This window comes from Gopherus flavomarginatus, chromosome 1 (assembly GCF_025201925.1).
Source record: "Gopherus flavomarginatus isolate rGopFla2 chromosome 1, rGopFla2.mat.asm, whole genome shotgun sequence".
NCBI classification, from domain to species: Eukaryota; Metazoa; Chordata; order Testudines; family Testudinidae; genus Gopherus; species Gopherus flavomarginatus.
Window position 1 is genome coordinate 374,248,519 of NC_066617.1, and position 59,895 is coordinate 374,308,413.

The 59,895-nt window shown below is 47.6% G+C and overlaps 2 protein-coding genes and 1 pseudogene across 2 annotated transcripts; 2 read left to right on the forward strand and 1 right to left on the reverse strand.

Moving 5' to 3' along the window:
* Positions 1 to 16,812: 16,812 nt before the first annotated feature.
* Positions 16,813 to 17,778, forward strand: LOC127047279 (olfactory receptor 52B2-like). The gene has a single exon (XM_050945435.1). The coding sequence runs from the start codon at positions 16,813 to 16,815 to the stop codon at positions 17,776 to 17,778; it is 966 nt and encodes a 321-aa protein (XP_050801392.1).
* Positions 17,779 to 32,805: 15,027 nt separating this feature from the next.
* On the reverse strand, positions 32,806 to 33,771 carry LOC127044474 (olfactory receptor 52B2-like; annotated as a pseudogene).
* Positions 33,772 to 57,879: 24,108 nt separating this feature from the next.
* LOC127044482 (olfactory receptor 52B2-like) lies at positions 57,880 to 58,842 on the forward strand. Its single transcript, XM_050939424.1, has one exon. It carries the CDS (start codon positions 57,880 to 57,882, stop codon positions 58,840 to 58,842), a length of 963 nt encoding a protein of 320 aa, XP_050795381.1.
* Positions 58,843 to 59,895: the final 1,053 nt, after the last annotated feature.

The window sequence follows — 59,895 nt, forward strand, 5'->3', positions numbered from 1 at the left end:
CATATGGGCGTAGCTTTTCCAGGGCGTACACAATGGCATAGCATTCCTTTTCACTGACTGACCAGTGACTTTCCCTCTCAGACAGTTTCTTGCTGAGAAACACGACAGGATGGAAGTTGTGATCTGTTGCTTCCTGCATGAGCACTGCTCCTATACCACGCTCAGATGCATCCGTGGTTACTAGGAATGGCTTGTCAAAGTCCGGGGCCCTGAGCACAGGGTCAGACATGAGCGTTGCCTTAAGTTGGGTAAAGGCCTTTTGACACTCATCAGTCCACTTAACTGCATTTGGCTGGGTCTTTTTGGTCAGGTCGGTCAATGGGGCAGCGATTTGGCTGTAGTGTGGTGCAAATCGCCTGTAGTATCCGGCCAAGCCTAAGAAGGATTGGACCTGCTTCTTGGACCGTGGGACAGGCCACTTTTGGATAGCATCCACCTTGGCCTGTAGGGAGTTTATGGTTCCTCGACCCACCTGGTGCCCCAGGTAAGTCACTCTGTTTTGGCCTATTTGACACTTTTTGGCCTTAACAGGTAGTCCTGCCTGCCTGATGCGCTCAAAGACCTTTTCCAGGTGTAGTAGGTGTTCGGGCCAGGAGTCTGAAAAAATGGCCACATCATCGAGGTAGGCAACTGCAAATTCTCCCAGTCCAGCTAGTAGACCATCTAGCAGCCTCTGGAAGGTGGCGGGTGCATTTCGAAGGCTGAAAGGAAGGACATTGAATTATACACCCCCGCATGGGTGACGAATGCTGACCTCTCCTTGGTAGGTTCATCTAGCGGTACTTGCCAGTACCCCTTGGTTAAGTCTATTGTAGAGATGAACTGGGCACGTCCCAACTTTTCCAATAGCTCATCGGTACGTGGCATTGGATAGTTGTCCGGACGAGTTACAGCATTTAGCTTACGGTAGTCCATGCAAAAGCGTATTTCCCCATCTGGTTTGGGTAGCAGAACCACTGGAGATGCCCATGCACTGGTAGATGAGCGGATTACACCCATCTGTAGCATGTTCTGGATCTCCCGTTCTATAGCAGCTTGGGCATGAGGAGACACTCGGTAGGGTGGGGTTCTGATTGGGTGAGCATTACCTGTATCAATGGAGTGGTATGCCCGTTCAGTCCGTCCTGGGGTGGCTGAGAACAATGGGGCGAAGCTAGTGCACAGCTCCTTGATTTGTTGCCGCTGCAGACGTTCCATGGTGGTTGAGAGGTTCACCTCTTCCACGCCACCGTCTTTTTTCCCGTCGTAGTAGACACCGTCAGGCCACTCAGCATCATCTCCCTGGACTGTAAACTGACAAACCTGTAAGTCTCTGGAATAAAAAGGCTTGAGAGAATTAACATGGTACACTTTAGGCTTTAGTGAGGAATTGGGAAATGCTATGAGGTAGTTTACAGCTCCCAGGCGCTCTTGGACCGTGAATGGCCCTTCCCATGATGCTTCCATCTTATGGGCCTGTTGCGCCTTCAAGACCATAACCTGGTCTCCTACTTTGAAGGAACGTTCTCTGGCATGTCTGTCATACCAGGCCTTTTGCTCTTCCTGAGCATCCTTTAGATTCTCTCTAGCAAGGGCTAAAGAGTGTCGGAGGGTGCTTTGTAGGTTGCTTACAAAGTCCAGAATGTTAGTTCCTGGAGAAGGCGTAAACCCCTCCCATTGCTGCTTCACCAACTGTAATGGCCCCTTAACCTCGTGACCATACACAAGTTCAAATGGTGAAAACCCTAAACTGGGATGTGGTACAGCCCTGTAGGCAAACAGCAACTGCTGCAACACTAGGTCCCAATTATTGGAGAATTCGTTAATGAATTTTCATATCATGGCCCCCAAAGTTCCATTGAACCTTTCCACCAGGCCATTGGTTTGATGGTGGTATGGGGTGGCAACCAAGTGATTCACCCCATGAGTTTCCCACAGTTTTTCCATGGTCCCTGCCAGGAAATTAGACCCTGAATCTGTAAGGATGTCGGAGGGCCAACCTACCCTGGCAAAGATGTCTGTTAGGGCCAGGCACAGAGTGTTAGCCCTGGTGTTGCCTAGAGCGACTGCTTCTGGCCATCGGGTAGCAAAGTCCACTAAAGTCAGTACGTACTGCTTTCCTCTGGGTGTCTTTTTTGGGAAAGGGCCCAGAATATCCACAGCTACTCGCTGAAATGGGACCTCAATTATGGGGAGTGGCTGGAGAGGGGCCTTGACCTGGTCTTGAGGCTTTCCCACTCTTTGGCATACCTCACAAGATCGGACATAGTTGGCAACGTCCTTGCCCATCCCCTCCCAGTGGAAGGACTTCCCCAACCGGTCTTTGGTTCTGTTCACCCCAGCATGGCCACTGGGATGATCATGGGCTAAGCTTAAGAGCTTCCCTCGGTACTTAGTTGGAACCACCAACTGTTTTTGCGGCTGCCATTCTTCCCGGTGTCCACCAGAAAGAATTTCCTTGTATAAAAGTCCTTGGTCTATAACAAACCGGGATCGATTAGAAGAGCTGAGAGGCGGTGGGGTGCTCCGTGCCGCCGCCCAAGCTTTCTGAAGGCTGTCATCCGCTTCCTGCTCAGTCTGGAACTGTTCCCTTGAGGCTGGGGTCACCAGTTCTTTCTCAGACTGTGGACTTGGGCTTGGTCCCTCTGGAAGCGATGTAGGTGATGGGGTTGTTTCCATTGCTGGTGAACCGCTCTCCGCTGGTGCACCTGAGGGTATTTCAGGCTCTGGCTGAGCCTTTTGGGTATGGCTGTCTTTTGCTTCTGCCAGTTCTGGCTCGCTGGCGCCCTCTGGCGTTGAGTTTGAAGATGGGGTTGCACTTGCTGGTGCTGGTTGCTGTTCCAGTTCCGGGCCTGGGACTGGAGATGCTGTGGCTGTTTCAGTGGTTGGCGTGGAATCTGGGTCCACTACCTCTGTCTGGGTCTCTGGTAACCCAGACGGGGTGTCTGTGGACGGTTCAGGAACAGGAATGGGTCTGGAAGCTTGCCTGGTTTGGCTACGTGTAACCATTCCCACTCTCTTGGCCCGCCTCACCTGGTTGGCCAAGTCTTCCCCCAGTAGCATGGGGATAGGATAATTGTCATAGACTGCAAAAGTCCACATTCCTGACCAGCCTTTGTACTGGACAGGCAGTTGAGCTGTAGGCAAGTCTACAGCTTGTGACATGAAGGGGTAAATTGTAACTTTGGCCTTTGGGTTGATGAATTTGGGGTCAACGAAGGATTGGTGGATAGCTGACACTTGTGCCCCCGTGTCTCTCCACGCAGTATCCTTCTTTCCGCCCACTCTCAAATTTTCCCTTCGCTCCAAGGGTATTTGAGAGGCATCCGGGCCTGGGGATCTTTGGTGTGATGGTGGTGTAATGAATTGCACTCGCATGGTGTTTTTTGGACAGTTGGCCTTGATATGTCCCAGTTCATTACACTTAAAGCATCTTCCATCTGATGGGTCACTGGGCTGAGGTGAGTTACTGGAGACTGGTGAGGTGGAAGGGTAGGGTGTCTGTGGCTTTACTTGGGTGGTATGTGGGGTCTTTGGCTGTCCTCGGTTGTAGGGTTTATGGTCTGTGTGCCCCCTGGGGTAATCGTTCCCCTTGACAGTAGCTTTCTTGCTTTCTGCCAGTTCCATCCATTTGGCTCCAATCTCCCCCGCCTCAGCGATATCTTTGGGATTTCCATCTTGTATGTACCGTGTGATGTCTTCAGGAACACCATCCAAGAACTGCTCCATTTGTATGAGGAGGTGCAGTTCTTCCAAGGTTTGAACGTTGTTTCCTGTTATCCAGGCCTCATTGTTTTTTGCAATGTAGTAGGCGTGTTTGGGAAATGACACCTCTGGTTTCCACTTTTGGGTTCTGAAACGCCGACGGGCATGATCTGGGGTTATCCCCATTCTGTATCTGGCCTTGGTTTGAAAAAGTTTATAGTCATTCATTTGCTGCTTAGGCATTTCAGCTGCCACCTCTGCTAAAGGTCCACTGAGCTGTGACCTCAATTCTACCATGTACTGGTCTTCGGGGATGGTGTACCCAAGACAGGCTCTTTCAAAATTTTCCAAGAAGGCCTCGGTGTCATCACCTGCCTTGTAGGTGGGAAATTTCCTGTGCTGTGGAGCAATATTTGGCGCCGGGTTGTTAGGGTTGGCTGGCACAGGCAGCCCAGCTTTTGCCAACTCCAGTTCATGTTTTCTCTGTTTTTCCTTCTCTTCATTCTCTTTTTGTTGTTTTTTCCATTTCTCGGCAGTGGGCCACCTCTTCTTCTGCTTGTTTCCTTCGGTAGGCCACCTCTTCTTCTTCTAGTTTTCTTTTGTGTGCTGCCTCTTTGATTTGTTCTTCTCTTTCTTTCACCTCCATTTGTCGCCTGTGTTCAGCTTCTTGGAATTGCTCTTTGGCCTCAATTTTTGCCTTAGAAGTCATGATTCCTGTTTTCTTGTGTTGGGGTGCCCTCCGGTGTTTATCTTCTGAACTGCAGGTTCTCTGTTGCCTCCTGAAGTCTGCCTAGCAATAGTGCGTTTAGCTAATCTTCAATGTTAAGTAAACCTGAAAAACCACTTTATTTGCATGCATATAGTGCTGGTACTTGCCTCCTAATGGGAGGGCTATTGTGTGACAAAAGACCCTTAACAGTCTCTTAATGGCTTCTCGCTTAACATGCAAGCCACAAACTGCCAGAGAGAGCAGAAAAAAAAATTCTCTCTGGTTCCCTTTTAAAACCAAACTGTTTCTCTCTCTGCTAAAAAGCCCTTAGCAGAGAAGAGAAAAATATAATATTCCTACTGGCTTCTAGATTCTGTCTATATCCCACCACTGCTACACCATGTCATAACCTTAGTCCCAGATTTGGACCTTAGCGTCCAAAATATGGGGGTTAGCATAAAAACCTCCAAGCTTAGTTACCAGCTTGGACCTGGTACCTGCTGCCACCACCCAAAAAATTAGAGTGTTTTGGGGCACTCTGGTCCCCCTGAAAAACCTTCCCTGGGACCCCAAGACCCAAATCCCTTGAGTCTCACAACAAAGTGAAATAATCCTTTTTCCCTTCCCCCCTCCAGGTGCTCCTGGAGAGATACACAGACACAAGCTCTGTGAAACTACACAGAGTGACTCCCCCTCTCTGTTCCCAATCCTGGAAACAAATAGTACTTTCCTATTCCCCCAGAGGGAATGCAAAATCAGGCTAGCAAATCCAACACACAGATCTCCCCGATTTCTTCCTCCCACCAATTCCCTGGTGAGTACAGACTCAATTTTCCTGAAGTAAAGAAAAACTCCAACAGGTCTTAAAAGAAAGCTTTATATAAAAAGAAAGAAAAATACATACAAATGGTCTCTCTGTATTAAGATGATACAATACAGGGTCAATTGCTTAAAAGAATATTGAATAAACAGCCTTATTCAAAAAGAATACAAATCAAAGCACTCCAGCACTTATATTCATGCAAATACCAAAGAAAAGAAACCATATAACTTACTATCTGATCTCTTTGTCCTTACACTTAGAAACAGAAGACTAGAAAGTAGAAACTGCTTCTCCAAAGCTCAGAGAAAGCAGGCAGACAGAAAACAAAGACTTCAGACACAAAATTCCCTCCACCCAAAGTTGAAAAAATCCGGTTTCCTGATTGGTCCTCTGGTCACGTGCTTCAGGTGAAAGAGACATTAACCCTTAGCTATCTGTTTATGATAGTGCCCTCTGGGGTATTCACTCCCCTTGATAGTAGCTTTTTTCTTTTCTGCCACTTCCACCCACCTGGCTCCAATCTCCCCCGCCTCAGTTACCGTTTGGGGTTTCCCATCTAGGATGTACCTTTCTATTTCCTCAGGAACACCCTCTAAGAACTGCGCCAATTGTATTAGGAGGTGTATGTCGTCCACCAGAGACGCCTGCAGCTCCCCCCGGCAAAATGCTGCCCCCTTGAAAATCCTGGCGCCCTAGGCGATTGCCTAGTTCACTTCAATGGAAGCGCCAGCCCTGCCCCCCTGCTGCAGGCATTTATTTTAACCTGAGCTACCCAGAAAAAATCATTACCAAGGAGCAGGTTGACTAGGAGGTGTTCCATAACCCCCACAGTCAAAACATTTTCCAAACTTTCCCACACCACATGGATTTTAGCTAGTTGTATGAGAAATCTGCTTTTACCCATCCCAACAATCTCTGGCTTCTGGTCAGGTAACATACTGGCCTTTGGGACCACACTCTGCTTAACCAGAGAGATCTGGGCCCATGTATCCCTCTCCCCAAGGCATTCCCTATCATTAATTTTGACAACCTTAAAATGCTGACAAACTCACTACACCACACACAAGCTTTATGGAATATTTACCCATAAAGAGTAGCATGTAAGGTGTGTGCAGAAAGCTTGTAACTTGTCAAGCTTCATAACCATTGCAAAATGCATGTCTGGGTAATAGTTAAGGAATAACATATTGGTATTGACAGTGAGCTATATGGACTTGGAGTAGAAGTTAGTCACCATGGCATAGTGTCTTGGTGATAGCCCTTCCAGGAAGGTCTCGACACTCCATCCTGGTTAGCCAGGAATGTTATGTCAGGCTCAGTTCTCCAGTCTTGCTGCACTCCAAGATTATCAATGGAAAACCATCAGAGACAACTGCAGACAATCAACACCACTTTGAGGCAAATGAAGGAACATTACAACAGACAGAATTGCTCTGTCTACAGGGGTGAAAATAAATAATAAATTCTTACCGGTACGTGACAGACTCCGGGCCCCAGAAGAGGCCTCTCCCAGTCAGCCCATGTGCTCTCCCTGGCCTCCACTGCCCAGACTCTGGCAGTGATTTAAAAGGAACCAGGCACCGGGAGAGAAGAGTTACCAGACTTAATGACCACGCACATTTTGTAAGGGAGAGTGACTCCCATGGCTCGGGGTTTAAGCCAATCTCTGTTAGAGATAAGGATGGGATGCAGGGTGTGAGGGGAAGTTTATCCCATATCCCCTCATGAGAGATTCTCACAGCTTCTTCTGAAGCATCTGGTGCTGGCCACTGCTGTAAACAGGCTATTGGGCTAGATGGACCCGGCTCTCATCCAGTCTGGTGGTTCCCATGTTCCTCTAGCAAGTGCAAGGATCACCTACTGCACAGCGCCTATGTTCTGTGAGAACTGATGTTTAATGACAAATGGAGCTGGAACTTTCCAAAAGTGAGCTGCTGATTTGGTGACACTTTGCCCAGGAAGAGAGATAAACAACTGGAAGAGGAGCAACAGGCATGTCAGGCCTCTGGAAGCTGGGCAGTCTGCTGTGGGGTTCTTGGAGAGAGATGAGTCCAGGGTGTCCAGCCCAGGGTCCCTCCAAGCTGGACTTTTCTGAAAGTCACTGATTTCTCTGCTAACAAGCTCTGTTCTACATTCTGTTCCTTCGACAAATAAACCTTCTCTTTTAAACACTGGCTGAGAGTCACGGCTGACTGCAGAGTGGGAGTGCAGGGCCCTCTGGCTTCCCAACAAACTCCTCCTTCACCATGGGGGTTTTCACCATGACTCGGATGATGCACGGGTTGGCGGTGATGACTGGGCAGGTGTAACAATGCTGGTTCTGGTGAGACCCAACTGAGAGTGCCAATTTAGGACAAATTGCTTAAAGCAGGACAGTTACAGCCCAAGGCTGGGGATTTTCCACCTCTAAGGCAAACCAAACCAGCCAGACAGAGAGGACTTTGGTTTCACCCCACTGGCTCACCACAAGTCACACAAGCAATTCCCTTCTACACTCCAGTTTCCCAGTCTCACCACCAGTGCCACTCGTTATGGGGACAAATGGTTATGAAAACCAACACCCCAGTAAAAGAATAAAGGTTCTCCCTATCCCAAAGGACCAAGCCCCAGACCCAGGTCAATATACAAATCAGATCCCAACCACAAATCATGCTGCTGCCAATCCTTTAGAATCTAAAATCTAAAGGTTGATTCATAAAAGAAAAAAGATAGAGATGAGAGCTAGAACTGGTTAAATGAAATCAATTACATACAGTGATGGCAAAGTTCTTAGTTCAGGTTTGTAGCAGTGATAGAGTAAATTGCAGGTTCAAATCAAGTCTCTGATGGGTCATCAGTCATTTGTGTAGAGCTCCCATTTGTAGCAAAGTCCGCCCAGAGGTAAGAAGCAGGACTGAAGACAAGATGGAGATGAGGCATCAGTCTTTTATAGGCTTTTCCAGGTGTAAGAACCTCTTAGTTCTTACTGTGGAAAATTACAGCAAAATGGAGTCTGGAGACACATGGGCAAGTCCCTGCACACCCTGCTGAGTTACAAGGTGTATCTGCCTTCTCTCAATGGGTCAGTTGTATAGCTGATGGTCCTTCATGGGTCATCAAGCAGGCTAGGCAGAGCTGAGATCAACTTTTCTGCGGTGTCACCCTGAAGCACAGCATAAGTTTGAACTACAGACAGTATAGAGCCAGTATTCATAACTTCAGCTATAGAAATGATACACACATTTAGACAGCATAATCATAACCAGCAAACCCTAACCTCTGCATAGACCCCTGTCATAAACAGATAGCTAAGGGTTAATGTCTCTTTCACCTGGAGCACCTGACCAGAGGACCAATCAGGAAACCGGATTTTTTCAACTTTGGGTGGGGGGAATTGTGTGTCTGAGGTCTTTGTTTTTCTGTCTGCCTGCTTTCTCTGAGCTTTGGAGAAGTAGTTCTACTTTCTAGTCTTCTGTTTCTAAGTGTAAGGACAAAGAGATCAGCTAGTAAGTTATATGGTTTCTTTTCTTTGGTATTTGCATGAATATAAGTGCTGAAGTGCTTTGATTTGTATTCTTTTTGAATAAGGCTGTTTATTCAATATTCTTTTAAGCAATTGACCCTGTGTTGTATCATCTAATACAGAGAGAACATTTGTATGTATTTTTCTTTCTTTTTATATAAAGCTTTCTTTTAAGACCTGTTGGAGTTTTTCTTTACTTCAGGGAAATTGAGTCTGTACTCACCAGGGAATTGGTGGGAGGAAGAAGTCAAGGGGAGATCTGTGTGTTGGATTGCTAGCCTGACTTTGCATTCCCTCTGGGGGAATAGGAAAGTACTTTTTGCTTCCAGGACTGGAAACAGAGAGGGGGAGTCACTCTGTGTAGTTTCACAGAGCTTATGTCTGTGTATCTCTCCAGGAGCATCTGGAGGGGGGAAGGGAAAAAGGATTATTTCCCTTTGTGGTGAGACTCAAGGGATTTGGGTCTTGGGGTCCCCAGGGAAGGTTTTTCAGAGGGACCAGAGTGCCCCAAAACACTCTAATTTTTTGGGTGGTGGCAGCAGGTACCAGGTCCAAGCTGGTAACTAAGCTTGGAGGTTTTCATGCTAACCCCCATATTTTGGACGCTAAGGTCCAAATCTGGGACTAAGGTTATGACATGAGTGGCAGCCGGTGGGATATAGACAGAATCCAGAAGCCAGTAGGAATATTATATTTTTCTTTTCTCTGCTAAGGGCTTTTTAGCAGAGAGAGAAACAGTTGGTTTTAAAAGGGAACCAGAGAGAATTTTTTTTTTCTGCTCTCTCTGGCAGTTTGTGGCTTGCATGTTAAGCGAGAAGCCATTAAGAAACTGTTGAGGGTCTTTTGTCATGCAATAGCCCTCCCATTAGGAGGCAAGTACCAGCACTTATATGCATGCAAATAAAGTGGTTTTTCTGGTTTCCTTTCATTGAACATTAGCTAGAGAGAGAAAAGGAAAAAAACACTGTTGCTAGGCAGACTCCAGGAGGGAACAGAGCCTGCAGTTCAGAAGATAAACACCGGAGGGCACCCCAACACAAGAAAACAGGAACCATGACTTCTAAGGCAAAAATTGAGCCGAAGAACAAATCAAAGAAGCTGAACACAGGCGACAACTGGAAATAAAACAAAAAGAGATGGAGATGAAAGAAAGAGAAGAACAGATCAAAGAGGCAGCCTACCAAAGAGAACAGGCAGCCAAAGAGGCAGCCAAGGAGGCAGCACACAAAAGAAAACTAGAAGAAGAAGAGGTGGCCTACCGAAGGAAACAAGCAGAAGAAGAGTTGGCCCACCGCCGAGAAATGGAAAAGCAACAAAAAGAGAATGAAGAGAAGGAAAAACAGAGAAAACATGAACTGGAGTTGGCAAAAGCTGGGCTGCATGTGCCAGCCAACCCTACCAACCCGGCGCCAAATATTGCTCCACAGCACAGGAAATTTCCCACCTACAAGGCAGGTGATGACACCGAGGCCTTCTTGGAAAATTTTGAAAGAGCCTGTCTTGGGTACAGCATTCCCGAAGACCAGTACATGGTAGAATTGAGGTCACAGCTCAGTGGACCTTTAGCAGAGGTGGCAGCTGAAATGCCTAAGCAGCAAATGAATGACTATAAACTTTTTCAAACCAAGGCCAGATACAGGATGGGGATAACCCCAGATCATGCCCGTCGGCGCTTCAGAACCCAAAAGTGGAAACCCGAGGAGTCATTTCCCAAACACGCCTACTACATTGCAAAAAACTATGAGGCCTGGATAACAGGAAACAACATTCAAACCTTGGAAGAACTAAACCTCCTCATACAAATGGAGCAGTTCTTGGATGGTGTTCCTGAAGACATCACACGGTACATACAAGATGGAAATCCCAAAGATATCGCTGAGGCGGGGGAGATTGGAGCCAAATGGATGGAACTGGCAGAAAGCAAGAAAGCTACTGTCAAGGGGAACGATTACCCCAGGGGGCCCACAGACCATAAACCCTACAACCGAGGACAGCCAAAGACCCCACATACCACCCAAGTAAAGCCACAGATACCCTACCCTTCAACCTCACCAGTCTCCAGTAACTCACCTCGGCCCAGTGACCCATCAGATGGAAGATGCTTTAAGTGTAATGAACTGGGACATATCAAGGCCAAGTGTCCCAAGAACACCATGCGAGTGCAATTCATTACACCACCATCACACCAAAGATCCCCAGGCCCGGATGCCTCTCAAATACCCTTGGAGCGAAGGGAAAATTTGAGAGTGGGCGGAAAGAAGGTTACTGCGTGGAGAGACACGGGGGCACAAGTGTCAGCTATCCACCAATCCTTCGTTGACCCCAAATTCATCAACCCAAAGGCCAAAGTTACAATTTACCCCTTCATGTCACAAGCTGTAGACTTGCCTACAGCTCAACTGCCTGTCCAGTACAAAGGCTGGTCAGGAATGTGGACTTTTGCAGTCTATGACAATTATCCTATCCCCATGCTACTGGGGGAAGACTTGGCCAACCAGGTGAGGCGGGCCAAGAGAGTGGGAATGGTTACACGTAGCCAAACCAGGCAAGCTTCCAGACCCATTCCTGTTCCTGAGCCGTCCACAGAGGCCCCGTCTGTGTTACCAGAGACCCAGACAGAGGTAGTGGACCCGGATTCCATGCCTACCACTGAAACAGCCACAGCATCTCCAGTCCCAGGCCCGGAACTGGAACAGCAACCAGCACCAGCCATTGCAACCCCATCTTCAAACTCAACGCCAGAGGGCGCCAGCGAGCCAAAACTGGCAGAAGCAACAGACAGCCATACCCAAAAGGCTCAGCCGGAGCCTGAAATACCCTCAGGTGCACCAGCGGAGAGCGGTTCACCAGCAACGGTAACAACCCCATCACCTACATCGCTTCCAGAGGGACCAAGCCCAAGTCCACAGTCTGAGGAAGAACTGGTGACCTCAGCCTCAAGGGAACAGTTCCAGACTGAGCAGGAAGCAGATGACAGCCTTCAGAAAGCTTGGGCGGCGGCACGGAGCACCCCACCGCCTCTCAGCTCTTCTAATCGATCCCGGTTTGTTATAGACCAAGGACTTTTATACAAGGAAATTCTTTCTGGTGGACACCGGGAAGAATGGCAGCCGCAAAAACAGTTGGTGGTTCCAACTAAGTACCGGGAGAAGCTCTTAAGCTTAGCCCATGATCATCCCAGTGGCCATGCTGGGGTGAACAGAACCAAGGACCGGTTGGGGAAGTCTTTCCACTGGGAGGGGATGGGCAAGGACGTTGCCAAGTATGTCCGGTCTTGTGAGGTATGCCAAAGAGTGGGAAAGCCTCAAGACCAGGTCAAGGCCCCTCTCCAGCCACTCCCCATAATTGAGGTCCCATTTCAGCGAGTAGCTGTGGATATTCTGGGCCCTTTCCCAAAAAAGACGCCCAGAGGAAAGCAGTACGTACTGACTTTAGTGGACTTTGCTACCCGATGGCCAGAAGCAGTAGCTTTAGGCAACACCAGGGCTAACACTGTGTGCCTGGCCCTAACAGACATCTTTGCCAGGGTAGGTTGGCCCTCTGACATCCTTACAGATTCAGGGTCTAATTTCCTGGCAGGGACCATGGAAAAACTGTGGGAAACTCATGGGGTGAATCACTTGGTTGCCACCCCGTACCACCATCAAACCAATGGCCTGGTGGAAAGGTTCAATGGAACTTTGGGGGCCATGATACGAAAATTCATCAACGAATTCTCCAATAATTGGGACCTAGTGTTGCAGCAGTTGCTGTTTGCCTACAGGGCTGTACCACATCCCAGTTTAGGGTTTTCACCATTTGAACTTGTGTATGGTCACGAGGTTAAGGGGCCATTACAGTTGGTGAAGCAGCATTGGGAGGGGTTTACGCCTTCTCCAGGAACTAACATTCTGGACTTTGTAAGCAACCTACAAAGCACCCTCCGACACTCTTTAGCCCTTGCTAGAGAGAACCTAAAGGATGCTCAAAAAGAGCAAAAGGCCTGGTATAACAGACATGCCAGAGAACGTTCCTTCAAGGTAGGAGACCAGGTTATGGTCTTGAAGGCGCAACAGGCCCATAAGATGGAAGCATCATGGGAAGGGCCATTCACGGTCCAAGAGCGCCTGGGAGCTGTAAACTACCTCATAGCATTTCCCAATTCCTCACTAAAGCCTAAAGTGTACCATGTTAATTCTCTCAAGCCTTTCTATTCCAGAGACTTACAGGTTTGTCAGTTTACAGTCCAGGGAGATGATGCTGAGTGGCCTGACGGTGTCTACTACGACGGGAAAAAAGATGGTGGCGTGGAAGAGGTCAACCTCTCAACCACCCTGGAACGTCTGCAGCGGCAACAAATCAAGGAGCTGTGCACTAGCTTCGCCCCATTGTTCTCAGCCACCCCAGGACGGACTGAACGGGCATACCACTCCATTGATACAGGTAATGCTCACCCAATCAGAACCCCACCCTACCGGGTGTCTCCTCATGCCCAAGCTGCTATAGAACGGGAGATCCAGAACATGCTACAGATGGGTATAATCCGCTCATCTACCAGTGCATGGGCATCTCCAGTGGTTCTGGTACCCAAACCAGATGGGGAAATACGCTTTTGCGTGGACTACCGTAAGCTAAATGCTGTAACTCGTCCGGACAACTATCCAATGCCACGTACCGATGAGCTATTGGAGAAGTTGGGACGTGCCCAGTTCATCTCTACAATAGACTTAACCAAGGGGTACTGGCAAGTACCGCTAGATGAACCTGCCAAGGAGAGGTCAGCATTCGTCACCCATGCGGGGGTGTATGAATTCAATGTCCTTCCTTTCGGCCTTCGAAATGCACCCGCCACCTTCCAGAGGCTGGTAGATGGTCTACTAGCTGGACTGGGAGAATTTGCAGTTGCCTACCTCGATGATGTGGCCATTTTTTCAGACTCCTGGCCCGAACACCTACTACACCTGGAAAAGGTTTTTGAGTGCATCAGGCAGGCAGGACTAACTGTTAAGGCCAAAAAGTGTCAAATAGGCCAAAACAGAGTGACTTACCTGGGGCACCAGGTGGGTCGAGGAACCATAAACCCCCTACAGGCCAAGGTGGATGCTATCCAAAAGTGGCCTGTCCCAAAGTCAAAGAAGCAGGTCCAATCCTTCTTAGGCTTGGCCGGATACTACAGGCGATTTGTACCACACTACAGCCAAATCGCTGCCCCATTGACTGACCTGACCAAAAAGACCCAGCCAAATGCCGTTAAGTGGACTAATGAGTGTCAAAAGGCCTTTACCCAGCTTAAGGCAATGCTCATGTCTGACCCTGTGCTCAGGGCCCCGGACTTTGACAAGCCATTCCTAGTAACCACGGATGCATCTGAGCGTGGTATAGGAGCAGTGCTCATGCAGGAAGCAACAGATCACAACTTCCATCCTGTCGTGTTTCTCAGCAAGAAACTGTCTGAGAGGGAAAGTCACTGGTCAGTCAGTGAAAAGGAATGCTATGCCATTGTGTACACCCTGGAAAAGCTAAGCCCATATGTTTGGGGACGGCGGTTCCAACTACAAACTGACCATGCTGCACTAAAGTGGCTTCATACTGCCAAGGGGAACAACAAGAAACTTCTTCGTTGGAGTTTAGCTCTCCAAGATTTTGATTTTGAAATTCAACACATCACAGGAGCTTCTAATAAAGTTGCTGATGCACTCTCCCGTGAGAGTTTCCCAGAATTCAGTAGTTAAAAAGTGTTCTTAAAATGTAGAATTCTGTTAGTTATATACTTAGTAGTATATGTAAAGGTGCATGTGTTGTATTAATCTGTTTCTTTTCAAGTTCTAGAAGGAAATCGCCGCCAGTGAGCTTCCCCACTGTCTGCAATTTGGGGGGCGTGTCATAAACAGATAGCTAAGGGTTAATGTCTCTTTCACCTGGAGCACCTGACCAGAGGACCAATCAGGAAACCGGATTTTTTCAACTTTGGGTGGGGGGAATTGTGTGTCTGAGGTCTTTGTTTTTCTGTCTGCCTGCTTTCTCTGAGCTTTGGAGAAGTAGTTCTACTTTCTAGTCTTCTGTTTCTAAGTGTAAGGACAAAGAGATCAGCTAGTAAGTTATATGGTTTCTTTTCTTTGGTATTTGCATGAATATAAGTGCTGAAGTGCTTTGATTTGTATTCTTTTTGAATAAGGCTGTTTATTCAATATTCTTTTAAGCAATTGACCCTGTGTTGTATCATCTAATACAGAGAGAACATTTGTATGTATTTTTCTTTCTTTTTATATAAAGCTTTCTTTTAAGACCTGTTGGAGTTTTTCTTTACTTCAGGGAAATTGAGTCTGTACTCACCAGGGAATTGGTGGGAGGAAGAAGTCAAGGGGAGATCTGTGTGTTGGATTGCTAGCCTGACTTTGCATTCCCTCTGGGGGAATAGGAAAGTACTTTTTGCTTCCAGGACTGGAAACAGAGAGGGGGAGTCACTCTGTGTAGTTTCACAGAGCTTATGTCTGTGTATCTCTCCAGGAGCATCTGGAGGGGGGAAGGGAAAAAGGATTATTTCCCTTTGTGGTGAGACTTCAGTTCATCTGCAAATTTGACACCATCAGCTCAGGATTAAACAAAGACTCTGAATGGCTTGCCAATTACAAAACCAGTTTCTCCTCCCTTGGTTTTCACACCTCAAGTGCTAGAACAGGGCCTCATCCTCCCTGATTGAACTACCTCATTATCTCTAGCTTGCCTGCATATATATACCTGCCCCTGGAAATTTCCATTACATGCATCTGACGAAGTGGGTATTCACCCATGAAAGCTCATGCTCCAAAAAGTCTGTTAGTCTATAAGGTGTCACAGGATTCTTTGCTGCTTTTACAGATCCAGACTAACACGGCTACCCCTCTGATACAATTCTGTCTGTGACACTGCACCCCATATTCTTCACGGTGATATTATTATGATATAATTGTGATGCATTTTGTGTATAAGATAAATCATGTGAGGTGTCATTGGAAATGTTCTAATTTGCTGAATATGATTATCCTATTTCTGTGCACATACATATTTTGTATCTAAAGTTATAAATATTGACTATGTATCTGTACTTCAATTGTGGTTACACCTGGTTACGCCCACTAGGCAAGATGCCTTCAGTCTAGATAGCTGCTCCGGAAGGGGCTATTCAAGCCAATGACCCATTAGGGGAAACAATAGGTCTTAGTAGAAACTTCTCTCCCACCTGATGAGCCTTCCTGAGAGTGCTCCAGACAGCCTATGGATAATGGCTGCTATCACTCTGCAGGGGTGTGTGACCAGCCCATGTGACTCTGGACTCCATCTTGAGATATCTGAATCTTTCAACAAACTGGTGTGGGAAACAAGTTTTGAAACAGAGGGTTCCCATCGTATGCTAAAGCTACAGCATATAGCGTCATCTTTTGTTCTTCACTCTCCACACAAGAAGACTCCTGGAAACACCCGAGGAACAAAGTGTGAACTGGGGGGAAGTGCTGGACCCAGGCTAAAGGGATTTCCAACCTGTGTATGAAAGATCTGGAGCTTAAAATCGATCTTTGGTAGTTAATAAAGGTGTTTTTGCTTTATCTACACTAGTGAGTTGGAATGAAGTGCCTGGGAAAATCATAGCTCAACTGGCAGAGGCTGTTGTATATTCCTTTCCACATTCAGGGAGGGGGCGAATTCTATGAGCTTACGCTGTACAGTTCTCTGCACAGGGTAAGACTGTAACATTTTGGGTTTACACTCCAGTGGGGGGTACGAATCTGGTAAACTGGTGGTTAATTTGGCTGCAGCCTCTCTATTGTTGGTTCATGCAGTGGCTGGTTAGAGCCTGCATGTAACTGCAGCAGGGTGTGTCCCTACGTGTGTGGATGCTGGTGTAAGTGTAAGATGGGGAGCAGGTCTGCAGCTTGTCACAGCAGCACAGTGTGAGAGGGGGCACAGACTGGGGGAGTCAGAAGGCTCCATGAAACCCCAGTTCCATGTGGTTCCCAGGGGGGAACCCATCACACTGTAACAAATGCAGTCCAGTCCTAGCCGACACTCACCTTCTCACTGATTGTCTCTTTTGCTGTTAGTAACAGGAAACTGAACAGAAAATCCAAATGATGGCACATGATGCCAGCTGACAATCACACCTTTTCTGACCCCATGACCTACATCCTGACCGGCATCCCGGGTACGGAGGAGTCTCATGTCTGGATCTCCATCCCCTTCAGTCTGATGTACATTGCAACACTTTTCGGGAACTCTCTCCTACTATTCATCATACTAACAGAACGAAGCCTCCATGAGCCCATGTATCTATTCTTGTCCATGCTGGCCGCTGCTGATCTGCTGTTATCTACCACGACAGTGCCCAAGATGCTGGCTGTATTCTGGTTTAGAGCGGGGGAAATTTCTTTTGCTGCCTGCCTGACCCAGATGTTCTTCATCCATGTCAGTTTTATTGCTGAGTCGGCCATCCTGCTGGCCATGGCGTTTGATCGGTACGTTGCCATTTGCAACCCCCTGAGATACACCATGATACTAAACAAGTCTGTGATTGGGAAGATAGGGCTGGCAGTTGTCACAAGAAGTTTCTGTTTCATTTTCCCTGTCATCTTTTTTGTGAAGCAGCTGAAGTTCTGCAGAACCAACCGCCTGCCTCACAACTATTGTGACTACATGGGCATAGCCCGGCTGGCCTGCAACAACATCACAGTCAGTGTCTGGTATGGCGTAGCCATGGCTATTTTAGTAATTGGTTTGGATGCTGTGCTCATTGCTGTATCTTATGGGCTGATCCTCAGGGCCGTATTCCAGCTCCCCACCAAGGAAGCCCGGCTCAAGGCTCTCCACACCTGCGGCTCCCATGTCTGTGTCATGCTGATGTTCTACACACCGGCTTTTTTCTCCTCTTTTGCAAATCAATTTGGGCACATCATCCCAGGTTATATTCTCAACCTCCTGGCCAACCTCTATGTGCTCATTCCCCCCATGTTAAGCCCCATTGTTTATGGGGTGACAACAAAAGAGATCCTGAAACGGGTGATCAATGTGTTTCATCGATGCTGCAGCAGAAGCTCCCTGCTGAGCTAAAGGAGGCAACAGAAAATGCTGTGGGACTTGGAAATTAAAGCCAGGTTTTCATTGGAACTATAGGGATGTTTGAACTATGTCCTTCCACTTCGTAAGGTCGAAAGCTGGTCTCTCTCACCTCAGAATTTGGGTCCAATGAAAGCTCTTTCCTCCTCATGTTGTCTCTGTAATATCCTGGGATACACATGGCTACAACACTGCTCACTTCCACAAAAAGCAGCCAGACTGAATAAGTCTCTGTTCTAAGTTGAAGGGAAATCGCAAACCAAGAAAGCACAGGCGTAAAGTCACCATGAGAGAGAGAGAGAGAGCACGATGTGTGCGTGGAAAGCAGCAGCCAAGGGAGAGGTGCTATACAGCATGCGAAGTGCACTGTGCTGAACTTTGGGAGACAGGGGCTCTAGACTTCGTTCTCCCTCCAATCTGCTGTGTCACCTTGGGTTCGTTTCTTTCCTTCTTAATTTTCTCTGTGGCAAAGTGAGCACACTTTGGGGCCAGCATGGAAGTTAGGAGAAAGTATCCTCAGGAAGACAGCACAGGGATTACATGGCCCTCCACTGCACAGCCCAGAACCTGAGCAGGAGTGGCTTTTACTGTGTCACCATGGGCCTCCTCGACCTGGAGATCCACCCCAAGAGGACATGTCTAGGGCAGCACAGTCTCCCACACACCACCCAACAGCAAACATGGTGATTCATAATGTTTAAGGTCAGAAGGAACCACAATCTGACCTCCTGTATAACACAGGCCCTAGAATTATACCCAGTCACCCCTGGATCGAACACATTCACTTGATTTTTGTTACAGCACCTTCCACAAATAGATGCAAACTTCTAAATCCCTCTCAGGGTCACTGCTTTCTATCCACCTTATAGTCCATTCATCCAGCCCATACTTCTTTAACTTGCTGGCAAGAATACTGTGGAAGACTATATCAAAAGCTTTGCTAAAGTCAAGATATATCACATCTAGCACTTTCCCTATATCCACAGAGCCAGTTATCTCATCACAGAAGGCAATTAGGTTAGTTAGACATGACTGGCCGTTGATGAATCTATATTGACTGTTCCTAATCACCTTTCTCTCCTCCAAGTGATTCAAAATGGATCCTTTGAGGACCTGTTTCAGGAATTTGCCATGGACTGAAGTTAGGCTGACTGGTCTGTAGTTCTCCGGGTTTTCTTCCTTCTCTTTTTAGAATATGGTTAGATTTGCCTTTTCCCAACCATCCGGGGCCTCCCCCGATCACCCAAAAATTTTGAAGAGACTAGCCAATGTCTCTGCCATCGCATCAGCCAACTCCCTCAGCGTCCTTGGATGCATTAGGTCTGGACCCATGGACTTGTACATGTCCAGCTTTTCTAAACAGTCCTTACCCTGTTCTTTCACTCCTGAGGGCTGCTCACCTCCTCCCCATGCTGTGCTGCCCGTGCAGCAGTCGGGGAGCTGACCTTGCCAGTGACAACTGAGGCAAAAAAAGCATTGAGCACTTCAGCTTTTACCACATCCTCTGTCACTACGTTGCCTCTCCAGTTCAGTAAGAGTTGCCCGACTGTCTTGGCTAATAGCCGTTGATGGATCAATCCTCCATGGACTGTTCTATTTCTTTGTTTCCCCAGTTATCCATGTGTCTCGTTCTTCTTTCAATGCAGTTGTACTTTTGGCCATCACTTCATTCCTCTTACAATGAGTTCCCCAGGTTACATCTCTGTTGTGTGAAAAAATATGTCCTCTTGTTTGTATTAAATCTGCTGCCTATTAATTTCATCAGGTATCCTCTGGTTTTGTATATTGTGAGAAAGTAAATAACATTTCTCTATTCACTTTCTCCACGCCAGGCATGATTTTATAGACCTCTGTCATATTCACCCTTACAGGTCTTTTTTCTAAGCTGAACAGCTCAAGTCTGGGTGCTGGCTGGTGAGTCTTGCCCACATGCTCAGGGTTTAGCTGATCGCCATATTTGGGGTCGGGAAGGAATTTTCCTCCAGGGCGGATTGGCAGGGGCCCTGGAGGTTTTTCGCCTTCCCCTGCAGCGTGGGGCACGGGTCGCTTGCTGGTGGATTCTCTGCAGCTTGAGGTCTTCAAACCAATTTTGAGGATTTCAATAACTCGGTCCTGGGTTAGAGGTTGTTATATTATTGGATGGGTGGCGTTCTGTGGCCTGCCTTGTGCAAGAGGTCAGACTAGATGATCATATTGGTCCCTTCTGACCTGTGAGTCTATGAGTAAGTCTTTTTAGTCATGTTGAAAACCCCCAAGGTAAGAAAGGATTTTGTGGGGAAGCCAGAGGGCCTTGCACCCCAACTCCACAGTTAGCCGTGACTCTCAGACAGAATGGAAAGAGGAAGAACAGACCTTGTTAGCAAAAAACCCCTGTCTTTCAGAAAATTCATCTTGGGAGGACCAGGACAGACATCCTGGACTTCCATCTCTCTGAGTCCCCCACAGTAGACTGCCCAGCTTCCAGTGGCCCGACCTCTGACATGTGCATTACTCCTTCTCCTTGTCTGTGTCTCTCTTCCTAGGCAAATTGTCACATGGTTGCATTCCCCTCCTGGCTCTCAGGTGACTAAGGGCACCGACCATCGCTTACATGCAGACAGCTGGAGCGATGTCACCTGACCCCAAAGGCCTCAGCAATAGTCACACACCTGTATTCCCACCACCTCTGCATTGGTGCAGCACACAGGGAAACTGAGGCACAGACAGTATTCATGCAAAAATGTAAGAATCAAATACACTCACATATAATGTAATGACTTTGTAACAGGTGTGTCCTGGTGCCTAAGGGCCCTCTAGACTGATGTTCAAGACCTGTGGTCCCTGACACACAGACGGTAATGGAGACTGAGTCAAACACGCCAAGGTCAGCCTTTTCTTCTGCCACCTTTTACTATTGCAGCCTATCAAGTCTGGACTGAGAAGACAAAATCTCTGACTCTGCCCCTCACTGACAGAAGCGATCAGGACAGTCGACCTGACCTGAAACACCAAGGGGACATTACCCAGTGATAATCTTAGACTTGCAGGGCTGGAAAGGATCTCATGGGTCATCTAGTCCAGTCCCCTGCACTCCAGACAAACATTTTCCTAAGTGGCTGCTGATTTAAAGGGTTTCAGGTTTGGACGCTGGGGCACCGGAATGTGGGGGGCCAAGGCCCATGGCCCCATCACTTATAGAAGTTGGAGGGTTAAGCCCTCCCAATGCTTACAGCCAGAATGGTGAATGACAGAGGGAGGGGGTGGAGAGACATGAGTGGGGGGCAGGGGATTGGGGAGCAAGGGGTGGGACTGGGACGCAGGGGAAGGGGTGGTACAGGGTGGGGGCTTGGGGGACGGATGATGCGAGGGCGGGGCCCCCTGAATTCTGCAGCCTGGGCTGTCATTCTCAATGCCTTGCTAATGACCAGCAGCAAACCCCTCCAGGTGCTGTTGTCACTCAGCACAACTGAATGTGGAGCTCCCCCCTACCCCCGCTAGATTGCATGTATGCTCCCAGAGCCGCTCATGAATCACACAGGGAAAGGCCCCATCCAAATCCTCCCAGCTCCCAGCCTTCTACCTCAGCAATACACCAACTTGCACTGCTGAAGACGAGCAGTGCACATTTATTAACTGGTTCCCCACTTCATCAATGGAAAGTGGATATACACCAGCCCTTGCAACAGCTGCGGAGATTTACCACACGCTTCAAGCAAACTCCTTGGTAAAGACAAACTGTCAAATACGTTTACCAACTACAAATGATAGATTTTGAGTGATTATAAGTGATAGCCAAGAAATCAGCTTTTGTCACGAAAATAATATAAAATATAAACACAGAGTATACACCCTATTAGACTGGGCAACACCTGGATTAAGCAGTTTTTATCACCACACAGGATACTGCAGTTCATAGCACACACATTTCACCCTTGAAACTTGGACCAGTCCCGTGTGTTGGAGTCTTCAGGGTTCTGAGTGTCCTTGTTGCTTGCAGCATAGGTGGGGGCAGGAGAAAGTCCAAGTGTGGGGTCCTTTTGTTCTGTTTTATACCTTTAGTCCCATGTGCTGGGAGAAAACAAGTCCAGGCATGTCTGGGACACTGCTGAGTCTCCAGGCAAGGTTGAGCAATTCCCCTGGTGTGACCTCATGCAAGTGAGTCATTGAATTGTAGCTCCCTTGCTGGACAATGGCTGTTGATGGGCTATTTCACACCCCACCTGGGTCTTGGTTACTTTCCTTGCTGTTGTCCTTGGGAAGCTAATATCTGGCTGATTCCCCACCTTACAGCATGTTTTAGTGACAACCATAAAACACAAGTCTCGTAACTTCATAGACACTAAAACATCCATATTTAGAGAGAATAGTGACTTTCAGCTTATCATAATCTTTCCCCTGACACCTCCCATGTCCTGCTTTATAAGCAACATCACAATTATATATAAATGAGGAATATGGGAGTTACAAGAAGCTTATAAGCAGCAAAGAGTCCTGGGGCACCTTATAGTCCTGTGACTTCCAGTAGTAGAATCTATGAATCTATAGGATTCTCACAGCTTCTTCTGAAGCATCTGGTGCTGGTCACTGCTGGAGACAGGCTACTGGGCTCAATGGACCCGACTCTCATCCAATCTGGTGGTTCCCATGTTCCTCCACCAAGGTGCAAAGCTGACCTACTGCACAGCCCCTGTGTACGGTGAGCATTGACATTAAACCAAAAATGGAGCTGGCACTATCCAAAAGTGAGCTGCTGAATTGGGAGGCCTCTTTTCTCTAGCCCCCAACCTGAGACACACCTCAGCCAAGATTTCAAGAGGTGCTGATCTCTCACAGCTCCCACTCTCTGCCACTGGAGTGGCAGGTGCTCAGCAGCTGTGAAAAACCAGACCCTGGATGACACAAGCTCAGCATCCAAACAGGAGTGGCAGATAGGGATGCCAACTTTCTGACTGCAGAGAACTGAACACTTTTGCCTTGCCCCTCCCCTTCTCCAAGGTCCTGCCCCCTGCTCCATCCAACCCTGCTCCCTCCCTCGCTCACTCTCCCCCGCCCTTGCTCACTCGCTCAGGGGGTTGGAGGTGCAGCAGAAGGTGAGGGCTCTGCTGAGGGTGCAGGATCCGGGGAGGGGCCAAGAATGAAGGGTTTGGAGTATAGGAGGGGTGTCTGGACTGAGGTAGGGGGCTGGGCTGCAGGACAAGTTTTGGGGTGCAGGCAGCACTTACCTCAGACGGCCCCTGGAAGCGTCCTGCATATCCCTCTGGCTCCTAGGCAGAGGCACAGCCAGGAGGCGCTGCATGGTGCGTGCTGTCTCAGTCCAGAGGAGCCAACTCTGCAGATCCCATTGGCCACGATTCCCGGCCAAAGGTAGTTGTGGGGCTGGCACTTGGGGTCAGGAGAATGCGGGGAGCCCCCTGGCTACCCCCTGCCTGTGGCCAGACATGCTGGCTGCTTCTGGAAGCCCCTCAGAGCCAGGGTAGGCAGGGAGCCTGCCTTAACCCCGCTGCACCACCGTCCAGATTTTTAAAAGCCAAGTCACAGGTGCTGACCAAAGCCACCAGATAGACTGTCCTGATTGCTTCTGTCAGTGAAGGGCGGAGGCAGAGAATTTCTCTTCTCAGCGCAGACTTGATTGGTGGCAATAGTAAAGGGCGCCAGGAGAGAAGGCTGCCTTGGGCCTGTTTGACTCTGCATCCATTACTGTCTGGGCATCAGGGACCGCAGGTCTTTTGGTTTGGTTTACAGGGCCCTTAGGTGCTAGAACTCAGCTCTAACAATGTTGTTTTTTCCTCCTTATTATGTTGTACGTGAGCCTATTCGAGTCTCACAGTTTTGCATGAATACTGTGTGTGTGTCTCAGTTTCCCTGTGTGCTGCACCAATGCCTATGTGGTGGGAATAAGGATGTGAGACTTTTGCTGAGGCCCTCGGGACATGGTGAGGCGGCTCTAGCTGCCTGCTCATAAGCAATAGCTGGTGCTCTTTGTCACCTGAGACGCAGGAGTGGGATGCAACTGGGTGACACTTTGCCCAGGAAATGAGACAAAGACCAGGAGGACGAGCAACGGGTGTGTTGCAAGTCTGGCCACTGGAAGCTGGGCAATCTGTTGGGGCAGACTTGGAGGGAGAGGAGTCTGGCCTGGAGTCCTCCCAAGATGGACTTTGCTGAAAGTCACTGATTTCTGTGCTAACAAGCTCTGTTCTACACTCTGTTCCTTTGACAAATAAACCTTCTGTTTTACACACTGGCTGAGAGTGACAGCTGACTGCGGAGTTGGGGTGCAGGGCCCTCTGGCTTCCCCACAAACTCCTCCTTCACCTTGGGGGTTTTCACCGTGACTCGATGATGCGGGGGTTGGCGGCGATGACTGGGCAGGCGATGGTGTTCTCTCCGCTGTCAGCCAGGCTTCGTGAGGCTCAGGGAGAGAGCCGGAGTGCAGGGGGGGCCGGGTTTGTTTCACTGTGGTGATAGTTTTAGTATTGTTCTTGCTGCTGTGATCACAGATCTATGAGTGGTGGAGCAAGGTTCTCCAGCAGACCCTTGGCAGAGCTTGGGGATAAACCCCAGATGTCCTGAGTCACAGTCCTGATTCAAAGCCTGTGTGGATTTTGCAGCATTTTATACCTTAAGAGAGCATTCTGTAACCCCCATATTCCTCAGTTATAATTAATTGTGATCTTCCGTAAAAATCATGCAATGTGAGCTATCAAGGGAAAGGTAATGAACTGCTGAAAGCCACTATTCTAGCTATATATATAGATTTTTTGTGCATATGAAGGTACAAGAATTGTGTTGTCTGGTCATCTCTAAAACATGCTGTAAGTTGCGGGATCAGCCAGATGTTACCTCTCCGAGACAACAACAAGGAAAGTAACCAGTGCTCAGGTGGGGTGTCAAACAGCCTGTCAACAGCCATTGTTCAGCAAGGGAGCTACAATTCAATGACTCACCTGTATGAGGCCACACCAGGGGAACTGCTAAACCTTTCCCAGTGACTCAGCAATGCCTCCAAACATGCCTGGACTGGTGCTCTCCAGGCACATGGGACTGAGGGTATAAAACAGGACACAGGGGCCCCACACTTAGCATTTCTCCTGCCACCACCTACGCTGCAAGAAACAAGGAGACTAAGAAGAATGAAGGGACTGGCCCAGGATTCAAGGGTGAAATCCTTTTCAAGGGTGGGCTGCATAAGTATTAGAATTGCCAACAAATGGAGGGACTTGATCATTCCCCTCTATTCGACACTGGAGAGGCCTCATCTGGAGTACTGTGTCCAGTTTTGGGCCCCACACTACAAGAAGGATGTGGAAAAGTTGGAGAGTCCAGCAGAGGGCAACAAAAATTATTAGGAAGATGGAGCACATGATTTATGAGGAGACGCTGAGGGAACTGGGATTATTTAGTCTGCAGAAGAGAAGAATGAGGTGGCATTTGATAGATGCTTTCAACCATCTGAAAGGAGATTCCAAAAACTCATAGACTCATAGAATTTAGGGTCAGAAGGGACCAATATGATCATCTAGTCTGACCTTCTGCACAAAGCAGGCCACAGAATCCTACCCATCTACTTCTATAACAAACCCCTAACCTATGTCTGAGTTATTAAAGTCTTCAAATTGTGGTTTGAAGACCTCAAGCTGCAGAGAATCCACCAGCAAGTGACCCGTGTCCCACGCTGAAGAGGAAGGCGAAAAACCTCCAGGGCCTCTGCCAATCTGCCCCAGAGGAAAATTCCTTCCCGACCCCAAATATGGCAATCAGCTAAACCCTGAGCATGTGGACAAGACTCACCAGCCAGCACCCAGGAAAGAATTCTCTGCAGTAACTCAGATCCCAACCCATCTAACATCCCATCACAGACCACTGAGCATACTTACCTGCTGATAATCAAAGATCAATTGCCAGAATTAAGCTATCTCATCATACCATCCCTTCCATAAACTTATCAAGCTTAGTCTTAAAGCCAGATATGTCTTTTGCCCCCACTACTCCCCTTGGAAGGCTGTTCCAGAACTTCACTCCTCTAATGGTTAGAAACTTTGATCTAATTTCAAGTCTAAACTTCCTAGTGTCCAGTTTATACCCATTTGATCTTGTGTCTACATTGGTACTAAGCTTAAATAATTCCTCTCCCTCCCTAATATTAATCCCTCTGATATCTTTATAAAGAGCAAGCATATCCCCCCTCAGCCTTTTTTTGGTTAGGCTAAACAAGCCAAGCTCTTTGAGTCTCCTTTCATAAGACAAGTTTTCCATTCCTTGGATGGATGGATCAAGACTGTTCTCAGTGGTGACAGATGACAGAACAAGAAGCAATGGTCTCAAGTTGCAGTGGGGGCGGTCTAGGTTGGATATTAGGAAACACTATTTCACTAGGAGGGCGGTGAAGCACTGGAATGGGTTCCCTAGGGAGGTGGTGGAAACTCCTTCCTTAGAGGTTTTTAAAAAGCCTTGACAGAGCCCTGTCTGGGATGATTCAGTTGGAACTGGTCCTGCTTTGAGCAGGGGATTGGACAAGAACCTCCTGAGGTCCCTTCCAACCCTGAGATTCTATGATTCTGTGATTCTATCATCTGTCTATTATGAACTGCAATATCCAGTGGGGTGAGAAAAAACTGCTTAATCTAGACGTTGCCCAGTCTAACAGGGTTGAGAGTTTAGACGGTGTTCTTATATTTTCTTTTATTTTAGTAACTAATCTGACTGTTTGCCTATCACTTAATATTACTTAAAACTATCATTTATGGTCAATGCATTTGTTTTACTGTTTGTATGAAGTGTGTAGCAAAACGTTCCACTTTCCATTGATGAAGTGGTGAAACAATACATTTGCACTGCTCAAGACTGTACATTCCTGATGTACAGTGCTGGGAGATGTAGGGGTCTTGGCTCTGGTGCCTTTCCCTGTGTGATGCATGAGTGGCTCTCTGAACAGTCATGCAATCTAGCAGGCTGTGGGGCTCCACATGCTGTTGTGCTGAGTGATAACAGCACCGGGAGGGGTTTTCTGCTGGTCACTAGCAAAGCATTGTGAGGCACAGGGGGCACAGCGATCCCGGCTATCCCATCACAGATGTCATTCAGGGTCTACATCTCCCTGCCAGGCAGATACTTTTCCCTGGGGTTACAGGACTGGCCAGGGGAGAAAGGAAGGATCCTTTTCTCTTGTTCTTCAGTGATGTACAGTGGGAGCAAGAGGCAACTAACCTAGAGTTGGTGTGTTACAGGGTCTGTAACTAACTCTCTGCCTCCTTCCTTCCTCCCTGAGCCAGAGGGACCCCCCCACATACACCAGAAGCTACTGGAAAAATGGGGAAAACTAAACAGGCTGTGAACTTCCAGTTCATTGAGGTACAAACCTCCATCGGGGTAGGGGTAGGGTTCGGGTTAGGGTTACAAAACAGAAGCTACTGGAAAAATGTAGAAAATTAAACAGGTTGTGAATTTACAGTTCACTGAGATGCACACATCAATTGAGGGATGTCCAGGAGAATTGGAAAAAGGCTAATGTAGTGCCCATCTTTAAAAAAAGGAAGAAGGAAAATCCGGGGAACTACAGCCTCACCTCAGTCCCTGGAAAAATCATGGAGCAGGTCCTCAAGGAAACCATTTTGAAACACTTTGAGGAGAGGAAGATGATCAGGAATAGTCAACATGGATTCACCAAGGGCAAGTCATGCCTGACCAACCTGATTGCCTTCTATGATGAGATAACTGGCTCTGTGGATTTGGGGAAAGTGGTGGATGAGATATATCTTTCAGAGTGGCAGTTGTGTTAGTCTGTATCAGCAGAAACAACAAGGAGTCCTTGTGCCACCTTAGAGATTAACACCTTTATTTGGGCATAAGCTTTCGTGGGCTAGAATCCACTTCATCAGATGCATGGAGTGGAAAACACAAAAGCAGATATATTTATACATAGTACATGAAAAGATGAGAGTTGGCTTACCAGGTGGGGGATCAGACTAACAAGACAATTTAATTATCAGCAGAATACCAAGGGAGGGAAAATCACTTTTGAAGTGGTAATGAGGGTGGCCCATTTCAAACAGTTGACATGAAAGTATGAGTAACTGTAGGGGAAAATTGGTAAGGCAAAATTAAGTTTTGTAATGACCCATCTGTGACGGGTTGGATCACAGATTCTCCCTTGGGGCTGCCAACTAATGTCCGAAGATTACTTCTGCCCCTGCCTTCCCTGTCTTCCCAGATTGGGACTTCAGTGCCCTGCCTGGTTTGAGCCAGACCCGCTAGTGTGCAGCAAACTCTGTCCCAGGTCTGACCCATGTCCCCTAATAGCTGTAGGCTTAATTGAAAGCAGCTTAAGAAGTGTTCCTATCTTTAATGCTCAGATGCACAAACCCCAAATAAATCCATTTTACCCTGTATAAAGCTTATACAGGGTAAACTCATCAATTGTTCGCCCTCTATATCACTGATAGAGAGATATGCAAAGCTGTTTGCACCCCCCCACAGGTATTAATACATACTCTGGGTTAATTAATAAGTAAAAAGTGATTTTATTAAATACAGAAAGTAGGATTTAAGTGGTTTCAAGTAGTAACAGACAGAGCAAAGTGAATTACCAAGTAAAATAAAATGAAACACACATGTCTAAACCTAATGCAGTAAGAAAAATGAATAGAGATAAAATCTCACCCTCAGAGATGTTTCAGTATGCTTCTGTCACAGACTAGGCACTTTCCTAGTCTGGGAAGAATCCTTTCCCCTGGTGCAGCTCTTGTTCCAACTCTGGTGGTAGCTAGGGGATTCCTCATGATTGACGCCTCTTTTATTCTGTTCCACCCACTTATACATCTTTTGCATAAGGTGAGAATCCTTTTGCCTCTCTCTGGGTTCCCACCCCCTCCTTCTCAGTGGAAAAACATCAGGTTAAAGATGAATTCCAGTTCAGGTGACGTGATCACATGTCACTTTAAGACGTCATTACCCACTTGCCAGCACACAGTATATAGGAAGACTTACAAGTAAAACAGAGCCATCTTTACAGTAAATTGTCCTGATTAATGGGAGACATTAAGATTCCAAATCAACATTAATGGCCCACACTTTGCATAACTAGAATAAGACCTCAGAGTTATATTTCATATTTCTAGTTTCAGATACAAGAGTGATACATTTATTCAAATAGGATGACCAGCTCAGTAGATTATACGCTTTGTAATGATACCTTACAAGAGACCTTTTGCATGAAGCATGTTTTAGTTACATTATATTCACACTCATCAGATGCTTTCATAACATCACAGATTGAAACGTCACACAATCCACTCCCAGTCTTTATTCAGGCCGAATTTGAGGGAGGTTGAAGTTTTTGAATGTTGTAATTCCTGATGACAGATTTGTGTCCATTTATTCTTTTGCGTAGAGACTGTCCAGTTTGGCCAATGTACATGGCAGAAAGGAATTGCTCGCGCATGATGGCACACATCACATTGGTAGATGTGCAGGTGAAGGAGCCCCTGATGTTGTGGCTGATGTGGATAGGTCCTATGATGGTGTCCTTTGAATAGATATGCAGACAGAGTTGGCACCGGGGTTTCTTGCAGGGTTTGGTTCCTGGATTAGTGTTTTTGTTCTGTGGGGTGCACTTGCTGGTGAGTATTTGCTTCAGGTTAGGGGGCTGTCTGTAAGTGAGGACTGGCCTGTCTCCCAAGGTCTGTGAGAATAAGGGATCGTCCTTCAGGATAGGTTGCAGATCCTTGATGATGTGCTGGAGAGGTTTTAGTTGGGGTCTGTAGGTGACGGTTAGTGGCTGTAGATATTTTGACTTTAAAAAAGCTTTTGATATGGTCTCCCACAGTGTTCGTCCCACCAAGTGAAAGAAATACGGGCTGGATGAATGGACTATAAGGTGGATATAAAGCTGGCTAGATCGTCGGGCTCAATGGGTAAAGATCAACAGCTCAATGTCTAGTTGGCAGTTGGTATCAAGCGGAGTGCCCCAGGGGTCGGTCCTGGGGCCAGTTTTGTTCAACATTTTCATTAATGATCTGGATGATGGAATGGATTGTACATTCAGCAAGTTTGCAGATAGCACTAAGCTGGGGGGAGAGGTAGAAACGGTGGAGGGTAGAGGTAGGGTCCAGAGTGACCTAGACAAATTAGAGGATTGGGCCAAAAGAAATCTGATGAGGTTCAAGAAGGAGAAGTGCAGAGTCCTTCCCTTAGGATGGAAGAATCCCAGGCATTTCTACAGGCTGGGGACCGACTGGCTAAGCGGCAGTTCTGCAGAAAAGGATCTGGGGATTACAGTGGATGAGAAGCTGGATATGAGTTGGCAGTGCACCCTTCTTTCCAAGAAGGATAATGGGACATTGGGCCGCATTCGTAGGAGCATTGCTAGCAGATCAAGGGAAGTGATTATTCTCCTCTATTCGGCACTGGAAAGGACACATCTGGAGTAATGGGTCCAATTTTGGGCCCCCTACTACAGAACAGATGTGGGCAAATTGGAGGGAGTCCAGTGGAGAGCAACAGAAATGATTAGGGAGCTGCGGCACATGATTTATGAGGAGATGCTGAGGGAACTGGGCTTGTTTAGTCTGCAGAAGAGAAGAATGGGGGGGATTTGATAGCAGCCTTCAACTACCTGAAAGGGAGTTCCAAAGACGAAGTAGCTTGGCTGTTGTCAGTGGTGGCAGATGACAGAGCAAGGAGCAATGGTCTCAAGTTGCAGTGGGAGAGGTCTAAGTTGGATATTTGGAAAAACTATTTCACTAGGAGGGTGGTGAAGCAGTGGAATGGGTTACCTGGGGAGGTGGTAAAATCTCTGTCTTTAGAAGTTTTTAAGGCCCGGCTTGACAAAGCCCTGGCTAGGATGATTTAGTTGGGGTTGGTCCTGCTTTGAGCAGGTGGTTGGATTAGATGACCTCCTGAGTTCTCTTTCAACCCTAATCTTCGAAACAAAGCGTAGGAATAAATGGTCCATTTTCACAATAGAGTAAGGTAAACAGCAGGGTCCCCCCATGGATCTTTACTGGGACCAGTGCTGTTCAATACATTCCTTAATGATCTGGAAAAGAGAGTGAACAGTGAAGTGGCAAAGTTTGCAAGGATACAAAATTATTCAAGATAGTTAAATCCAAAGTTGACTGAGAAAAGTTACAAAGAGATCTCACAAAACTGGATGACTGGGCAACAAAATGGCAGGTGAAATTCATCATTGATAAGTGCAAAATGATGTGCACTGGAAAAAAATAATCCTAACTTCTCATATATAAGGAAGGGGTCTAAATTAGCTATTGCCACTCAGTAAAGAGATCATAGAGTCACCGTGGACAGTTCTCTGATAACTTCTGCTCTCAGCACAGCAGTGGTCAAAAAGGCTAATAGACTGTTTAGAACCATTAGAAAATGGAGAGAAAATATCATATTGCCAGTGTATAAATCCATGGTACACCCACGTCTTTAATAGTGTGTTCAGTTGTAGTAGCCGCATCTCAAAAAAGTTATTGTGTAACTTGCAACGGTTCAGAGATGGGCAACAAAAAATGATTAAAGATATAGAATGGTTTCCATGTGAGGAGAGACTAAAAAGTCTTAGATTGTTCAGATTAGAAAAGATAACTAAAGGAGGATATGACAAAGGTCTATAAAATCATGTTATTTACTTATATACACAATGCAAAAGCCAAGGGTTACCTGACAAAGTAAATAAACAGTATATTTAATAAAAACAAGAGAAAGTAATTTTTTTCATGAAGCACAGAGTTAACCTGTGGAATTCATTTCCAGGGGATGTTGTGATGGCCAAAGGATTAAAAAAAGAATTAGATAAGTTAATGGGGGATAGGTCCATCAATCACAATAAGCCAAGATGGTTGAGGATGCAAGCCCTTGCTGCTTGTGTCACAAAACCTCTGACCACCAAAACCCAGGATGGGCTGAGAGGGGATGGATCACTTGATGTTTGTCCTGTTCTGTTCACCCCACCTAAGCACCTGGCACTGGCCACTGTTGGAAAACAGGACACTGGGCTAGCTGGACCTTTGGCCTGACCCAGTATATACCATTCTTATGTTCTTATCAGACATTTCTTCTCAACAGCTGCAGGAATGGAAGGTGAGAATAAAGGAAAAAAGATTCCCACAGTATTTCTGCTGGATGTTGTGTGACGTTAGCAGAAGGTCAAACAAGCCTCCAAGCCCCAGAAGGAGTCGGCATGTTCTCCTCAGCAGCAAAACAGTCCTTTAGCACGAGGTAAGAAACAGCTAATCGCACACACACGATTCTATTCTTCCTCTATCTCTCCCACAGTCAGGGGGACCAGAGATCATGTGCAAATGAGCCCCTTACCCAGGCACCAGGCCACAGGACCCCCTGGTCTCTCTGCCACCCAGCCACCCCTACGAAGCCACGAGTGTAGGGAAGAGAGCGAGTTCAGCATGGGGAAGCCGAGCCCATCCACGCAAAATGTGCCATGAGGCAGCATAACACAAAGTCCATGGGACGCAGGCCTTGGATATGGAATGAGGGACGGAGGCCGGCAAAGCTGTGACCCTGAGAAGGATTTAGGAGTTTGAGAAGGAAAGAAACTAACCCAAGGTGACACAGCAGGTTTGTGGCAGAACCAACACTAGAGCCCCTCTCTTTCAATGTGCAGCCCAGTGCACTTCCCACTGGCCTATGGCATAGCTTCCTTAGCTGCTGCTTTCTGTTTCCATTGAGTCCAGCTCAGCTGCAGTTTGTCAGAAAGGAGATGCACACACTGTGCTCTCTCTCATGCTGATGTTTATCTTTGTTCTTTCTTGTCTTGCTATTTCCCTTCAACTTAAAACAAGTCTCACTTGGTCTGGCTGCCTTCTGTGGCAGTGTGCAGTGTTGTTGTACCATGTCAGTTGAAGGATATTAGAGAGACAAAGTGGGGGAGTAAAGAGCTTTCATTGGACCCAAATTCTGTTGATGAGAGAGACCAGTTTTCGAGCTTACACAGTGTAAGTACATAGTAAAAATACCCCTAGAGTTCTAATGAAAACTTGGCTTTAATTTCCAAGTCTCAAAGCATTTTGTGTTCCTCCTTTAGCACGGTACTGAGCTTCTGCTCCAGCATCGATAAAAGAGATTGATCACCCGTTTCAGGATCTCTTTTGTTGTCACTCCATAAACGATGGGGTTTAACATGGGGGGAATGAGCACATAGAGGTTGGCCAATAAGTTGACAATATAACCCGGGATGATGTGCCCAAACTGGTGTGATAAAGAGGAGAAAACGGCCGGCACGTAGAACATCAGTATGACACAGACATGGGAGCCACAGGTGCGGAGAGCCTTGAGCCGGGCTTCCTTGGAGGGGAGCAGGAAGACGGCCCTGAGGATCAACCCATATGATACAGCAATGAGCACAATATCTGAACCAATTACTAAAATAGCCACAGCTACCCCATACCAGACGTGGACTGTGATGTCGTCGCAGGCCAGCCGGGCTATGATCATACGCTCACAATAGGTGTGAGACAGGAGGTTGGTTCTGCAGAACTTCAGCTGCTTCATGAGAATGATGAGAGGTAAAATGATACAGAAACTTCTTGTGACAACTGCCAGACCCATCTTCCCGATCACAGACTTGGTTAGCAAGGAAATGTATCTCTAGGGGTTGCCGATGGCAACGTACTGATCAAACGCCATGGCCAGTAGGATGGCCAACTCGGCAATAAAACTGACATGTATGAAAAACATCTGGGTCAGGCAGGCAGCAAAAGAAATTTCCCCCGCCCTAAACCAGAATACAGCCAGCACCTTGGGCACTGTCGTCGTAGATAACAGCAGATCAGCAGTGGCCAGCATAGACACAAAAAGATACATGGGCTCATGGAGGCTTTGTTCTGTTAATATGATGAATAGTAGGAGAGAGTTCCCAAAAAGTGATGCAACATAAATAAGACAGAAGGGGATGGCGATCCAGAAATGAGACCCTTCCGTACCTGGGATGCCGATCAGGATAAAAATTACAGGGTAAAAAATGGTGTGATTGTCAGCTTTCATCATTTACCATCACATGGATCTTCTATTCAGTTTCCAGTAACTAACAGCAAAAGAGAAAATCAGTGAGAACTCGAGTGTCAGCTAGGACTGGACTGCATTTGTTGAGAGAATCATAGAAACAATCAAAAACTTCATTGTGAGACAACTGCCTTTCATGTGTGACCGTAAATCCAGTAACACTCTCATACTGGGGAACTGTAGTAGGAAGAGAGCCTGAGACATAAACCCTTGTATTAGAGGCCTAGTATAAGGCCTGAGGCCTGGGCTAAAGTAACGGTCAAAGCCTTGTTGATATAAAGCAAAATTAGACTGTGAGCTAGAGGCAGGCCCTGCTCACAGAATCTGGCTAGCACAGGGCTGATATTTGAAAATCACTCATTTCTAAGAGGTGCTGGGCACAGAGCACTCACGTAAACACATTTCAGAAGGGTGATACCAGAACATCTCCATACCAACTCTTTCTCTACAGATAACAGGAACATGGTGACCCATCCTAAAGATATGATCAAGTGTACTAGGTGATAGGTGGTAACCAGCTACATCAGAGAGTGTGAATTAGCTACTTTAGAGTGTCAGTATGTGACTTGTTTATATTGATGTATGAAATGGAGCCTCAAAAGGAGTGTCTCTGTGTAGCCTAGGGAGGAATGGAAAGTCCCACTGTTCACTAAGCTAGTTCATTCTAATGGGCATACATGTATTACTGTTCATGTACAGTCTGAGGGATATTGGTGCCGTGCTTCATTGACAATAAACCTGGTTGGGTGCCTTCGTACCTAAACGGTTCTTGTGGTCATTCGGTAGTTCACTTGAGGTCTGCTGTGCCAACTGTCTGAGCAGAGCTGGGACAGGACAGAGAGAGAACACACACACACACAGCCGAACATTTAACCACACCAGTAAACCACAATAAGTTATGTACAGCCGCTCTGACATAACATCTCCATTCCAAAAGAAGGAAGATGGTTTGGATGATTCTGGCCCCAGGTGAAGCAGGACGCACTCTCCTGGTGTTGCTGCCCACAGCAGAATCTCTCCTCTGCACATTAGCTAAAGTTGTTCCAGGACTCAAGCGGTGACTGGAAAGTGAGTTAAAGCAGCCAGACGACTGGTTCTTCTGGCACTTACACCAATTTACACTCAGTACTGAGGAGTCACTCCCAGTTAGTAACAGGATGAGAGCAGAACCTCTTTCCTTCACAATCCTCCTGCTGGATCCTACTGGCTCTGAGGCCTTGACCCAGCCAACACTCAAGCCCACGAGTAAATTCATTCACAAGAAACTCCCATTGACTTTTATGAAAATACTCACCTGAGTAAAGTTGCAATTTTTTTTCAGGATTGGGTCCTAAATATGTGGGACAATCTCAGTGAATCTCTGGTCCACACTACAGACATATATGGGGATAACTGCACTGCTCAGGGTTGTGAAAAATCCTCACCCGTGTGCGACATAGTAACACCAAGCTGACCCCCTGTGTCAACATAGCTACAGCCTCGCGGGGAGGAGGATTAACTACGCTACCGGGGAGCTCTCCCCCATCAGCGCAGAGCATCTCCACTAACTCACCACAGCGGTGCAGTTGCGCGAAAGCAGCATTTTAAGCCTGTCTGAGCTGGTGGCTCTGCTCCAGACAACTACAGCTGCAGTAGGTGTAGGGGGACCAAACGTCCCATTTTTAAAGGGATAGTCTCATATTTAAGCCCTCCTGCAAGTGTCTCAACTTTTTCTTCAAGCAGGTAAATTGTCTTGTATTTTCTATCTCCCCCCATCCATACTAGCAGGTCCTGCTGCTGGCCAGATCCCTGCTCCCCAGATGCTCGCCTACCAGTGGTGAGTGGGGGAGTCTAGGCCCAATAATGGGGGTGGGGGTGCAAGCTGGTGACAGGGCAAAGATGCAGCATACAGAGCACACCCCCCCGCTGCACCCTCAGCTGAGCACCCCCTACGTGCTAGCTCTCAGCCAACAGGGTCCCACCACCCATCCCATTTCCCATTGTCACTGGCTGCACACTGCGAGCTGCAGTGGTTGGTAAGTGCGGGCAGGCACCAGGCAGTGGTTACATGTTGCCTCTGCTGCCCACCCATCAGCCCTTTACGTGCTCCCCCTCATGCTTTGTCCCTTCACCCTCCCCTCACCCAGCCCCACTGCTCCTCCATGTCCCCCGCAGCGGGGCACATTCTGCTCCCAGCGCTGTGCAGAGAACCAGCCCCTCTTCAGAGCACTCAGCTCACCAACAGACTAGCCAGCTGGCCCCTTCCTTCCCCCACTGCCTCTGGCTGGGTCGGGGCCCAGGGAAAGCCCCAGACCCTCTGGCCTGGGGCACTGGCCAGGAGGTGCTGAGACCTGCATGTGCCAAAGCCCCCACACAGCGTTGGCACGGGGCAGCCTCTCCACCCCTCAGCTAAGCTCTGGAGTGGCGGGGGGTGGAGGGGGAAGCAATTGCCAGCCTGGTCATGCCATAAATCTGCAGGCTGCACAGCAGCCCTCAGGGCAGGGGCCTAGCATCCTCTTCACTCCCCAGCCCCCGACCCTGGGTTCTGCCCCTGAGGTTGCTGGTCTGATCCATCCCCTAGGCATCCTCCCCTGCTGAGCCACCTCTCTATCCTGTATCTCTAAAGCCCCTGTAGGCAGCTTCTCAGGGTCCTGGTGCACAATGCTGCCTCAGGATTTAACCCTTTCCTGCCCTCACTGTAGCCAGGGGACAGGAGGCAGCTGGGATACGTTTGGTGGCCTGCAGTGGGGGAGTAGGGGGAAACGTCAAGGAAGAGAAAAGATGTGCTCTGCAAATCCACGAGCCAGGTAATCTTCACAGCTGAGAATATGAGAGAGATTCGCAAACCTGAACCATTCATTTTAGATGACAAATGTGAGAAACTCTCCCAGATTGAGATGTCATTACAGAAGGTTTCGGAACAAATTGATAAACTAAACGGTAATAAGTCACCAGGCCCAGATGGGATTCTCCCAAGAGTTCTGAAGGAACTCATATGTGAAATTGTAGAACTACTAACTGTAGTCTGTAATCTATCATTAAAATCAGCTTCTGTACCAAATGACTGGAGGATAGCTAATGTGGCACCAATTTTTAAGAAAGGGCTGTAGAGGTGATCCCAGCAATTACAGGCCAGTAAGTCTGACTTCAGTACCAGGCAAAATGGTTGAGATTATAGTAAAGAACAAAATTGTCAGACACAGAGATGAGCATAATTTGTTGGGAAGAGTCAACATGTTTTTTCTAAAGAAAATCATGCCTCTCCAATCTGCTAGAATTCTTTGAGGGGATCAACAAGCATGTGGACAAAGGGGATCCAGTGGATAGAGCGTACTTAGATTAGATTTTCAGAAAACCTTTGACAAGGTCCCTCACCAAATGTTCTTCAGCAAAGTAAGCTGTCATGGGATAAGAGGGAAGGCCCTCTCATGGATTGATAACTGGTTAAAAGATAGGAAATAAAGGGTAGGAATAAATGGACAGTTTTCAGAATGGAGAGAGGTAAATAGCGATGTCCCCCAGGGACCTGTACAGGGACAGTCCTATTCAAGATATTCATACATGATTTGGAAAAAGGGATAAGCAGTGAGGTAGCAAATTTTGCAGATGATACAAAACTTCTCAAGGTAGTTAAGTCCCAGACAGAGTGCGAAGAGCTACAGAAGGATCTCTCAAAACTGTGTGACTGGACAAGAAAATGGCAGATGAAATTCAGTATTGATAAATGCAAAGCAATGCATGTTGGAAAACATAATCTCAACTATACATAAAAAATGATGGGGTGTAAATTAGCTGTTACCACTCGAGAAACAGATGTTGACATCATTGTGGATAGTTCTCAGAAAACATCCACTCAGTATGTAACCGCAGTCAAAAAAGTGAACAGAATGTTGGGAATCATTAACAAAGGGGTATATAGCAATGCAGAAAATATCATATTGCCTCTTTATATATCCATGGTACACCCACATCTTGAATATCCTGTTCACATGTTGTCACCCCATGTCAAAAATTGATATATTGGAATTGGAAAAGATTCAGAAAAGGGCGACAAAATGATTAGGAGTATGGAATGGAGCCATACAAGGAGAGATGAATAAGACTGGGACTTTTCAGCTGGGAAGAGAGATGACTAAAGGAGGATATAATAGAGATTTATAAAATCATGACTGGTGTGCAGAAAGTAAACAAGGAAATGTTATTTACTCCTTCTTATAACACAAGAGCTAGGGGTCACCAAATGAAATTAATAGGCAGTAGGTTAAAAACAAAAAAAGAGGAAGTATTTCTTCCCACAATGCACAGTCAACCTGTAGAATTCCTTGCCATAGGATGCTGTGAGGGCCAAGAATATAACAGGGATCAAAAAAGAACTAGATATATTCATGGAGGATAGGACCATCAATGGCTGCTAGCCAGGAATGGCAGGAATGGTGTCCTTAGCCTCTGTTTGCCAGATGCTGTGAGTAGGTGACAAGGGATGGATCACTTGCTAATTCTCCATTCTGCTCATTCTTTCTGGGGCACCTGGCATTGGCCACTGTCGGTAGACAGGGTATAGGGCTGGATGGTCCTTTGTTCTGACCCAGAACGGCCATTCTTATGTTCTTATCCCTTCCCTGTCCCCCCTACTCCCCTGCAACTGGAAGCAGCTCTCGTCCCTTCCCTCCAGGTCTGTGCTGAAAGGCTGCTGCTGGGCACATTCTGGTGTGAACCCTGGCAGAAATTGGGGGGGGGTGGTATGTGACCTTGCATCCCCCTTTGCCCCCACATGTTGTCTTTGTCGTGGAAAATGACCACCAACGAGTTGAGTTGATCAGACAGCCTGAGGCTCCCTTATTGATTAATCAGAGAATACATGCATATGCATGGAGAGACGACAGGTCCTCGAGCAAGAGGTAACTCGCTCTACCTTACAGCAGTGATACCTGTGCTTATAAAGCCTAAAACCACAAATTATCATATGAGCTTATACACTCCTCATTACCTTATTCGGTTAATACATGACATTTTCTCAAAACAATTATTGCAAAAAAGCTAAAAATTGTAAAGCTTGTCCTTTTTACTTCCTTTTAGGAAGCTCCTTCTATTGCCAAGACCTTGACACCCCGGTTATTCTTTTCTTGAGGTTTGAGTAGCTGTTTCTCAAGCAATTTTGAGGAACTTATGTTCCAAAAATACATATTGTTTGTTCTGTTAGTCAAGTTATTTTGATTTATATTTTATGCTTACATGAGCTACTTAATAAACTATAATGACCCAACAGCTGTTAGTCTCTTTGGCAGTGATAGACTGGTTATTTTAGAGATTTTCCAGTTTTAACTCCATATAGCAGCATAAATTATTTTAGCAGCATTTAGTAATATAAAGTGTTATGATAGTAGTGTTAGGATAGTGTATACTAAAATCAGAGAGTGAGCCTCAGGTGGGTTAGTAATTAATCATTTTTCTTACTCTGCTATATGTTAGTACGATTGAGGCCTAAGGCCTTGATGTAATTACGAGCCTGATCAAGACCCGGCTTTTGGGTGGGGGGTTAGTTTTCTTTATCACCTTGCAAAGACTTGGTGCAAGGTAGCAGAAGAGGCAGATGCATCCCGGGGTCCAGGCAGGCATGAAAGGTATAGTGTGCCAGAGAAAGAGGGTCAGGTCGGTTGGTCAGTCACCCCCGCTTTTGTGAGAGAGGTGTACAGGAATGTGTGTGTGTTACTTTTCCTCGTGTGTGTGTGTGGGCGGGTAGGGCTGTGTGTGACACCCCGCCCCGTGTGAACCCTAAAGCCTTAAAGAGAAGAAGATAGTTACAAAGAAAACAACTATGTCCTATTTGTTTTTAACAGGAGCTCAGTCAACTTGTTGTTAATTTGAACATTTGCACTGCATAGTTCTGATTGATTGCCATGGAGCTCCCTTGAATACGAGCAATTTTACCAGGTGTCCTGCATTCAGCATAGGGAGAGGAGGTCACCCTAAGTAGGTGGGACATCAGTATCTAAGCAGCCCTGATAATCGGCTACTCCTGGGTTCTACAGTTCTGACATTCACAGCTAAGCTCCTTGAAACCAGCTGATTCCTACCAACCAGACCTGACCCAGTCCTGATGTTCTTATGGAGTTAATGGAAGTGTTGCCTGAGTGAAGGCCTCAGGATTTGGGGTGTAGAGTACCAGAGGGCATGAGTAGGTTTCCAATGAGATTTATTCTACAGTCACATATCTAAGAATGACCCAGTCCAAAGCCCACTGAGTTCAACAGCAAGACCCCCAGTGACGCTCGTGGGAGTGGATCAGGGTAACCTGGCAACCGCTTCCTAACACTCAACCTCAGCGCAGTCACAGGAGTGTATCTCAGAGCCTCGGCTCCCGTCCTGCCCCTGCAGTCAGAGTTACACACCCACATTCTAGCCAACTCCAGCTCAACATTTCCCAGGTTTCATGTTTCCATTCTCCCCTTCACAGATTCATTCCATGCAAACGACTCACCGGGCTCCGGCCCCAGCTGGGGAGGAGGAATCTCTGCCTGTGACCGGGTCGGGGAGCTGCAGGCGGCAGGGAATCTGCACTGACCCTGGCTGAGGTACAGGGATATTTATACTGCTGCCCTGGGAATCCCAGGGGGAGCTCAGAGCCAGCACGGAGCCCCAGGGACCTGCCTCTGTGACTTGCTCAGGTGGTGAAGAGCAGCAGAGAATTAACCTTTTCTTCCTCTCACCTGTTTGTTCTGATTATTTTTCCTTTCGTTCATTATTTAGAAAGGTCCTTGTAACACTGAGGCCCCCAGCAAAGAGTTCCTTGAAAACAGGTCTTGTTTCAGGCTTGACAAACTCACTAGAAAGCACTCAAGTATTACGGAATATTGACCCATAAAGAGTAGCATGTAAGGTGTGTGCAGAAAGCTTGTAACTTGTCAAGCTTCATAACCATTACAAAATGCATGTCTGGGTAATAGCATAACATATTGCAATTCACAGCGAGCTTTATGGACTTGGAGTCGAAGTTAGTCACCAGGGCAGTGTGTCTAGGTGATGGCACTTCCAGGAGGGTGTTGTCACCCCACCCTGGTTAGGTGAAGATGTAATGCCAGACTCCGTTCTCCAGCCTTGCTCCAGCCCAAGATTATCAGTGGAAAACTATGAGAGACAACTGCAGTCAACACCACTTGGAGGTAAATAAAGGAACTGTACAACAAACAGGATTGCCCGGCCTATGAACAGAGACAAATGACTGTTTCATGATAACCCCAAGCGGGGAGCGGCCATCTGTATCCTTTCAAGGAGAAAACATCTCCTGGTTGGGGGACGTTCACATGAAAAATTTGATCCTGGAGTAAGGGGGTAACAGGATGACTCACAGTCCTGGGAGCCGAAAGAACCATCCTAGTCGTTTTTAGACTGGAGAATTGCTAATATAGTTACCATTTTTAAGAAAAGGGGGAAAAGTGATCTGGGGAACTACAGGCCTTACCAACCTGATCTCCTTCTTTGAGAAGATAACTGATTTTGTAGACAAAGAAAATGCAGAAGATCTAATCTACCAGGATTTCAGTAAGGCATTTGATACAGTTCCACATGGGAAATATTTAGTGCTGTCGATTAATCGCAGTTAACTCATGCAATTAACTCAAAAATTAATCACAATTAATTGCACTTATAACAATAGAATACCAATTGAAATGTATTAAATATTTTTGGATGTTATTCTACATTTTCAATGTTGATTTCAATTACAACACAGAGTACAAAGTGCACAGTGCTCACTTTATATTATTGTTTTTGATTTCGTGGGTAAAAAACCCACTTCTTCAGATGCATGGAGTGAAAATTACAGATGCAGACATAAACATGCTGGCACATGAAGAGAAGGGATTACCTTACAAGTGGAGAAACAGTCATGAGAAGGACAATTCAGTCAGAGTGGATGTAGTCCACTCCCAATAATTGAGGAGGAGGTATCAATACCAAGAGAGGGAAAATTGCTTTTGTAGTGAGCCAGCCACTCCCAGTCGCTATTCAAGCCCAAATTAATGTTGTTAAATTTGCAAATGAATTGTAGCTCTGCAGTTTCTCTTTGAAGTCTGTTTCTGAAGTTTTTTTGTTGAAGAATGGCTACTTTTAAATCTGTTATTGAATGTCCAGGGAAACTGAAGTGTCCTCCTAATGGCTTTTGTATGTTACCGTTCCTGATGTCTGATTTGTGTCCATTTATTCTTTTACATGGAGACTGATCAGTTTGGCCAATGTACATGGTAGGGGGCATTGCTGGCACAGATCACATTAGTAGCTGTGGAGGTGAATGAGCCCTTGATGGTGTGGCTGATGTGGTTGGGTCCCATGATGGTGTCACTAGAGTAGACATAGGGACAGAGTGGACAATGGGGTTTGTTACAGGGATTGGTTTCTGGGTTAGTGTTTCTGTGGTGTGGTGTGGTTGCTGGTGAGTATTTGCTTCAGGTTCGGGGGCTGTCTATAAGCGAGGGCTAGCCTGTCTCCCAAGGTCTGTGAGAGTGAGGGATTGTTTTTCAGGATAGGTTGTAGATCGTTGATAATGTGCTAGAAAGGTTTTAGTTGGGGGCTGTACATGATAGCCAGTGGTGTTCTGTTATTTTCCTTGTTGAGCCTGTCCTGTAGTAGGTGACTTCTGGGTACTCACCTCACTCTGTCAATGTTTCCTCACTTCCCCGGGTGGGTACAGTTTGTTTACATTGACGGAAGATACTGCTGCCTGCTTCTTATTTACAGTGTCACCTGAAAGTGAGAATAGGCATTTGCATGGCACTTTTGTAGCCGGCCCTGCAAGGTATTTATATGCCAGATATGCTAAACATTCATATGTCCCTTCCATGCTTCGGCCACCATTCCAGACAACATGCTTCCATGCTGATGTTCATTAAAAAAAAGAATGTGTCAATTACATTTGTGACTGTACTCCTTGGAGGGAGAATTGTAGGTCTCCTGCTCTGTTTTACCTGCATGCTGCCACATATATCATGTTATAGCAGTCTCGGATAATGACCCAGCATATGTTCGTTTTAAGAATACTTTCACAGCAGATTTGACAAAACTCAAAGAAGGTACCAACGTGAGATTTCTAAGGATAGATACAGTGCTCGACCCAAGGTTTAAGAATCTGAAGTGCCATCTGAACTCTGAGAGGAACGAGATGTGGAGCATCCTTTTAGAAGTCTTAAAAGAGCAACACTCTGATGTGGAAACTACAGAACCCAAGCCACCAAAAAAGAAAATCAACCTTCTGCTGGTGGCATCTGATTCATGATGAAAATGAACATGCGTCAGTGTGCATTGCTTTGGATTGTTATCAAGCAGAACCCATCATCGGCATGGAAGCACGTCCTCTGGAATGGTGGTTGAAGCATGAAGGGACATATAAATCTTTAGCGCATCTGGCACGTAAATATCTTGCTATGCCACCTACAACAGCATCATGCGAATGCCTGTTCTCACTTCCAGGTGACATTGTAAACAGGAAGGAGGCAGCATTATCTCCTGCAAATTGTAACCAACCTTGTTTGCCAGACTGATTGGCTGACCAAGAAGTAGGACTGAGTGGACTTGTAGGATCTAAAATTTTACATTGTTTTATTTTTAATTCAGTTTTTTTTACATAATTCTACATTTGTAGGTCCGACTTTCATGATAAACAGATTGCACTACAGTGCTTGTATTAGGTGAATTGAAAAATACATTTTTTTGTTTTTTACAGTGCAAATATTTGTAATAAAAAATAAAAATAAAGTGAGCACTGTACACTTTCTATTCTGTGCTGCAATTGAAATTAATATATTTGAAAATGTAGTAAGCATCCAAAAATATTTAAAATAAATGGTCTTCTATTGTTAACAGTACAATTAATCACGTGACTGAGCATGATTAATTTTTTTAAACACTCGATTCATTTTTTTAATCACTTGACAGTCCTAGAACTCGTCAGTTAAATTGGAGAAGAAGGGGATTAATATGAGAATTGAAAGGTGGATAAGGAACTGGTTAAAGAGGAGACAACAACGGGTAGGACTGAAAGGTGAACTGTCAAGCTGGAGGGAGGTTACTAGTGCAGTTCCTCAGGGATAGTTCTTCGGATCAATCTTAAGGCAAGTTTACACTACAGCGCTACATCAGCCACCAGATGCGCTATGCCGATGGGAGAGAGCTCTCCCATCAACACAAATTACTCATGTAATGTATTGTCTGTCTGCTCAGCAAACAGCACCTGGCTGTTGAAGGGGAGCTCCTGTATAGACTGCCGGGCCTCCAATGACAAGCCAGAAAGAAGAATCATACAATCAAAGAATATCAGGGTTGGAAGGGACCTCAGGAGGTATCTAGTCCAACCCCCTGCTCAAAGGAGGACCAATTCCCAACTAAATCATCCCAGCCAGGGCTTTGTCAAGCCTGACCTTAAAAACCTCTAAGGATGGAGATTCCACCACCTCCCTAGGTAATCCATTCCAGTGCTTCACCACCCTCCTAGTGATTTTTTCCCCCTAATATCCAACCTAAACCTCCCCCCTCACTCTTCTTTTCTGCAGACTAAATAACTCCAGTTCTCTCAGCCTCTCCTAATAACTCATGTGCCCCAGACCCCTAATAATTTTTCGTGCCCTCCATTGGACTCTCTCCAATTTGTCCACATCCCTTCTGTAGTGGGGGGACCAAAACTGGACATAATACTCTAGATGTGGCCTCACCAGTGCTGAATTGAGGGGAATAATCACTTCCCTCGATCTGCTGGTAATGCTCCTACTAATACAGTCCAATATGCCATCGGTCTTCTTGGCAACCAGGGCACACTGCTGACTCATATCCAGCTTCTTATCCACTGTAATCCCCAGGTCCTTTTCTGCAGAACTGCTGCTTAGCCAGTCGGTCCCTAGTGTGTAGCAGTGCATAGCATTCTTCCTTCATAAGTGCAGGACTCTGCACTTGTCCTTCTTGAATCTCATAAGATTTCTTTTGGTCCAATCCTCCAATTTGTCTAGGCCACTCTGGACCGTATCCCTACTCTCCAGCCTATCTACCTTTCCCCCCATTTTAGTGTCATCTGCAAACTTGCTGAGGGTGCAATTAATCCCATTATCCAGATCATTAATAAAGATGTTGAACAAAACTGGCCCAATGACCGACCCGTGAGGCACTCCACTTGATACTGGCTGCCAATTAGACACTGAGCCGTTGATCACTACTCGTTGAGCCCGATGATCTAGCCAGCTTTCTATCTACCTTGTAGTCCATTCATCCAATCCATACTTTTTTAACTTGCTGGCAAGAATACTGTGGGACACCGTATCAAAAGCTTTGCTAAAGTCAAGATATATCACATCAACCACTTTCCCCATATCCACAGAGGCAGTTATCTCATCATTGAAGGCAACCAGGTTGGTCAGGCATGACTTGCCCTTGGTGAATCCGTGTTGACTGTTCCTGATCGCCTTCCTCTCCTCCAAGTGCTTCAGAATCGATTCCTTGAGGACCTGCTCCACGATTTTTCCAGGGACTGAGATGAGGCTGACCGGTCTGTTATTCCCCAGGTTCTCTTTCTTCCTTTTTTAAAATATGGGAACTATATTTGCTTTTTTCCAATTGTCTGGGATTTCCCCCGATCGCCATGAGTTTTCAAAGATAATGGCCAATGGCTCTGCAATCACATCCACCAACTCCCTCAGCACCCTTGGATGCATTAGATCTGGACCCATGGACTTGTGCACGTCCAGCTTTTCTAAATAGTCCTTAACCTGTTCTTTCACTACCGAGGGCTGCTCACTTCTTCCCCATACTGTGTTGCCTAGTGCAGCAACCTGGGAGCTGATCTGGTCTGTGAAGACGAAGGCAAGAAAAGCGTTGAGTACTTCACCTTTTTCCACATCATCTGTCACTAGGTGGCTTCCCCCATTCAGTAAGGGGCCCACACTTTCCCTGACCTTCTTCTTGTTGCTAACATACCAGTAGAAACCCTTCTTGTTACCCTTCACATCCCTCCCTAGCTGCAACTCCAATTGTATCCTGGCCTTCCTGATTACACCTCTGCATGCTCTAGCAATATTTTTATATTCCTCCCTAGTCATCTGTCCAAATTTCCCATTTATTGTAAGCTTTCTTTTTTGTGTTTAAGATCAGCATGGATTTCACTGTTAAGTCAAGCTGGTCACCTGCGATATTTTCAATTCTTTCTGCACTTCAGGATAGTTTGTTCCTACACCCTCAAGAAGGCATCTTTAAAATACAGCCAGCTCTCCTGGACTCCTTTCCCCCTCATATTAGCTTCCCAGGGGATCCTGCCCATCAGTTCCCTGAGGGAGTCAAAGTCTGCTTTTCTGAAGTCCCGGGTCCGTAGTTTGCTCCTCTCCTTTCTTCCTTTTGTCAGGATCCTGAACTCAACCATCTCATGCTCACTGCTGCCTAGGTTGCCACCCACTTCTACTTCCGCTACCAATTTTTCCCTGTTTGTAAGCAGCAGGTCAAGAGGAGCACAGCCCCTATTCGGTTGCTCCAGCACTTGTAGCAGGAAGTTGTCCCCAATACTCTCCAAAAACTTCCTGGATTGTCTGTGCACTGCTGTATTGCTCTCCCAGCAGATGTCAGGGTGATTGAAGTCCCCCATTAGAACCAGGACCTGTGATCTGGAAACTTCAGTTAGTTGTCCAAAGAAAGCCTCGTCTACCTCATCCTTCTGATCCGGTGGTCTATAGCACATGCGCACTGCAACATCACCCTTGTTGCTCTTGCCTCTAAACTTTACCCAAAGATTCTCAGCAGGCTTTTCTCCAGTTTCAAACTGGACCTCTGAGCAATCATACTGCTCTCTTACATACAGTGCAACTCCTCCACCTTTCCTCCTGTACAGTTTATAGCCATCCATGATAGTGCTTCAGTCATGTGAACTGCCCCACCAAGTTTCTGTTATTTCTATCATGTCAAGAAGCCAGGATGCCCTCTGCATGGAGATGGCCGAGGCCATGGTGCATGCCGCAGAGCCTGCCATATCCGAGGCTGTTAGCAGGGCCACTCTGGCAGCACTCTTGCCCTCACTGAGGATTGCGCAGAACTCTTTTCTGGTGTCCTCGGAAAGCAAATCCGCAAACTTGGCCAGGGCTTGCCGTATATTGAAGTCATAGCGGCCAAGGAGGGCTTGGTGGTTGGCCACCCTCAACTGGAGAATGAATAAACTTTGTATCTGAACAAATCCAGCCTCTTTGAGTCTTTATTCTTAGGAGTGGCTCACGGTTGGCTTTGTCTCTTCCACTCATTAATGGCTGCTACTACCAGGGAGTTTGGGTCTGTGTGGATAAATAGGTACTCAAGGCCCTTAGCCTGTACAAAGTACTTTCTGCCCTCTTGGAGATGGGGGGCAGGGATGAAGGCATCTGTCACAAGGCGTTTGTGATCTTAGACACCCCTTCATGGAGGGGCAGAGCCACCCTGGCAGAGCACATCGAACAGGGAGTCCAATGGTTCCTCTAGTTCCTCCGCCTGGAACCCCAAGTTAGAGGCAACTCATCAGGCAAAGATGAGCAGGAAGCCAGTGCCACGGGGTTTGACACGTCCAGCTGGCTGATCCCCAGGGTCTGCATGAGCCCGAGGGGTTCCCTCCTCAGGAATAGCGGGCTCTGGGGGAGGGCAGAATATTGAGGCCGATGGCTTGTCCGAGGCCCCCGCCACTGACCTGAGCCCCTGTGAAGGCTGGGTAAAGCCCCAGGGGTTCCATGGGTACCAGACAGCTGGCCACTGGCTCTGGGCAGTTGGCAGTACTGCTGACATCGAGGGGACCACCGGTGCCCACGCCGGCAATGACTCCAGTCCTGTGCTGGAGCTCGAGGCTGAGTGGTTGCTCTCGGGTGACCACGATTGAGTAATCGGTGATCCTGGTCACTGCAGTGCAGATTCCTGTGCCTGGATGGGGAGCTCTTTGCTCAGGACGAATCTCTTCTGCGAGTCCATGGAGACTGGTGGCATTCAGCGGATCTGCGACGGCACTCCGGTGATCTACACCTCACACGGCTTGACCAGTACCAGGATCTAGCGGTTCAGTTGCCAGGGAGACCTTCCCCGCGATCTAGGGTATCTGTGTGGTGGCGATGCGTACTAGTGACTCTGCTCCTGAGGCTGACTGTCCCGGGCCTATGACTGGTGCCGCACCATGGGTGAAGCAGTGAGCCGGTCCCTGCGCTGTCGATGCCGGAAAGGGCGGACCTCTACAGGCCTGTGCCAGGTCACCGGTGAGGTGCGCCTTGAGCCTTTTGGACGGTGCCCTGAGTTCAGAGACCAACGAGGGTTTCGCTGAGCCTGCCTCTCTGCTTTCGAGGCCCGGTGGCTCCATGCAGGCGAGCGCTGGCAGGCCATCCCCTGCGATGGGGAGCAGCACCGCTGAACCGGAGACCTACAGAAAGGACTTAAGGCGTGTTTACCCCTAGACCGAGGTGACGCCGTAGCTTGTGTGGGTGGCATTGGTAGTGCCAGGATATCCTGTGCTGCCTGCAGGGCCTCAGGTGTCAACTGGATCTCTGACGAAGGTCCTCATCACTGTCTGGCTTGTCAGACATGGGTTGGGGTAGGCTGGACCACTCGACCTGAGCTAGGCCCCAACTCCCAGTAGGAGGTATCAAGCCGCCCTTCTCTGGCCTTGTCTCCCCTCCTGCCCTCTTTTTTCCCTTGTGGGATATAGGAGTTCTTCCCTCCCGCTTGGCAGATGCCGGGGAGAGGGATTGGCGCCGGTGGGGCGCTCCACTCTGATGCTGTGGTGCTCAGGGCACAGCCAGACCTCGATTGCTCTGGTGCCAGAGTTAGAGCTGACTCCATTAGAAGTGCTTTGAGATGGAAGTCTCTCTCCTTCTTAGTCTGAAGGACTTGCAGATATGGCACTTGTTGCTTATATGCAACTTGCCCAGACACCTTAAGCAACTATTATGCAGATTGCTGATGTGCATCAGTTTCTTGCAACGATCACAGGGTTTAAAGCCTAGGGACTGGGGCATGCCCCATCCCTAGGCTAGGTCCTGTTCGGGACCAATCAAGCAAAACCACTAACACACTAAGGGAAACTGTTAACTATAAAAGTTCGAAACAATGAAGCAAGCAAAAAAAGGCTAGCGGAAGCAGCAGACATTCCAGCGCCTTCACTGGCAGATAGAAGGAAATGAGGGTGGGGCGAACTGGTGGTGCCCCTTATACCGCAGCATGTGTGTGTCACTCCAGAAGGTGCCAGAGCCAGGCCCCTATGGATACCACTAAGGGAAAAACTTCCAGCACCGATGCTTGTGGCGAGCACACACACCTAATACAGAATGGACATGAGCAAACACTGGAAGAAGTCTACAAATACTGATGGGAGAAGAAATAGGAAATTGGGGTTTTCTGTTCTCTCTGGATCATATTACAGGAACAAGGGGACTGTCCATTATAAGGGAAGGTGGGAAAGAAACTCTTTCACACAAGGTATATTTAGCCTGTGGAACTCACTGCCACATGAAGTCATTGATGTTAAGGATGTAGACAAGATAATGGTTTCACCCAGTCTGGCAGTTCTTATATTCTCCCTTCACAACCCAGAGCAGGCCATTGCTGGGAGCTCACCAGGTTCTCCAGGTTCTCCTCATCCAGGCTGAGTGGGCGTAAGTGCTGACGGATCACCTCGTTCAGAGCTCGCACATACTCCACGCGCTCCTGCAGCTCTGTCATCTGGCCCTGGTATTGCTCCAGCTGCAGGAAGAGTGAGTGCCATTCTCTGTTAGACTGGGGCTGGACCCATCTGCTGCCTTCCCAGCAGATCACCCAGCCCCTCATGCTGAGTGCCCCAGATCTCCACTCACTGAGCTCTGAGAGGCAGGGCTGCGCTGGGTGCCTCTGGCACAGACACCTGCCTTGAGTCTCCAGAGAGACTGATGCACTGTGGGTGCAATGCTTAATGAAAACCCAGGAAAAACAAATGTAACAAACAGAATTTTGTCCATTTCTCTGGATAAAATGAAAAACCAAAACTCCTTTGTTTGGGCTGAACAAAATGCAATGGTGGAACGGATTGCTTCCACATTGCTAGCACTTGTATTTTCGGGTTTTTGTATCTGAAACTAGTCACCAAATTCAGCCGGAATGTACATGTTTCAGTGCCATGACAAGGTTTCTTTGGTGAACTGACTATTTGCCCAGTTCTGGTTATTAGCTCTGAAGCCCACTGCTCTGGGAGACTCCTGCTAACAGCAGCCAGTCTCTCTGCCGATACACCAGCATGGGACCCCATACAGAGTGCCTGGCTTGGGTGGTGGGGCTGAATTCTTGCTCCTTGGGGATGGCTGCCAATCCAGCTGAAGGCATGGGGTGGTGCTATGGAGAAGGGAAAGCCTCAGTCTGCTCAAAGAGGAGTGGAGTGGGACAAAATGGTGGGACCGGTGGGAATGCGTGTTGGGCCGCAGCTGGCTAAGCTCAGCAGAGCATGGAGTCCGTGGAGGTCTGTTCCAGCCATACCTTCTGGGAGCACTTGGCGATGGTGAAGATGTCAGTGCTGATGCTCTGGTAGAGCTGCACGACCCCACCAAGCTGGGAAATGAGGATCTCGCTGCGCTGGGATGTCTCCTCTTTGATGATGGAGTACAGCAGGGGCACTGGGGGGCATGGAGCAAGCGGGTATCAGGCCATGAGACAAGGACAGCCAGCGCTGCTGCCATCACCAATTTCCCATCCACAGGTACCCCCCAACTCTTTGTGTGTGACCACAGAGACCCCCCAACTTGGGCCTGTCACCAACCCTCCATGTGTGACCACCGCTCCCCACTTACTAACGGCCCAATACCCACCCATCACCAGCCGCACACTCCCAGAGTCCACAGCTCTCCCCTACTAATGGCCCATTACCCCCCCATCACCAGCCGCACACTCCCAGAGTCCACAGCTCTGCCCTTACTAACGGCCCTTTACCCCCCCATCACCAGCCGCACACTCCCAGAGTCCACAGCTCCCCCCTTACTAATGGTCCATTACCCCCACATCACCAGCCGCACACTTCCAGAGTCCACAGCTCTCCCCTACTAACGGCCCATTACCGCCCCCATCACCAGTCACACACTCCCAGAGTCCATAGCTCCCCCGCTTACTAATGGTCCATTACCACCCCTCATATCACAAGCTACCCCCACCCCTGAGCCCATTATCGGGTCCCATTACCCCTCTCCTGTGACCAGCCATTCCCCCTACAGCACTCCATCACCCCGACTAACCCCACCTGACTTTTGCCAGCTCCACGAGGGGCTCACTGCCCCTTGCCCATGTGAACGCCTCTGCCCCTCCTGATGCCCACCTAGCAATCCCCCACAGGGTGCACCATCCTCTGCATGCCCCCTCATGCCCACACACCAATCTCCTGCTGCACACTGCTGCAATCCACCAAGAGGAGCCAGTTGCAGGTGATGACCATGGAGGGCACCTCTCTGACACGTTCTGCCCAGGCACGCAGCTGTACAACTCGCTGCACATATTTGCCCGCGGGCCAGCCCTTCATCAGCTCCAGCTGCTTGGGGCTCCAGCTGTGAGCAAAGCTGTGGATCTCTGCCACCCATGTGTGCTGCTTGCAGATCTCCTGAGTCTCACTCAGTGCCTCCTGCAGGAATAGCACAGGGCTCTCAGCAAACCACAGCACCAGGCCCCAGGAGACACAGAACAAACCCCACCATTCGCCATGCCTCCCTCAAAGCCAACCCGGCAGCCTGGTCCCTGGGAGCCCAGTCTCCACCCGGGATCCCACTTCCTGTCTGAGCTGGGGCAAGCTATCGCCCAGGTAAGACAATGGCTTTGGAGAAGGCTGAGCTCTGAGAGGAGCCAGGCTGGGCCCTGGTCTGGGAGTTCCAGGAGGAAGTGGCCAGAGGGGAGTGAGTGCTGTGTTGTCAGAGGTGTGTTGTTAGAAGCACTACCGGTGTGGTGCTCTGCTCTCTCCTTGTTGGTATCACTCGGCTGCGTGCGTGTGTTCCCTCTTGTGCTGCCCCAGCTCTGCAGATAGCTGACACAGCAGACCCGAAGAGAACCCCCAAATGACCACAGAGTCTAGTAAGGTACGAAGGCACGTCGGCCAGGTTTATTGTGCTCGGACACAATTGCAGTTCCCTCCAGATTGTTACTCTACAGGGCATCCTACGAGAAAGTGTCCCCGGTCAATGGACTCGGCTCAGTTAGTGGCAAACTACAGTTTCCACTGCCCCTTAGGCCGGACAAAGACATCGCCCCAGGGATACATTTTTATACACAGGTACAAACAAGTTACACATCACTCCTGACGTATTGAGGTGCAGCCCCTCTACGCAGCAAGGTACAACCCCTCTACGTAGTAAAGTGCCGCCTCTCACCTTGTACATGTTGGTTCGATCAAAACAACTCTATTCATCATATTACCCTTTTGCCCCTGTCATTGGGATGGGTCAGTCTGTTCCTTGTTCTCTGTGTGGAATGTGCAAGTATGTGAATGTTCTGATCTCTAGCGTTCAGTACCTTTTAGGTACGTATCTTCTTGCAGCATCAGCCCTTTCCTTGCCAGCTTCTGTGAGCAGGGCCTGCCTCTGGCTCACAGCTTCATTTTGCTTTATGTTAGCAAAGTCTTGGCCATTATTTTAGTTCAGGCCTCAAACCTCATACTGGGCCTTTATCAGGACCTTCACTTACTACACGCTGGAGAAGGCCCCAGTGGGCAGGGGATAAATAGGAGGGAGAGGCAGAGCGGAGTTCAGGAGGTGAGATCATTGTACTGGGTACTGCAGCGATGCCCAGAGGCCCCACTCAGGATCAGGCCCCGTTACACTGGGTGCGTCACTGACTCCAAGGGAGAGACGGCCCCCCCAGAGCTCATGTCTGTAGGGCTCAGTGCACACAGCGTGAGCCGGGGTATGCTCAGTCGGCTGCAGCTGGAAACGCCAAAGCTGCAGTGGTTAATCAGCTCTTAGCAGTGGAGAAGCAGGGAGGCGCTGTGGGATGCAGTGAAGAGGGATGTTGGCGACATGATCGGAAATGTCCAAGATGTGGATAGGGCGGCTGCACGCAGGCAGCCCTGGGCCCAGGACCATGAGGCTGGGCCAAGAGCTCTGGCGAAAGGCCAGCTCTTAGAGACATTGCGAAGGGAAAAGAGGCTAGGCAGGCCCCTCACTCACTGCCAGCAAAGCCCGCTGGCTGGCCAGGGCCTCCTGGATACTGCTGTCCCAGCGCAGGTCCTGCTCCAGTTGCTCCCTCGACGGCACTGGGTACTGGCTCCTCAGCCGGTGCCCACTCACCTCTAGGCCCCCGATGACCTTCAGATCCAGATGGTGCACCAGCTGTGGCTCCTGGCCACAGAGCACCTCAGCAGGCAGACTCTGGAGCAGCTCATCGGGGGACTCGGGGGCCAGGGCCTCAGGGCCTCCTTTATCTGCTTCTCGAAGGGCTGCACAGGAGAAATACAGAGACAGTGAGGGCTCAACCAAAAATCTCAGCAGGGACGATGGGGGGTGCACACTCCCCTCCCTGGCACCGGTGTAGTGGGCAGAAGCAGGGCCTCTGCCCCATCTGCTCTGTGCCCCACCCTGGGAGGCCCTGTGGCAGTGTTCCATCTGGCCAGGAAGCAGCAGATGACGATGGGCCCTGCATGAGGAAGTCACCTACCACTTGGCTGGGGATTGCACAGCACCACTGCCAAGTCCTGACTTCTGAGAGTCTCTGTCTCTCCAGGACTCTGCTCAGGTTGGGTCACTGGCTTCTCCTTCCTGGTGCTGGTTACCTGCAGGGACAGGAGAGGAACTGGGAGATCTAAAAGATCTTTAGATACAATAAAGGAAGATGCTACTGAGAAACCTGTTACATGAAATGAAGCTGCAGGCCTGCAACGAAAACTCGATTGACTTGAGCCAGCTTTTATGGCTGTATTTTGGAGCTTACTCTTGGAAAGATTTCATATAACTAGCCAAAAACTGCAAAATGTTTGTATTGATATACAGACAGTTGTAGAACTCTACAACTCACTAATAGGATACATTAACTCCATACGAGATTTGTTTGATATGTACGAAGAGAAAGCCAAAAAAAAAAGACCTGAAATTGAAGACTATGAATTTGACACAAAGTGACAAAGAAAGCGTAAACTGCAAGTTGAGGAGACATGCAAAGTTAAAGTGGAAATGTGTAGTAGAGATAAATTTAAAGTAGATACCTTTTTAACAATACTAGACCTTGTATGTTCTGAACTGAAACACAGAATTAACGTGTATCGAGAAATTTATGGCAGATTTCAGTTTCTCTCTAACGTTACCAATACTTCAACAGCAGATATAACAGTTCTTGCTAAAAACTTACAGCTATGCTACCAAGGCGATTTAGAAGAATCACTCATGAATGAGTGTTTACATTTTCGATCATATTTGGAAGGCGTTGAAATTCCTGAAAATGAAAAGAAGTCAATTCTAAGATATTGCAGCCTTCTTTGAAATTGAAACATTCCTTCAGTATATCCAAATCTTGAGATTGCCTTCCGAATGTTCATTTGCACCCCTGCTAAAAACTGTTCAGCAGAACGATCATTTTTGGCATTCAAAAGGGTGAAAAACTATTTGAGGGCTAATCTCAGTGAAGAAAAATTAAACTCTCCTTCTATCTTGACAATTGAAAATAATTTAACAACTTCTCTGGACTACACAGAAGCCACTCAAAGGTGTAGGCTTAAACAAATGTAATTACATACCACTCAAATACTTCTATTTCTTTCATTGTATCTACATAAAATAAAAAATAAATATTTGATATAAAACCAGACTCCCACATGAATGTGCCGTTTTGGATCCATGCGCAGTCCTGCGCTATAACCAAAATCATGCTATACAGACTAAAACTAAAAAAAACTATAACAAGTTGATATGGGGCCAGCTGTAGGGGGCGGCAATTATTACAGGGCCTAAGGCCGGCAGAATCATTAATCCGCCACTGAAAAGGGTCAATAGTTCTCTTTCATAGAATCATAGAATTGTAAAATATTAGGGTGGGAAGAGACCTCAGGAGGTATCTAGTCCAAATCCCTTCTCAAAGCAGGACCAACACCAACTAAATCATCTCAGTCAGGGCTTTGTCAAGCGGGGCCTTAAAAACCTCTAAGGATGGAGATTCCACCACCTCCCTAGGGAACTCATTCCAGTGCTTTACCATCCCACTAGTGAAATAGTGTTTCCTAATATCCAACCCAGATCTCCTTTTTTGGGACCCCTCTTCAGGTACTTGAAGGCTGCTATCAAATCCCTCCTCTCTCTTCTCTTCTGCAGACTGCACAATCCCAGTTCCCTCAGCCTCTCCTCATAAGTCATGTGTCCCAGCCCCCTGATCATTTTCGTTGCTCTCTGTTGGACTGTCTCCAATTTGTCCACATCCCTTCTGTATTGGAGGGAACCAAAACTGGACGCAATACTCCAGATGTGGCCTTACCAGTGCCGAATAGAGGGGAATAATCACTTCCCTTGATCTGCTGGCAATGCTCGTACTAATACAGCTCAATAGGCTGTTAGCTTTCTTGGCAACAAGGGCACACTGCTGACTCAAACCCCGATTTCTCTGCACTGTAATCCCCAGATCCTTTTCTGCAGAACGGCTGCTTAGCCGGTTGGTCACCAGCCTGTAGTGGTGCATGGGATTCTTCCGTCCTAAGAGAAGGACTCTACACTCTGCTAATAAAGTAGTTTCCCCTCCCTGCCAAGTTTAGTCTGTTGCAGAACTAGCTGAATTCACAAGAACCAGGAACCAATTTTTCATGAGAGCTTCTCAGCCTCACAAGCAAAAGGATCCAGAGGGCCTCTCCCCACTCTGTGTTATCCTGAAAGTCTTTTGTCTCTGTTCATAGGCAGGTCAGTCCTGTCTGCTGTAATGTTCCTCAATTTACTCTCTAAGTGGTGTTGATTATTTGAAGTTGTCTCTTATGGTTTTCTATTGATCATCTTGGGACAGAGCGTGGCTGGAGAACTGAGCCTGGCATTACATCCCCAGCTAAACAGGGTAGGGTGACGATGCCCTCTTGGAATGGTCATCACCTAGATACACTGCCCTGGTGACTAACTTCTCCTCCAGGTCCATAAAGCTCACTGTCAATATAACTACATTTCCTTAACTATTACCTGGACATGCCTTTTGCAATGGTTATGAAGCTTGACAAGTGACAATCTTTCTGCACACACCTTACATGCTACTCCTCAATGGTTAATATTCCATGAGACTTGTATGTGGTGTAGTGAGTCTGTCAGGCCTGAGATATGAGCTGTTTGCGAGGAAGAGGGAACTCTTTGTTGGGGGCCTCAGTGTCACAAGGGCCTTTCTAAATAAGGAACAAAAGGAGAAATGATCAGATCAAACAGGTGAGAGGAGGAAAGGGTTAATTCTCTGCTGATCTTCCCCACCTGAGACAGTCACAGAGGCAGGTCCCTGGGGCTCCGTGCTGGCTCTGAGCTCCCCCTGGGATTCCCAGTGCAGCAGTATAAATATCCCTGTATCTTAGCCCTGGTCAGTGCAGATTCCCTGCCGCCTGCAGCTCCCCGACCCGGTCACAGGCAGAGATTCCTCCTCCCCAGCTGGGGCCGGAGCCTTGTGAGTCGTTTGCATGGAATGAATCTGTGAAGGGGCGAATGGAAACATGAAACCTAGGAAATGTTGAGCTGGGCTTGGCTAGAATGGGGGTGCGTAACTCTGACTGCAGGGGCAGGACGGGAGCCGGGGCTCTGAGATACACTCCTGTGACTGCGCTGAGGTTGGGTGTTGGGAAGAGGTCACCGGGTTACCCTGATCCAATCCCCTAGGAGTCACTGGGGTCTTGCTGTTGAAGTCAGTGGGCTCTGGACTGGGCCATTCTTGGTTATGTGACTGTTCAGAGTAAACCTCATTGCAAACCTCCTCAGGCCCTGTAATATTCTGCACCCCAAATCCCAAGGCCTTCACTCAGGCAACGCTTCCATTAAAATCAATAAGGACCCCAGAACTGGGTCCATTCCATTGGGAGAAAATAGCTGGTTTCTAGCAACATATCCGTAAATGTACAAACTGTATAATCCAGGAGTAACTGATTATAATTGCTGCTTTGATACTGATTGTGATGGGTTCTCCCCAGAGTACCATCCGGAACTGGGGTACCACTGAGTGGGCTGACACCCCAGCCTGGGCTGCCTCTCGCACTGTACAGCTGTGACAAGCTGCAAAGCCCTCCCACCTGCACTTTCACCAGCATCACACAGGTAGAGACACACCCAGCTGCAACTGGACACAGGCTCTTTAACCACCAGCTATCCAGGCTAGTACCCCAGAGCAGTACGATCCTGCCCTAGTCAAATCTGGGCAGTCTGTGTGTTTAATACCCCTGCACCTATCACTCAGAGTGAAGACAACCATGCAAACTTGGGGTAACCAAACCGAGATTTTCCCCAAGCACTCTAGTCAAAGCTCACGGTTTAGATTATAACAGAACAAGTTTATTAACTACAAAAATAGATTCTAAGATTTTATACGAAGCTTAGGTTGCATTTTTGTTTATTTGCTAGGTAATCTGCTTTGATCTGCTTCGTATCACTAAAAATCTATTTTGGTATTTAATAAACTAGTTTTGGCTTTATCTAAACAAGTGAGTTGGAATGAAGCGCCTGGGAAAATCATAGCTCGACTGGCGGAGGCTGTCGTATATTCTTTCCACATTCAGGGAGGGGGCGAATTCTATGAGCTTACGCTGTACAGTTCTCAGTGTAGGGTGAGACTGTAACATTTTGGGTTTACACTCCAGTGGGGGTACGAATCTGGGAAGCTGGTGGTTAATTTGGCTGCAGCCTTTCTATTGTTGGTTCATGCAGTGGCTGGTTAGAGCCTGCGTGTAACTGCAGCTGGGTGTGTCCCTACGTGTGTGGATGCTGGTGTAAGTGTAAGATGGGGAGCAGGTCTGCAGCTTGTCACAGCAGCACAGTATGATGGGGGCACAGACTGGTGGGTCAGAGGGCTCAATGAAACCCCAGTTCCATGTGGTTCCCCTGGTGGAACCCATCACACTGTAGCAAGTGCAGTCCAGTCCTAGCCAACACTCACCTTCCACTGATTGTCTCTTTTGCTGTTAGTTACAGGAAACTGAACAGAAAATCCAAATGATAGCACATGATGCCAGCTTACAATCACACCTTTTTTGCCCCAGTGACCTATATCCTGACTGGCATCCCGGAAACGGAGGTGTCTCATGTCTGGATCTCCATTCCCTTCTGTCTGATGTACGTTGCAACACTTTTTGGAAACTGTCTCCTACTATTCATCATACTGACAGAACGAAGCCTCCATGAGCCCATGTATCTATTCCTGTCCATGCTGGCTGCTGCTGATCTGCTGTTATCTACCACGGCAGTGCCTAAGATGTTGGCTGTATTCTGGTTTGGAGCGGTGGAAATTTCTTTTGCTGCCTGCCTGACCCAGATGTTCTTCATCCATGTCAGTTTTCTGGCCGAGTCGGCCATCATACTGGCCATGGCATTTGATCGGTACATTGCCATCTGTGACCCCCTGAGATACACAATGATACTAACTAAGTCTGTGATCGGGAAGTTGGGGCTGGCAGTTGTCACAAGAAGTTTCTGTTTCAATTTCCCTGTCATCTTTCTTGTGAAGCAGCTGAAGTTCTGCAGAACCAACCTCGTGCCTCACACCTATTGTGAGTACATGGCCATAGTCCGGCTGGCCTGCGACGACATCACAGTCAGTATCTGGTATGGCGTAGCTACGGCTATTTTAGTAATTGGTTTGGATGCTGTGCTCATTGCTTTGTCTTATGGGCTGATCCTCAGGGCCGTTTTCCAGCTCCCAACGAATGATGCCCGGCTCAAGGCTATTCGCACCTGCAGCTCCCACCTCTGTGTCATATTGGTGTTCTACACACCGGTCTTTTTCCTCATTTTTGCACGCCGATTTGGGCACATCATCCCAGGTTATATTCTCATCCTGCTGGCCAACCTCTATGTGATCATTCCCCCCATGTTAAACCCCATCGTTTATGGGTTGAAAACAAAAGAGATCCTGAAACGGGTGATCAATGTGTTTCATCGGTGGTGCAGGGGAAGCTCCCTGCTGAGCTAAATCAGGACACAGAAAATGCTGTGGGACTTGGAAATTAAGCACAAGTTTTCATTGGAACTATAGGGATATTTTTATTATGTACTTCCACAGAGTAAGGTTGAAAGTCTCTCTCGTCAACAGAATTTGAGTCCAATGAAAGCTTTTTCCACACCCAGTTTCTCTCTCTAATATCCTGGGGCACACATGGCTGTAACAGCACAGCGCCCTGCCACAGAAAACAGCCAGACGGAGTGAGTCTTGTTCTAAGTTGAAGGGAAACAACAAAACAAGAAAGCATAAAGATAAAATCACTTTGTGAGAGCGAGAGCATGGTGTGTGCTCCTCTGTGACAAGCTGTATCCGAGTTGCACTCTTAATGGCCAAGGAGAGCAGCAGCCAAAGGGGACGTGCAATAAAGCCATGGGAAGTGCACTGTGCTGCACATTGGGAGACGGGAGCTCTAGCGTTCATTCTAGCACTTACCTGCTGTGTCACCTTGGGAAAGTTTCTTTCCTCCTCAATTTCCTAATTGGCAAAGTGAACACATTTTGGGGCCAGCATGGAAGCCAGGTACAAGTCTCCTCAGGGAGACAGCAGAGAGAACATACAAAAAGGCATCTACTGGGACAGACAAATGGTCCATCTAGCCCAGTGTCCTGTCTTCCAACAGTGACAAATGCCAGATGCTTCAGGGGAGTGAGCAGAAGAGGGCAATTACTGTGTGATCCAATCCCTGTCTTCCCATCCCTGCTTCTGGTGGGCAAGAGGTTTTGGGACACCAGCAGCATGGGCTTGCATCCCTGTCCAGCTTGGCTAATAGCCATTGATGGACCTATCCCCCATCAACTTATCTAAGAATTTTTCAATCCTTTCCCATCACAACATCCCCTGGCAGTGAGTTCCATAGGTTAGCTCTGTGTTCCATTAAAAAAACTATACATCTTTTTTTTTGTATTAAACCAGCTGCCCTGGTTTTTGCATTGTGTGAAAAGAAAATAACATTTCTCTATTCACTTTCTCAGCACCAGTCATGATTTTATAGACCTCTGTGCATAACCCCCCTTAGTTGTCTCT

Bases quoted from the DNA above. Each gene is read 5' to 3' on its own strand.
- LOC127047279 (XM_050945435.1), top strand. From the start codon at position 16,813: ATGATGCCAGCTGACAATCACACCTTTTCTGACCCCATGACCTACATC.
- LOC127044482 (XM_050939424.1), top strand. From the start codon at position 57,880: ATGCCAGCTTACAATCACACCTTTTTTGCCCCAGTGACCTATATCCTG.